General features: G+C 39.6%; 1 pseudogene; it reads left to right on the top strand.

Annotated features, from left to right (window-relative positions):
- The first annotated feature begins 14775 nt into the window (after positions 1-14775).
- Positions 14776-37008, top strand: LOC112628938 (annotated as a pseudogene).
- The last annotated feature ends 31190 nt before the right edge of the window (positions 37009-68198 follow it).

Raw genomic sequence — 68198 nt, 5'->3', positions numbered from 1 at the left:
AAAAAAAAAAAAAAAAAAAAAAGGAAAAGAAAAAGAAAAAGTCAACTTTTCTCATCCTGGTTTGCAGTTTGAATGTCTCTGGTTATAGCACTGGGTAGTTTGGTGAACTTTCTGTGTGGCCTATACATTAGGCACAGGAGTCGGTTTTAGAAATTTGTCAAGTTTCAGTTTATAGGGCTTTAGAAACAAATTACTGTTTTTAGTAATTTCATGGAAGAAGGTTGGATTGGAGGAATCTAGACAAATTCAGGATCTAGTGTAGTCTATAGGCAGACAGCAAGAACTTGAAAAAGTGCAGAGCTACAACCCAATAACAGATGTTTTAGCTTTTTGTTGGAAACATAACTTTTTCTCTCCACAGAGATCACATAAGAATCTCGGATTTAAAAACCTCTTGAAGTTAGAAAGCCAAACCAAGGAAGACTTTAGATTTTGCTAAAATCTAAATTAAAATCTAAATCTAAAATTTAAATTATTAGGGTTCCTGAGTTTTCCAGGAAGTGATCGTTTTTATCTACTCATGGTAAGGCTGGAAACCAGAATGCCTGGGAAGCCAGGCATTCTATGCACATTCTCAAAATGACATTTCCATCAAAGCTTTGACAATATAACCAATGTTTCCAGTTGTATCCTGCTATAAAGAGAGAACAGATTTTCACTGGACTTATGCAAATAACCACATTGCCATAGGAATACTTATGAATAGTTTCCAAATTTTGGAGGAATCAAGTGGAGAGAAAAAGCAAATGAATCCATCTTTGTTTACAAAAGTATACTTTACCAAGTTGCTGTAAGCTACAGATAGCTTGAGAGAGAAAATTTCTTTAAATCTGAAAAACAAAACATTTAAGTAAAGGATCAAAAATGTTTTGTTGTTTGTTTTTGTTGTTGTTGTTGTTGTTGTTTTAATGAGACGGAGTCTCGCTCTGTCGCCAGGCTGGAGTGCAGTGGTGCAATCTCGGCTCACTGCAACCTCCGCCTCCCGGGTTCAGGCAGTTTTCCTGCCTCAGCCTCCCGAGTAGCCGGGACTACAGGCACGTGCCACCATGCCCAGCTAATTTTTGTATTTTTAGTAGAGATGGGGTTTTACCATGTTGGTAAGGATGGTCTTGATCTCTTGTCCTCATGATCTGCCCACCTGAGCCTCCCAAAATGCTGGGATTACAGGCATGAGCCGCCGTGCCTGGCCAAAAATGTTTTAAATAAAGACCACAAAAGCATTATCTTCATCAGTTTTTCAGTTTCACATAATTAATTTTTGTCTTGCTTGATCTTGAATAGCAATTTGATGAACTAATCAGTTTCTTTACTGGAGTTCTGGGCAATTTTTATCTAGTCCATTGATCTTAAAGTTATTAAAAACCTATATTTAAGAGTACTTCTGGAGTGTTTTCTATGAAAAGTAATTTTGGAGTGTAGCTTATTACAAGTGCTTTTAGAGAAAAATCAAAACAATAACTGTGAATGACCAAAACTTAGGCTAGTCATGATTAAAAATCTGATGAAAGTTCATTGTAATCAGCAATTGACAAGGAAATTCAGTTATTTTTGTTGCATACAACATAATATCCAGAATTATGACTGATGACAGATTTCTAAGAGTCTTATTAAATTTTGGAACATTCATATCAAAAACACATTCATGAATGGAACTGAAAGAAGATCTAGCATCACTTATCATTTGACGGTGTTCCCCATGCAATTTACCAAATAAGCCCTAATCATTTAATATCTCCACAAGATGAGAAGTACATCCTTTGAGACTCTCCAGGGGCTCAAATGGAAAATTCCAAAGTGAAATCTAGGTCAAAATTATTTAATTTAGAATTTTGATCCTGGGGAAGCATGCCAAAGATGGAAAAAAGGTTTGAAACAGTTGATCAAAACAGGATCATAGGTTGCTGTAAACTAATAGCCATGCATTTAACCAGAGTGATAAACACTTCAAAAGCAATATAGAAAGTTATATGGATTTAAAAACCTTAACACTTTCAAAGCTCAGTTTTCCTAAGTAATCAGAAACCTAGTAAAGACAACACAGAAAGTTACCTTGTTTTTATTAAACAAATAATGTTAGTCTGACATATCAAAGAATTGCACAAAGATCATTTTGTCTTAAGCTGGGTTTACAGTTTTATAATCTTCATGTCAAACTCTAACACCTTAAAATGTTTGGTAGAGATGACTATAAAGCTGTCTGAACAGTAAACACAGGCAAAAATGTATGCTGACAAATTTTAAGGTATTTCTATTTTTTATTTTACCAACATTTTAAAAACCAGCTTACTTATCAAAGATTTGTGTAAGTCATATAAACTAAAAGGTATTTGGGTTAATTGCTAAATATTTTACATGAGTGCTCATTTATTTAAGTCAATCTGAATAGAGTTCCTTTAGGGATTTCTGGATGAGTATGACAGATTATAACATGTAAATATAGCATATAAGAGAATATATGCACATATGGGTAGATACACCTAGACATAGATACATACACACAGAGATCTTATAGTTTTCACTTTAGAATTTTAGGCATGAGACACAAAACATATAGACTCACCAGTTTATAGAAGACAGTTGGGTCAAATATGGGATCTGTTCATATGGTAAACTTTATTTGCCCTCATAGGTAATCTAATAAGCCTGCAGACCAAAATTGTGGGTGAAGCAATTTGGTTAAAAAATAAAAAAATAAAAACCTCTTTCTTTTTTTCTATTTTTTCAAGTTTCAAATGAGTTTAGGGTTCAATTTTCAATGTTTACATTTTAGCTATGACAGACTGAATTTTATAAGAAAAAAACCCCAAAATCTCCAAATAGTCTTTTTTAGCAACAAACCTATCTTTTGTTTGCCGGTTTGGTTTGCTTGACAGTTGATGCAGGTGGAGAAACATTTTAGCAGGTTTCTTTTGTTTTTTTTCTTTTTGACCTCTGCATAGCAGACAATAGAAAATTTATGCCGGACAAAGACACCTTATATTATTGCGCTGAGCTCAAGATTTTGATCTGTTTGATCTGAGAGTATAATTTTCATAAATATTTGTCTAGTTCTTCCCTTTTAGACTGTCAATCCTTGGATTAACTGTTCCATCACCATAAGCAACTGCTAGTCAAACAAACCTAAATATGCATTTTCAAAAGGTGTCTAAGTTGTTGGTTACCATGGAGCTATTTTAATTAGTAAAGCCATTAAACAGAAAGCCCTGTGAAACTTTTTAAAAACCTTGGCTGGAATGCCACAAGCAGTGAGTTTTATCTCAACATCAGTAGAAAAGTTGACAGACTAAAAGTTGGTAGAAAAGAAGTAGAGATAAGGAAGTTAGAAGGCTCTACATGTTAACTCTATAGTTGCAGGATTTTTTTAAAAAGAGCTTGAGTAATGATCATTTGGGCATTGAATTTTTCTTGATGTAATTTGCCCATCAATTTTAAAATTGCACATGAGAATAGGCCATAATATGTGGACAGTGGGAGTCCCAGAAAACTTGGTATGCTTTAATGTTTGAGAATTCTGCTTCTTATTAATTTCTCAAGAACAAAGAAAATGCTATAAATTCTTTCATAAAATATCAAGAGTTTGGACCAGTGTTTTAGATGATGGTGATCATACTAGTGGCTTTCAATTAGCTATCTTGCATACGCCATCTAGAATGTTTATTTTTGCTCTTGGAAGATTTTTAGAAACAAGCAAAGGAAAAAGGCCAAATCATTTACAGATGGGCATAACCAAGCCAAAATGGAACAAAGATAAGAGTGTTCACAAAACTTTTAACCCAGGCATGCAGATCAAACAAAATATTCAATTATGCATGCAAAAAGGACCAAAAGTAAATTTACCAGAAAAGATATGCCTTATAATAACTAATGGTATGCTATTTTCAAGAGACCCATCTCACTGGTAATGAAACCCTTAGGCTGAAAATAAAGGGATGGAGGAAAATCTACCACGCAAATGGAAATCAGAAAAAGCAGGGGTTGGAATCCTAATTTCAGACAAAACAGACTTTAAACCAGCAAAGATCAAAAAGACCCTTTACATAATAGTAAAGGGTTCAATTCAACAAGAAGACTTAACTATCATTAATATACGTTCACTCAACACAGGAGCACCCAGATTCATAAAGCAAGTTATTGGAAGCCCACAAAGAGACTTAGACTCCCACACAGTAATAGTGGGAGACTTTAACACTTCACTGACTTCCCTGACAGTAGTAGACGGATTATCAAGGCAGAAAATTAACAAATTAACAAAAGTACTCGGGACTTGTACTCAACATTGGACCAAATGGATTTGATAGACCTTTGCAGAACTCTCCACATCAAACCAACAGAGTACACATTCTTCTCATTGCCACATGGCACATACTCTAAAATTGGCCACACAATTGTACATAAAACAATCCTCAGCAAATGCGAAAGAACCGAGATCATACCAAATACACTCTTGGACCACAGCACAATAAAAATACAAATGAAGACTAAACAAATTGTTCAAAACCATGCAATTACATGGCAATCAAACAATCTGATCCTGAATAACTTTTTTTGTGTGTAAATAATGAAATTAAGGAAGAAACCAAGTTCTTTGAAATTAATGAGAACAAAGATACAACACACCAGAATCTCTGGGACACAGCTAAGGCAGTGTTAAGAGGGAAATTTATAGCAGTAAACACCCACATCAAAGGTTAGAAAGATCTCAAATTAAAAACCTAACATCACAATTAAAAGAACTAAAGAAGCAAGAGCAAACCAATCCCAAAGCTAGTAGAAGACAAGAAATAACTTAAATCAGAGCTGAAGATTAAGACATGAAAAAACATTCAAAAGATCAATGAATCCAGTTTTTTTTTAAATAAGATTTTTTATTAGTCTAGCTGCTACATAGATTAATAAAGAAGAAAAGAGAGAAGATACAAATAAACACAATTAAAATGACAAAGGGGATGTTAACACTAACCCCTCAGAAATACAAACAAACATCAAAGACTACTATGAGCACCTCTATGCAAACAAATTAGAAAACCTAGAAGAGATGGATAAATTCCCGGACACACACACCCTCCCAATACTAAACCAGGAAGAAATTGCTGAACAGACCAATAATGAGCTCCAAAATTGGATCAGTAATAAATAGCCTACCAACCAAAAAAGTCCAGGAGCAGACATATTCAGAGCTGAATTCTACCAGATGTACAAAGAAGAGCTGGTACCATTCCTATTGAAACTATTCCAAAAATTGAGGAGGAGCGACTCCTCCCCAACTCATTCTATGAGGCCAGTATCATCCTGATATCAAAACCTGGCAGAGACACACACAAAAAAGAAAACTTCAGGCCAATATCTTTGATGAACATTGATGCAAAAATCCTAAACAAAATACTGGCAAACTGAATCCAGCAGCACATCTGAAAACTAATACAACACAATCAAGTAGGCTTTATCCCTGGGATGTGAGGTTGGTTCAACATATGCAAATCAATAAATGGGATTCATTACATAAACAGAACTGAAGAAGAAAGCCACATAATTATCTCAATAGATGCAGAAAAGGCTTTCAATAAAATTCAATATACCTTCATGTTAAAAACTCTCAATAAACTAGGTATTGAAAGAACATACCTCAAAATGGTAACAGCCGTCTATGACAAACCCACGGCTGACATCATATTGAATGGGCAAAAGCTGGAAGTATTGTCTTTGAAGACTGGCACAAGGATGCCCTCTCTCACCACTCCCATTCAATGTAGTACTAGAAGTTTTGGCCAGAGTAATCAGGCAAGAGAATGATTAAAAGGCATCCAAATAGGAAGAGAAAAGTCAAACGATCCCTGTTTGAAAATATCATAATTCTATGTTGAGAAAACCCCACAGCCTTGATGCAAAAGTTTCTTTAGCTGATAAACAACTTCGGCAAAGTTTCAGGATACAAAATCAATGTACAAAAATCACTGGCATTCCTATATATCAGCAACAGTCAAGCCAAGAGTCAAATGAAGAATGCAATTCCATTCACGATGGCCACACACAAAAAATATACCTGGGAATACAGCTAACCAGGGAGGCGAAAGATATCTACATAGAGAATTACAAAACACTGCTCAAAGAAATCAGAGATGATATAAATGGGAAAACATTCCATGCTCATGGAAAAGAAGAATCCATACTGTTAAAATGGCCATATTTCCCAAAGCAATGTATAGATTCAATGCTATTTCTATTAAACTACAAATGACATTCTTCACAGAACTAGGAAAAAAACTATTTTAAAATTCATATGGAATCAGAAAAGAACCCAAACAGCCAAGGCAATCCTAAGCAAAAAGAACAAAGCTGGAGGAATCATGCTACCTGACTTCAAACTGTACTGCAGGTCTACAATAACCAAAACAGTGTGGTACTGGTACAAAAACAGACACATAGAACAATGGAACAAAACAGATAGCCCAGAAATGAGGCCACACATCTACAACCATTTGGTCTTCAACAAAGCTGACAAAAACAAGCAATGGGGAAAGGACTCCCTATTCAAATAAATGGTGCCAGGATAACTGGCTAGTCATATGCAGAAGATTGAAACGGACACCTTCCTTACACCATATACAAAAATCAACTCAGGATGGATTGAAGACTTAAACATAACACCCAAAATTATAAAAACCCTGGAAGACAACCTAGGCAATACCATTCTGGGCATAGAAATGGGCAAAGATTTCAAGAAAAAGATGCCAAAAGGAATTGCAACAAAACCAAAATTGACAAATGGGATCTAATTAAACTTAAGAGCCTCTGCACAGCAAAAGAAACTATCAACAGAGTAAACAGATAACCTATAGAATGGGAAAACATTTTTGCAAACTGTGCATCTGATGAAGATCTAATATCCAGCATCTATAAGGAACTTAAACAAATCTGCAAGAAAAAAAAAACAACCCCATTAAAAAGTGGGCAAGGGACATGAACGGATACTTTTCAAAAGAAGACATATGTGTGGCCAACAAACATATGAGAAAAAGCTCAATATCACTGATCATTAGAGAAATGCCAATCAAAACCACCATGAGATACCATCTCACACCACTCATAATGTCTATCATTAAAAAGTCAAAAAATAACAGATGCTGGCGAGGTTGTGAAGAAAAGGGAACACTTATATTCTATTGGTGGGAGTGTAAATTAGTTCAAGCATTGTGGAAAGCAGTGTGATGATTCCTCAAAGACCTAAAAACAGAACTACCATTTGATCCAGCAATCTCATTACTGAGTATATACCCAAAGGAATATAAGTTGTTCTACCATAAGGACATGCCTTCTGACCCTAGAAAGGATCTTTTCTGATGAACATTATCATATTCTACTTTAATGTGCTCCTTAAATTCCTATAGTAATTTCCATGAGGTTGTTCCCCATACAAGTGTCTACTTAATAGGCCAGTGTTCCATTGACTATATAGCTAGGTCGTGGGCTACTGTCATGAGTCAGTAAAAACCGAAATGTAAAGGCCTTTATTATTGTTCAATTCCCCCTTCACTGCCAGGAAAACAGCATGCGATTCAGTCTGTTGAGCTAATTTGTTATCTTTTTCAATCAGTCTTTCAATCTGCCAGTCTTAGTGTGGTGGCCTTCCAAATAGGAGGCTATTCATCCACCTTGGAACTACCATTCATGAACCAAGCAGCTCTTTGATGATTAATACAGATCTGTTAACACGGCACTGTCCAGGTGGTGATAGGACGCAGTAGTTCTTCAAGTGGCTCCAAAGTCAATCCTAGAGGGAAACAGTCTACCTGCTTGTAGATTCAGTGAGTACCTCTGTGTCCCCCTAGTAACATGTTTCTCTCATTTCCACTTTATTATGGAACTCTTCTGGATGCTGTTTTCCTTATTAGATTGTTTCTCTGACATAACACAAGACAATAACAGCATTTCAGGTTTCAGGAGTATTTTATGTCCTTCAGTCATAGGGGCTGTTACCATTAATGTCCAATAGTAAGGTAGTAGCTGTCTTTCAAATTGTGTATATCTTACTACATCATTTAGGAATATTCTGATACAGAATCCCAGTGGTCACCTATGAGTGGTACTCACAGGCTTTCGCAGTAATCTCCAGTCTACATATAATAGGCATATGTTACAGACACTTCCAAGATCATATATGATATGGAACGACAAAATAGGCAGTGAGAGAGGAACTACTTTTTGAAATTCAGATGTGGCTGCTTTTTTGGTCCCTCATTCAAATACAGCATTCTTTGGGTAGTTTTATGGATAGCAGTGAGCAACATTTCTAGATGTGGAATATGCATCCTCCAAAATCTAAATAGATCAATGAAACATTGGGCTTTTTTGTTTATTTCAAGGGGTAGTAATGAGATCAGTTTATTTGTGCTCACCTATGGAACGTCATGGTGGCATCTGCCCAGGTTATTCCTAAGAATTCCACCATTTTGAGAGGCCTTGACCCTTGCTAGACTTATCAGCCAGCCTCTGCTGGTCATGTGTGTCACTGCTGCATTTAGGTCATTCCTCACCTGGTTTTCAGTTTCAGATATCAGGATATAATCAATATAGTGTATTATTACACTCAGAACCTGCTTTAATCCAAATCTCTTTAAACAAATTATTGTAGTAGCTGGTGAATTTAAATAACCCTATAACAACATAATCTTTCCATGAACTTTCTCTTGTTTGAACAACCATCAAGAACTGGGATATTATCTCATTTCAGGTGAAAATGGTATTCATGTGTGGTTGCCACAAATTCGGTATTCAGGATTCAGTATTTGCACAGCAGAAAGGTAAGCATAAGTTTCAGGTGAAAGACATAAATTTTATTATTTATTTTTAACTTCAAAAATATTACTTTCTAGCATATATGAACTTATAAAAGAGATCAAGAAATTAATACATGTATATAATACATTTATAACTGCTAGACCTTTATTTGAGTCTGAACATGTTACTTAGTGAGAAACTTTTTTTCTAAGTCTTAATAAGATAATGTCTTACACTATATTTTTATTTATATTGCTTTGGCTTGTGATTAATTGCTTTGCTATTCAATAGTGGCAAAATTCTTTATATAGTAAATAACATTAATTAAAATAAATTTATTACTCTTATTTAAATAAATCTATCAAGATGACCTTTCAAAAATTCAATTCCTTTTGGTTTAAGCCAGTTATTTAAGGGAAATGTATTATGTTTGCCTTAAGAAATTTTTAATTTATGAAAAGGAAAGAAAGAGATTAATTTCAAGAAAGGTTATCCAATCTTGGAGCTACCTACCTGATTATATTCAAGACAGATTAGCTTAAAAATTTTGTTAGCTTTAAATAGCAGAAATAACTACTCTTGCATGTATCATATACCACGTCCCATACCTCATCAGCATGTCTTATACCATAAATAAAACTTTGAAATCTACTTGGATAAGATTTTTTGAAAATCAGGTAGGAATTTATTAAAAGGAAAAACTGAAATCTTCTCACCTACATTACTGACTTGCAGGAGAAGGGGTTATCCTTTGTGGGGTGGAGGGTAGGGGAACCACCCAAAAAGAGCAGGCTGATAAATTGGCTACAGTAAATAGATCCATGGGAAAATATCAGTGCTTATAAAAAATTACATGACAAATAATGGTGGGTTATTATATCCATAGCTTACTGTCACAGTAATGACCCATAGCTTTAGATGTAATTATATTTATGCAGGGATTCCTGCAGACCTGAAAATTAACTCAAGCACTCATTCAAGGTAGAAGATTGAGAATGGACTAGAGCCTACTGCCACTGTGTCAGTGTGACTTGGGTTTCTGTGCCTTCTCGTTTGCTCACGTTCTGATCCTCGAGGACTGTGAAGAGCAAAGGTCTACTGACCACTGACCTCAGGCCACTCAAAAGACAGGATCCGTTATGACATCGTTTTGCACAAGTAGAGCACTAGTGCCCAGTTGGGCATCAGCTTCACTGCAGGATTGAAACATGGCTGCTAATCTCCCTGTATTCTTATGAGTGCCTTCCATCAAAAAGCACAGAATGGCTCTTAAATGAGGTAAATATACCATGTGCTGATTCAAAAATATCTCTGAGACATATTAACGTGAAAAACAACTTATTAAATGGAATATAGTGTGTAAATACATTTATGCAAACACATTAAGCTATGTAGTTACTGTCACGCATCACTTAACCACCAGGAAAATTTTGAGAAATCTAATGTTTGGGAATTTCTTTGTGCAAATATCAGCGTGTATTTACACAAACCTAGATACGTAGCCTACTATACACCTAGACTATATGGTATAACCTATTGGTCCTAGGCTACAGACCTGTACAGCATGTTACTATACTGAATACTGTAGGCAACTGCAACACAAATCACTAGGCGATGGGAATTTTTCAGCTGTATTGTATATGTGGTCTGTCATTGACAGAAATGTTGTTACACGTGGGATGACTGTAAATGATTTTCTGTGATTACGTATTCCAAGTCACAGAGGTGAAGTTAAAGATTATAATATTGTAATATTAATTATAATAAGAAACATTTATTTCGGTCTTCTTCCCTGGTCGGAACTTGGACAGAGCTCGTGAAACCTTTGTAATTTCCCAAGTGATAAAGGTGCTAGGAGCATATTTTGTTCTAATAAGGTCACTCTTGCTGGGTTCCTTAATGAAGGCTGGTCAGCAGGAAGATCAAGGCATGGTTAGAAGCTTGGAACTCTCCCTCATCCCCCATCAACAGTTAGGGGAGAAGAACTAGAGATTGAGTTTGTAATTGATCGTGCTTATGTGATAAACCCTTGAAAAAAATCTCCAAAAGACAGGATTCAGAGCGCATCCAGGTTGGTGAACACATCCTATGTGCTAGGAATGGGGTGCATTCCAACTCCATGGGGACAGAAATTCTGTATTCAGGACCCTTCCAGAGCTCTCTCTCTATATCTCTTCATCTGGCTGTTTATCTGTGTCCTTTATAATATCCTTAAAAATAAACTGGTAAATGTCTTCCCCTGAGTTCTGTGAGCCATCATAGCAAATCATCAAAACTGAGGAGGGAGTTGTGGGAACCCTCCATTTGTAGCCAAGGCTGATAGAAGTTTGGGTAACCTGGGGATTCGCTACTTGAAACTGGCATCTGAAGTGGGGGCAGTCTTGTGGGACTGAGCCCTTAACCTGTAGCGTCTGCATAAACTCCAGGTAGTTGGTGTCATAGTTGAATTATAGGATGCCCAGTTCGTGTCCAGAGAGTAGGAGAATTAGTTGGTATCAGGAAAACCCCCACACATTTGGTCACAGAAGTGCTGAAAGTGTTGCATGTCATAGAGAAAAGCTTTGCTTTCCTCTTTACGGTAAACTGGGGAGAGAACAGAAGGAAAAAAGTGCTTCTTTAAAAGTCACAGAAAGGAAAGGAATTTTAAGAAAAATAAAACTCTTAAATATAGCAAATGGGATGACAGCTGCTGTATACAAAATGACAAAATTAACAAAGTAATATACCCATTATGCGTACAGCAATTTGCAGTTATCAAAAAATTTTCATATATAATGCATGTGTGTATATTTTTTATATATATATATATAGATTATATAAATGTGTATGTGTGTATAAATTATCTTCCTGAAGATAGAACCAACTGGTTCTTTCCTGGGGCAAGGACACTGAGTTATAGCTTCAAGACCTGAGTTGTATTACTATTTGCTCTGAATTTGAAGGTCAAAAAGTCAAACAAATTTACAAGACTAGGTTCTAATGGCAGTTACTTTGTCAATGATGCAAGCCACTTTTCATTTCAAAAGCATATGTGGACTTAAAGCTGTGAAACCAGATAAAGGTAGGCATATTTTTTGAAAGAAACTGCCAGGTATAGAGGGATTAATTGTTTCCACACATCTAAGCCTGACTCCAAAACTGGCAGTGGAAGACTATATCTCACTAACAAGTCTTAGACATGTAAGTACTTGAAAAAGAACAGGTACATCCTATACCAAGGTGTTTGAAATGGAGACCAGGAAGATGATAGGAAAGAAAATATGTTCAGAGCAACCCAGGCTGAGACTGGGGAGGCACAATTGAAGACAGGAACAGGCAAGAGGTCTCATAATTAACTTGGCTTCCCACCCATAGCTGCATTTAGACTCTACTAACTTCAATAGGCATGTTGGGTCAGGATGCAAAATTATTTGCCTTTTAATTCACAATATTTTATCCATTTCATAACACATATGGCTTAGAAGCTGAGAGTAGGGGCTTGAAGACAAATCTCAGTTCTAATGAATAATAATTATAATAGGTTGGGCAGGTTATTCAACTTCTCTCTGATTGCTTCCTTATGTGTCAAGGGAGGATAGCACCACCCACCTCAGTGGATTTGCATAAAGATAAAAACACCAAATGTGCCTTAGTTTGGTACATAGAACACACTACAAAACATGGACTCATTAATAATAGAAACAGCTGCTCTAGAACTCTCCTTAGGAGGAAAGAGCCTGATTTTAACAGAGAACAAACATAAGCTGTGTTGCACAACCCCTTTCTCCAGCTGAATCTTCACTGTGTCTCCCTGGGTCCCAACGCACAATCCTCATGACCACATAGGAGGCTCAAGACATCTACAGAAGACTGACGTTAAGACAGAGATGTGATTGTTTTTAAAGAGACTAAGAAACTCCAAATAATGAATGACTGTCTATCATGAGCAATGACTCTGGAGAAATATAAAATATGAACTCTGCCCTTAAGATATTGTCAGCCTGGTGGCAGTGGGAAGAGGGGCAGGGGAAACCTTGAAAGTTGGGTTGGAGAGACAGCCATGTAAAACCAAGTAGATGTATTTATAAGGCTTCCCTGCAGAAGGGATGGCTTTGCTGAATCTGAAGGAAGAGTAGGAACAATCCAGGGAATGAGAAGATGCAAGCATGAAATGCAAGAACATTGTTATGTTTGTAGTAGAAGGAGCTTATGAAGGCAAAGGGAGAGGAATCAGGGACAAATCAACAAAGTCCCAGTGTGGGAAGGCAAGAAATGTACATTTTATCATCAAAGCCAAGGGAGAGCCATGGTTGAATCTCCACAATGAGATGAACTTGATCAGCTTTTCACCTCGGAAAGGTTCCTCCAGCTTAGTTTTGAAGTAAGAGCAGAACAGAAGCTACAACTACACTCCAGGCAAGACAGATGACCACTCCAACAAAATGCAGCGACCGAGGAATCAGGAGAAGATCAACTAAAAGATAGCAGATATCATATTAGCAGGGCTTGGTGACAATTGGGTATGGAAGAAGTGAGAAGGATCTTGGCTGACTGCAGTTTCTGACATAGACAACTGAATGGACAGTGGGCCCATTTGTTAACATAGAAAATACAAGGAAAGAACCAGAATTCCTGAGAGCTGATGTGCACAGTCCATAGAGATTCAGAGAGGTCCCTGTGCCCTGTGGTGGTAAGCAAAGCTGTGAAAGACGCTCTGCGTGATGGACAGAATGTGATTTGGTGTCTTTCAGAAGGAGTCTCGGTCCTGGTTTGGGGCTCTGATGACTCAACAAAGTGAAGTCTGGAAAGAGGGCAGGGAGACCTCCTGGTGTGCCCTAGGGGGAGGAGAAAGGAAAGGATGGCCTGACTTAGAGAGGAGAGAGAACAGCAGCTGCCCAGACACCCCAGGATCTGCCCAATCTTGAGCTACTCCTGTCACTGGGATTCCCTCTGTGCCCCAGACAAAGCAACTGGTACTCACCACAAAGGTAAGAAGACTGTATGTTGAATATTTTATATAAATCTATAGAGATACAGAAATATGAATAGATATTCTTCCAAAAATACCACAGACCTGAGACACGTGTCCCATTCCTTGGTCAAGGGAATGTTATAGAACAGTATATATGCAAAGACTTTCCAAGAGGTATTAGTAGCCATATATATTTTTTAAAAATCAATTTCTTCATTAGTATGAAAGATTCAGAAAGGCAAATTTATAAAATTTATAGAGACAAAATAGATAAAGTTTTCCTTTAAGGACCTCACCTTTCCATACCTCAGCTGTCTGGGCCTGGGGCTAGGAAGAGAGATAAAGGCATGAGGGGTCTTACTAGAGCAATAAAAATGCTCTACAACTCACCGAATGTGATGGTTGCACTACTTGGTAGAGTTACAAAAATCATTGAATTGTAGACTTAAATTTTATGTTATGTGAAATGTATGCCAATAAAATTATTTCTTTAAAAAGAAATACATTTTCAGATCTTCAACTTCCATGTGTGGTCTTTCCTAAATATGATTTGCCTGAGAAAGCACCTGTACTTGTTTATGTAAAATTCACTTTGCTAGCTCCCCTTTTAGTTGGCCTACTCAAAAAGGAAGAGAGTCATATTCTTTTCCTATCTGTATTTTTACTATGGTAAAAATGGAGTGTTGACATGAGTAAAGAAACCTTCAAGTTGCCAACAGTAAGACCATCCTAAATATTGTTACTGAGATGCCTCCTTTAATGACTCTTGCCTTATGGTTTGTTATCTTTCTCTTTTATACTTAATTTGGTGAAGAGTGTAGCCTTGTATTAGAAATTAAGTGTCTTAACCTACTTTGGGATGTTCTGAATTCGGATATATGGTAGAATGGGGCAGTGGATGTGTTGACAATTTTCCTTTAAGGACCTCACCTTTCCATACCTCAGCTCTTTTTTTTTTTTTTTTTTTTGAGATGGAGTCTCGCTCTGTCACCCAGGCTGGAGTACAGTGGCCGGATCTCAGCTCACTGCAAGCTCCGCCTCCCGGGTTTATGCCATTCTCCTGCCTCAGCCTCCCGAGTAGCTGGGACTACAGGCGCCCGCCACCTCGCCCGGCTAGTTTTTTGTATTTTTTAGTAGAGACGGGGTTTCACCGTGTTAACCAGGATGGTCTTGATCTCCTGACCTCGTGATCCGCCTGTCTCGGCCTCCCAAAGTGCTGGGATTACAGGCTTGAGCCATCGCGCCCGGCCCATACCTCAGCTCTTATCAAAGAACACAGATGGGGAGAATTCTGCAAGAGACTAGCAATGATAGCATGGATATACAACATTCAGCGCTGCAACTAGCTTTTCCAGGTATTTAAATGTATGCAATCCTTTTCAGCTCTTCTCAACAGTCACTCATAGGTTGTGTTATTAGCTGGGGGCATGTGGGGAGGGGAAATCACCTTTGAACAGATGAAGCTGAACCACCTAGTGACACTGGTTTAGTGACTGCCAAAGTTTTTTCAAGATATATTAGACAAAGCCATGAATCAAATTTCAAATGACTTCTTCAGATTCAATATGAGTTAACCAGAAATGTAGTTAGAGCTTATTTTATCCAGTCACATCATGAAATCCATAATCTGGCTCTATGATCACTAATCTCAGGTGGCCCCGGGACCAGGTTATTTCCTCCTCTGCCATCTGCTCATAGAGAACACCACCTTAAGACCATGTAACACATATGGCTTAGAAGTTGAGAGTATATAAGCTGAGAGAGAGGCATCCATGCAACAGGGGTAGGTGGCATGGGGATCTGGGCACCTGCTTATGTGATTTGTGTAACCTACTTTGGTCCTGCTTAGACCTGACCCCTATTGTATCATTTCCTTCAAATAGTGGGTTGCTGCTGTGTCTTCCTAACTTTAAGACAGAGAGCCCAGGTTATGATGAGTAGCTCTAGTCACACCATCCTTTGAAATTCCATGTTAGACTGGGCATGGTGGCTAACGCCTGTAATCCCAGCACAAGGTGGGTGGATCACCTGAGGTCAGGAGCCTGGCCAATATGGTGAAACCCTGTCTCTACTAAAAATACAAAAATTAGCTGGGCTTGGTGGCACCAGCTTGAAATCCCAGCTACTCAGGAAGTTGAGGCAGGAGAATCGTTTGAACCCAGGAGGCAGAGGTTGCAGCGAGCCAAGATCACGCCACTGCACTCCAGCCTGAGTGACAGACTCCATCTGAAAAAAAAAAAAGAAAGAAGAAAGAAAGAAAGAAAAAGAAAGAAAGAAAGAAAGAAAGAAAGAAAGAAAGAAAGAAAGAAAGAAAGAAAGAAAAGAAAGAAATTCCATGGTCTGATACTCAGTCTCTACCAGGAATCAGGTGCTGCTTGCTACTTTTCAAATGTTTTATTGTTTCCTAATGCATTTAGTTTTGCCTTGCACTAGAACGCTAGAGTTTTATGCTAAGACTCCCTATTGGGGCTTACCAAAGATTTCTCACAGAGCTTTATTGGCGCAAATATCTGGGACTCTAGGAGATCCATTTGGCCCTGTGGCCCAAGTGGCAGGGCTGGTTACATATCTTAACCTGCTACAGAGCCTTCTCTTACTCTGGGCCCCACTCAAAACTGACAGCCTTCATAATCACCCAATAAATAGATTGCAGCAGAATTTCCAAGAATAGTATGCAATGTCCCCCAAACCTGAAGAGCACTACCAAATTTTCATTGCATTTCAACTCTGAATGAAAGTCTCAATATGCCTCAGACCATTGGAATCCTAAAAACCACTCATGTGATGGTTTCTGGATCTCTGTAGAATTTACCTCTCACCCTCTGAGGCATATATGTATTACTTAGACATTCAGAGTTCCTTTGACTTCTGCTCATCATGTTCAATTAACATTATGTCATCAATATAATGCACTAACATGAAATTCACATTTTAACTACTCAGGTGCCCAAGCTGGAAAACTGGGCTTCATTTTTAGTTCCTTTTGCTCCCAGGGTGACCAATCTCTCACAAAGGGCTAATAATTTTAACTAATAAATATTTCCTAAATCTAACTTCTTTTCTGCATCTATACTACTTCTGACTAGTTCAGGGCCTGGCTGGATACCTTCCACTGGACCCTCCAGGTGCATACTCCACTCTGTTCCATGCTCTTGGAGGCTGAGCTATGTGGATGACATCTCACTTCCAGAAGGGTTTTGTTAATAGAGAACACTGATACTAGATCAGAGGAAAGGAGAGAAATGCGGTTGTGGTATTTATTCACGTAGTTCCCTTCTGCAGTGTGTCTCTGGCTTACTACGACACTTAACCAAAGGTCACAGCCCCTGACAGACAGCCTTCTGTCTTTGTCTTTGTTGGGGTAACTCACTTCCTCCTTTTGCCCCTTCAGGCCTGGATGGTATTAAAACCTCCCTGTGCCTGGCTCCAGTGCTGTACTATCTCCTGTGGTTACCCTATACTTTGCCTCTGTAAATAGCCCCTTCATGAAACTCTCTTTAATTTACCCAATTTAAGTATGCCATCTATTTCCTGACAGTATCTGATGGGCACAAGACCTTAGTATCTCTTGCTGCAATAATCTCCTGGCTGCCACGTCAAATAAGTGCATGTGCATACACACATATGCTAAAGTTGTCTCTATATGGCATATCAATATCTGACCCCTTTGCATTTCTTATTAAATTTCAGGGACTCCCATTTGCCCTCTAGAGAAAGTCTAAGCTTTTTGTTTTGGCATACAATAACCACCACTATCCAGCCCTTGACCAATTCCATAGCCTCATCTCCAGCCACTCCCCACCTCATGCTTGCTGTTCCAGGGATAACAAACTCTTGGTAGTTTCTCTCACTCTGTGCTGTTTTTCTCCCCTTTGCCCTTGCTCATGCTAACTTCCTTGCTTGGTATGCCCTTCTATATTTCCAAATTCCTTACTCTATTCATCCTTCAAGAATAAGCTCTGAAAATTAAAAAGGAAAAACAGGTCATGTATACTGTGGTCCCATTCATGCAAAATTGAACACACAGCTATTATATGAGAATGGATATGTGGAGAGGTGACTTAAAGAATGGCAAAATAATTATAATAGTTAACAGTGAAATATCAAATTTTCACTTTTTTGTGTTGGATAATTTTTGAGAAGGTAAGATAATGACTCCCATACAAATATAAAAAGAACAAGTGCCAACCTTTTAAAACTTGTTAATTAATGAGGGGAACCACAAAGCCATTACAACTGATTCAAAGGTAAATTCAAAGAACCACACATATATAGGCTATAGGGAAGAGTAAAATTTGCTTAATAGATGCAAAGCTGATTTCTTCCAATGTAGAGGGAAAATTGAATCTCCTCCAGATTAAATTTATATGCATCTCTGGATAGATGCAAATATTTATTAGTTACCTAAAACTCTGAGTTGTAAATAGCTCAAAGACAATGTATGATACAGAGACCTCACAGAATTAGGTCACCTAGAAGAGTAGCTAGACAACGCCTAGTTTTTTACTGAAGATATCCAGAGTCCATTTCAAAGTCAGGTCTGTTTTAAAGTCTTCTGCAACTTTTCCCTCAACTGTCTTATACATTTTTACAAATATTTTACAAATATTAAAAAAATTTTATAATGAACATATATCCTTTTTTAATTAAAAAAGCATGCCTCCAAACAAACAAACAAACAAATGCAATATTAGAAGCTCCTTTTCCTTGATTGACTTAGGTGTCACCTTTCCCAAATTATTTATCTAACCACTGCCACCCCAAGGTTAAGTTAGGTGCCGTTCTTCTCCTATGCTCCCATAAAAGTATGTGAATCATATGTTCCTCCTACCACAATGTATTATAATCATATTTTTCTGCAGGCCCAGCTCAGGCTGTGAGTGCTTTGAGTACCCAAATCATGAGTGATCTTTGTATTCTGGCCGCCCAGCCCATAGCAGGTTCCTAACAGATGCTCACTGAATGAATGAAGAGACTAGTGCATGCATTGATTCTGTATCTTTTGCCAAAATTATATTGGGGATGGGAAGGGGAGAGAGAGAGAGAGAAACGCTTAGCATTTGCTTTTAAAAATAAATTGTTTGGAGTGACATTAACAAAATGTTGAGTAGGAAGAGAAGGAAACCCAACACTGTTTTGAATCCTTGGCTACAAGGGAGGTAGGGAACCATAATGAACGAGTAGGGATTGTAGGAGTCAAATTTCAGAGAAAAAAAGAATTGTGAATTTATCTTTAAAGTTTGCTTCAAAAGCATTTATCTGCTGTGATATTTGCCTAAGATTTACTAAGGTTGAAGTACTTAAATAAGGGAATTGGCTTTATGTAAATAAGTTCATAGCTACAGATTTGTGAAGATTTGAATAGAGACTCAGTATTCTAAATATCAGGAAAACACAAGTTCACCGTGTACACAATGCCTGATGCCACCCAAAGCCTGAACACTTAAAAATCACGAATGGGTACTTTACAATAAATGCTTTAAGACCAGAGCTGAACTAACACCACAGACTGCACAGGGGAAGGGTCTGACATGCAGTAACTAAGGAATTTGACCTGTAGGTCCAGTGAGGCCCCTAAGAAACCATTACATCACTGCAACCAAATCTTCATTCATTCATTCATTCATTCATTCTTTCATTCAACAAATACCTATGAAGCAATCACTAAGTGCCGGACACCCTGCTAGAAGTGACAAATGTAACACTGTCACTTAGAGTTAGAAAGGTGAATGTGAAAAGTAAGCACAGGAGGGAGGACATCAGGTCACATGGAGGAGACAATAAATCAGCTTTGGGGTGTCAGGAAGGACTCCTCTCATGTGCTGAAAATGAAGATAAGTCTAGAAGAAGAGGCTGAGGGATGCAAAGCAGCCAGGGTAGAGCACTGGGAGCAGGAAGTCAAATGTCTCTCGAAGCTTGAGGCTAGAGACTCATGGAGGACAAAATGATAAAACGTATCACTCTTAAGAAGCTGTGGAACTTTAGGAACTTGAGAGTTTACAAAGCCCTCTCACGTCTTAATTTATTTGGGCCTCTCACAACAAACCTGTGAAGTAGATGTTCATTATCCTAGAGGTTCTCAATGAATAAATATTTATTGAATATGTTGACCTAAGAGGATGAAGCTGAGGCAAAATTAATACAAGTAGAGAGTTTATTTGGGCCAAACTTGAGGATTGCAACCCAGGAGCATAGATTCAAGTTGCCCTGAATGTACACTCCAATTAGCAGGAGTTACAAGTGAATTTTTAAAGGCAAAAACGGGGACAGGGAATGGACTGTTACAAAATTGTTTGTCAGAAATTCTCATTGGTTTACACAAAGAACATTGATTAGTGATTGGCTATACATTTTTAAACTACAGAGTATGTGTTATAGTGTCTGGTGTGGCATTATTAGGTTAAATTTCCAGCTACTTGTGGCAATAGCAAGCAGTGTCAAGAGATGAATACTTAGGTCAAAGAGGGGAGTAGGGTATGGGATTGTGGCCTCATTTTAATGTCTCTCTGGGCCTAATAATTAAAAGGATTTGTATTCCTCAGATACAAATTTCTTTTCTCAAGCCTATGTGTGCATATGTCAGAATTTGATATCAGATAACAGAAGCCACTCAAGCTAATTTAAAGAGAAGAGATTTCATATACAAAATTCTGTGTTCATAAAATCACTGGAAAGGCTCACTGGAGCAGGCTCCAGGCTGATCTTCCAGGAGCGATTCTTAGACCCACCCAGTTCTAGCCCAAAAAGGGAGATGATATTTCATCAGAAACCACCATGTTTAGGCCCCTGACCCTGGGTTGGGGGTCCTCACCAGCAGTGGAGCCAACTATAAACTTAAATTAGCCAACAAAGTTGCCATGATCACAGGATCTACAAACAGTTGAGAACAACTCTTTGGGAATTTGGGAACTGTGGGTGTCTTTGGGTTTTGTTGACTTCATTTCTTAGGCTCATCCCCACAAAGCAAAGTTTACTAGGCTTAAGTGCTAGTAGTTTTTTGGGAAGGTGATCTTAATGAGCAACATCGAGGAACAGGAAAGGAAACCAGGAAAGGAGACAAAACCAGTGCAGGATGTGTTATGGAGTCAGCCCACTATAGGTCACTGGGTGAGAGGTTTCAAAGGTCTTCTAGGAAGCAGGAAATGCATCTCAGAGGCATCTCTCAGGGGAAGAGGAGAGAATTCCTCCATCAGTCAAGAGTTGCCCTATGTGGGTTAATGCCTCACACTTTGAAGTTGCATGCCTGTGAGCACTCAGTGGTTTCACATGCCTGAGGCAGGGAGCTCTCTGGTTGCAGCTACAAAGCAAACTAAAGCCTTGAGAAACTAAACTGAGAATGAGTTTTCATAGTAGGAATTTTCGTGGGAGGGGAGGCCAAGAAGATCTGATGTGGACATAGGAGGTTCAATGCATCTATGGACCCTTTATCTCTTTATCTCTTCTAGTCCTCTGACCATCCATAGTGCAGCATGAGGTTATCTGCTCTGAGTTAGTGGAGAGAATTCATTTGGTGCCTCAGGGCTAGAAATGTAGCAAGAAAAGTCTCAGTCCTAGTCTAAATTGTCACCTCCTTCTCATCTCTGCCCCAGGATCGGCTTCGCCATTGCCCAGCGTCTGGCCCACTATAGGGCCCACGTGGTCATCAGCAGCAGGAAGCAGCAGAAGGTGGCCAGGCCCTAGGAGGAGGGCCACGCCCTAGGAGGAGGGGCTGAGCATGTGCCAGATACCCTGTGCTACATGGGGAAGGCTGAGGACCGGGAGCGGCTGGTGGTCATGGTGAGGGGCATAGAAGGAGGTGCAGACAGGCTCAGGGATTCTGATACTATGCCCCACATTAGGGCAGAGGGATAAAGCCACCATCACAGGAATCAGGTCAACTATGTGTCACTTGAGCCTTATCCACAAGGCCCAATCTCCAGTTAACCGACCTGGGCACAGAAAGGACCAGCTTATGGAGGGCATCCTTTCTCCACCCAGGTTTGTTCTCTCCCTCAGGGAGAGAGGGAGTGCATGTGGCCTGGGACTCAGGGAGATGTTGGGGTGGGGACCATGCTGGTGGGAAAGGAGAAGCTGGTTTCTCCACCAGCTCCGTGGAGCCAGCCAGGCCCTCCTGGAAGATTCCTGAGGAGGGGTCTGAGGGGACAGAGATGTTGTACAGAAGGAAGCCCTGGTCTTATAGTCAGAGGTAGAGTATTCAGGGAATTGGAGAGGGGACAGTGAAATTTCAGGACACAGTGCAGGTGAGAGGTGTGTTTGGGAACGGGTAGCCAACAGTGCCTAGGACTAGAAGGAGGACGTGAAAGGGTACTTGGGTGATGCTCCACTGCTTTTTATCCAGAAACTCAGTACCTGGCTCCTAAAGGAAAAGAGAGAATCTCCATCCTCACATCATATTGTTCTTCTGTGCTTTGAACTTGACCTAGGTACAGCCTCTGGGACATTAAACAGGAGTCACCTCTCACTGCTGAAGACACCCTCTTCTTCCGTAACCTTATTCCTTTATGTCCCTTTCTTACTCTCAGGCCCTGGAACACTGTGGGGGTGTGGACTTCCTGGTGTGTGTGGCAGGGGTCAGTCACTTGGTGGGAAGTGCCTTGGGGATCAGTGAGCAGGTCTGGGACAAGGTGAGGTCTGGGGAAGCCAGTAGGGGGCAGGAAAGCCAGACTTCATCCTCACCTTCCTGCCATGTAACGCTCTCTCCATCTAGGCTCACATATCCAGAGCTGATCCTCAGCTCCCACCATCCACCTTCCCATGACAGATTCATTGGTGCAGAGTGAGGCCTGGGGCTTGAACTCTCTGAGCCTCAATTTCCCCATCTGTGAGATGGATGTAGGAGTGTTTAAGTGGCAGTTTTGGTCCCCACTGTTCAGGAGCTACCATTCTGCAGGGAATGTCCAACCAAAAACCAAATAGTCACAAAAAATATGGGGCACAGAGAAGAGAATGACAGCCTAATCCCTAACATGGGTACCTTCTGGCTATCACCCCAAAACCTAGCCTTCCCCAGACTCAGCTGTTGATGCCTCCTCTGCTCCAGATGAAACTGGTGTGCTTGGAAACATAGGGAGACAACCCATATACTCTGGGGTCTTCTGCTGGAAGAGCCTTCAGCCTAACCCATTTACTCCTGCATCTTCAGGATGCCCCATTTCCATGAATGCACAGGAAAGCCAACACTCCACCCGCATCATGGGCGTCAGAGGTCATCATGCCCACATTCTAACCTGGTACATTTCCCAATACGGTGAGACTGCTGGACTGACTGTATCTTCACTCCCCCACCTCCTGATTTCTCTGATTTCAGATCCTAAACATCACTGTGAAAGCCCCAGCCTGCTGCTGAGCCAGCTGCTGCCCACATGGAGAAGATGGGGTAAGGGTGGGGAAGGGGAATAAGGAGGTAGCTGCTTGATATCAAAGAGGGAGCAGGGGAACTAGAGTGAGAGGGGGCAGATTTCAGTTAGACATTCCTACTGGGAAACAGGCTTAGCTGAGCCAGTCATACAAGAATGGTGAGTGTGTGGCTTTCATACTTCTGGGTCAGCCCAAAAAAACAAGAGTTCTATCCATTAGTGTTGTTCCCTCACATCTGGAGTGCCCAGGGGGTCTGGCAAGGTCTTGACTGGAATAAGGAGGAAGGATCCACAGATAGAAGGTCCCAGAGTCCTGACAATGGTCTTGGAATCAGAGACCTTTGGGCTATAGGAGCTCTGGCCACAAGAGTTCAGGCTGATGACTCTGAGGCACCCCATAGCAGGCCTATAACTAGAGCAGTTGTTTCCCAGGTCCACTCAACTCTTATCCCTCCTGCTTCCTCTGACACCTGTCCTACCCAACCTTTTCCCAGCCCCTGCCAGACAGTTCCCAAATTAGGAAGCCTATTTCCTTGCTGTCCTCACAGCCCGTGATAGATGCATCACCTGTGGGATGGGCCTAGGGCTGTCTCTTGCTGTCAAATCCCCACTGGTCTCAGCGACTCGGGATGTTCCCAGATGTTCCCCCATGCCATTTGTCCTAGGGTTGGAACAATCTGCCTGTGCTCCTGGGAGATCCTTGTTCATTCTTGAATTTCAGCCCAATCTTTAGAAGGTTTCATTTTCTGACCAGCTCAGGAACACAGCTTCTCCTGAAGGTGCTCTAGCCATCCCTGTCCAACTCCTCCAACTTAGGCCTGTCTCATTCCTGTTCTAAAACAGATCCCTCTGGCCATGCCCCAGCCTCCTAAACATCTCCCTCCTACTTAGCCATGCCTCCTCTGAAGGTTAGGACCACCCAGTTATCTCCACCAGCATTGTCCTCATTCTCTTCTTTAAAATGGTCAGCGGAAGTAAAGTGAATTTTTGTCAGTCTCAGGTAAAGTGCTTTGCAGATAGATGTAGTTTTAAGACTCTTTTCCCAACTGTTTTTCTTCCCTTTAGTTCCCATATTGACGTTCTGGAGCAGTCACTGAATTCAGCAAGCATGTACTGAGCAGCTAGTATAGACTGGGCTGCTTCTCTGGACTTGTGTGATCATCTGTGAAACACAGCCAGGACTTCTAATTAATGATGACTTCTGAGGCCCCTTCCAGCTCTAACACAGGCATGGCGTGATATTAGATTGAATCTCAGTGGTCCCAAGTCACTGAGAACAGTGGGGAATTGACAGGAGGAGCCAGCCCTAGGCCCATCCCACAGGTAATACATCTACCATGGGCTGTGGGGAGAGCAAGGAAGCAGACTTCCTAATTTGGGAAATGACTGGCAGGGGCTGGGGAAAGGTGGAGGAGGACAGGGCCAGTGTAAGAGGCAGTGGGAGGGACAAAAAATATGATTTTTATTGATAGAAAATGGCCAAGTACAGTAATTTATGTGGTTAAACACAGTACTATGGTTTTCAAATTGTTTTTAATGGCAGAAACCTTTTGTCAAACAATAACCTCCATAGGAGTCCAATGCGTAAAACAGACAAAAGCAGAAATGCCCAGGTTAAAATTAGATTAGGGGCCTGATGCTCAACCATTTGGTCCCTGTTCCTGGTACTGGGCACCTCTTGCAGAATCTGGCTTCACAAAACTGGTTGCAAACTACAAATGTAAAGAAGACAGTGTGGGCTTTGGAGTCAGAGACACCTACCTTTAGATCCCTGCTCTGTCACTAGCTACATATGTTTGGTAATTAAACTCTCTGGGCCTTTGTTTCCTTACCTATTAAATGGGATAATGATGCTTGGCACACCTCTTGTGAACATTAAATGGCATGATAAAATATCTTGATTATGCACGTAGTAAAGACTGTCTATGTATATTTACTAGAGTAAATAATAAACATTGGCTGGGTGTGGTGGCTCACACCTGTAATCCCAACACTTTGGGAGGCTGAGGCAGAAAAGTCGCTTGAACCCAGGAGTTCAAGGGTGCAGTGAGCTATGATCACACTACTGTACTTCCAGCTGGGTGATCAAGTGAGACCCTGTCTCAAAAAAAATTATTTGAAAATGAATATTATCATTTTCACAGCTACAAGAATGTCACATACTAAAGTTCTTTACAAGTGAAAGAACTTTACATCACAATTAAAAGAACTAGAGAACCAGGAGAAAACCAACCCCAAAGCTAGCAGAAGACAAGAAATAACCAAAATCAGAACTGAACTGAAGGAGATTGAGACACGAAAAAACCATTCAAAAGATCAATGAATCCAGGAGTTGACTTTTTGAAAAAAATTAATAAAATAGACTGCTAACTAGACTAATGAAGAAAAAATCAAAATAAACACAATTAGAAATGACAAAAGGGGTCATTGATCCCATGGAATACAAATAGCTACCAAAGAATATTATGAACACCTCTATGCACATAAACTAGCAAATCTAGAAGAAAAGGATACATTCCTGGACACATCCACCCTTCCAAGACTGAGCCAGGAAGAAATTGAATCCCTGAACAGACCAATAATGAGCTCCAAAATAAAATCAGTAATAAATAGCCTACCAAGAAAAACTAGGAATGACAGATTCACAGCTGAATTCTCCCAGCTGTACAAAGAAGAGCTGGTACCACTCCTACTGAAACTATTCCAAAAATTTCAGAAAGAGGAACTCTTCCCCAATTCTTTCTATGAGGCCAGCATCATCCTAATACCAAACCCTGTCAGAAACACAGCAAAAAAAGGAAATGTTAGGCCAATATCCTTGATGAACGTTGATGCAAAAATCCTCGACAAAATACTTGCAAACTGAATCCAGCAGCACATCAAAAAGCTTATGCACCACGATCAAGTAGGCTTTATCCCTAGGATGCAAAGTTGGCACAACATACACAAATCAAGAAATGTGATTCATCACATGAACAGAATTAAGGACAAAACTACATGATTATCTTAATAGATTCAGAAAAGGCTTTTGATGAAATTCAACACCCTTCCTGTTAAAAATTCTCAATAAACTAGGTATTGAAGGAACATACCTCAAAATAATAAGAGCCATCTATGACAAACCCACAGCCAACATCATACTGAATGGGCAAAACTTGGAAGCATTACCCTTGAAAACTCGCACAGGACAAGGATGCCCTGTGTCATCATTCCTATTCAACATAGTATTGGAAGTCCTAGCCAGAGTAATCAGGCAAGAGAAAGATGTAAAGGCAGCCAAATAGGAAGAGAAGAAGTCAAATTATCCCTGTTTGCAGGTGACATGATCCTATATTGAGAAAACCCACAGTCACGACACAAAAGCTCCTTAAGCTGATAAACAACTTCAACAAAGTTTCAAGATACAAAATTAATGTACAAAAATCACTGGCATTCCTATACACGAACAAGAGCCAAGCCAAGAGCCAAATGAAGAATGCAATTCCATTCACAACTGCCACAAAATATACCTAGGAATACAGCTAAACAGAGAGGTGAAAGATCACTACAATAAGAACTACAAAACATTGCTCAAAAAAATCAGAGATGACAGAAACAAATGGAAAAACATTCCACACTCATGGATAAGAAGAATCTATATTGTTAAAATGGCAAAATTGCCTAAAGCAATGTATACATTCAAGGCTATTCCTATTAAACTACAAATGACATTCTTCACAGAACTAGAAAAAGAACTATTTTTAAATTTATTTGGAGCTAAAAAAGAGCTTAAATAGCCAAAGCAATCCTAAGCAAAAATAATAAAGCTGGAGGCGGTTCCAAGATGGCCAAATAGGAACACCTCCAGTCTACAGCTCCTAGTGTGAGTGACATAGAAGACGGGGGATTTCTGCATTTCCAACTGAGGTATGGGGTTTGTCTCACTGGGGCATGTCTGACAGTGGGTGCAGGACAGTGGGAGCAGCTCACTGAGCGAGACCAAAGCAGGGAGAGGCATCTCCTCACCCAGGAAGTGCAAGGAATCAGGGAATTCCCTTTCCTAGCCAAGGGAAGCCATGACAGATAGCACCTGGAAAATCGGGTCACTCCCACCCAAATACTGCACTTTTCCACAGGTCTTAGCAAACGGCACACCAAGAGATTATGTCCCGCACCGGGCTTGGAGGGTCCCACACCCATGGGGCCTCCCTCATTGCTAGCGCAGCAGTCTGAGATCTACTAGAATAACCAATGTAGAGAAGTCCTTAAATGACCCGATGGAGCTGAAAACCATGGCATGAGAACTATGTGACGAATGCACAAGCTTCAGTGACTGATTCGATCAACTGGAAGAAAGGGTATCAGTGATTGAAGATCAAATGAATGAAATGAAGCAAGAAGAGAAGCTCAGAGATAAAAGAGTAAAAAGAAATGAACAAAGCTGCCAAGAAATATGGGACTATGTGAAAAGACCAAATATACATCTGATTGGTGTACCTGAAAGTGACAGGGTGAATGGAAGCAAGTTGGAAAACACTCTGCAGGATATTATCCAGGAGAACTTCCCCAACCTAGCAAGGCAGGCCAACATTCAAATTCAGGAAATACAGAGAATGCCACAAAGATATTCCTCAAGAAGAGCAACTCCAAGACACATAATTGTCAGATTCATCAAAGTTGAAATGAACGAAAAAATGTTAAGGACAGCCAGAGAGAAAGGTCGGATTACCCACAAAGGGAAGCCCATCAGACTAATAGCGGATTTCTTGGCAGAAACTTTACAAGCCAGAAGAGAGTGGGGGCCAATGTTCAACATTCTTAAATAAAAGAATTTCCAACTCAGAATTTCAAATCCAGCCAAACTAAGCTTCAGAAGTAAAGGAGAAATAAAATCCTTTACAGACAAGCAAATACTGAGAGATTTTGTCACCCCTAAGCCTGCCTTACAAGAGCTCCTGAAGGAAGCACTAAACATGGAAAGGAACAACCAGTACCAGGCGCTGCAAAAACATGCCAAAAATAAAGACCATCGATGCTAGGAAGAAACTGCATCAACTAATGAGCAAAATAACCAGCTAACATCATAATGACAGGATCAAGTTCACACATAACAATATTAACCTTAAATGTAAATGGGCTAAATTCTCCAATTAAAAGACACAGACTGGCAAATAGGATAAAGAGTCAAGATCCATCAATGTGCTATGTTCAGGAGACCCATCTCACATGCAGAGACACACATAGGCTCAAAATAAAGGGATGGAGGAAGATCTACCAGGCAAATGGAAAACAATAAAAGGCAGGGGTTGCAATCCTAGTCTCTGATAAAACAGATTTTAAATCACCAAAGATGAAAAGAGAAAAAGAATGTCATTACATAATGGTAAGGGATCAATTCAACAAGAAGAGCTAACTATCCTAAATATATATGCACCCAATACAGGAGCACCCAGATTCATAAAGCAAGTCCTTGGAGACTTACAAAGAAACTTAGACTCCCACACAATAATAATGGGAGACTTTAACACCCCATTGTCAACATTAGACAGATCAATGAGACAGAAAGTTAACAAGGATATCCAGGAATTGAACTTAGCTCTGCACCAAGTGAACCAAATAGACATCTAGAGAACTCTCCACCCAAATCAACAGAATATACATTCTTCTCAGCACCACATCACACTTATTCCAAAATGGACCACATATTTGGAAGTAAAGTACTCCTCAGCAAATATAAAGGAACAGAAATTATAACACACTATCTCTCAGACCACAGTGCAAACAAACTAGAACTCAGGATTAAGAAACTCATTCAAAACCACTCAACTACATGGAAACTGAAAAACCTGTCCCTGAATGACTACTGGGTACATAAGAAAATGAAGACAGAAATAAAGATGTTCTTTGAAACCAATGAGAACAGAGACACAACATACCAGAATCTCTGGGACACATTTAAAGCAGTGTGTAGAGGGAAATTTATAGCACTAAATGCCCACAAGAAAAAGCAGGAAAGATCTAAAATTGACACCCTGACATCACAATTAAAATAACTAGAGAAGCAAGAGCAAACACATTCAAAAGCTAGCAAAAGGCAAGAAATAACTAAGATTAGAGCAGAACTGAAGGAGATAGAGACACAAAAAATCCCTTCAAAAAAATCAATGAATCCAGGAGCTGGCTTTTTGCAAAGATCAACAAAATTGATAGACCGCTAACAAGACTAATAAAGAAGAAAAGAGAGAAGAATCAAATAGATCCAAGAAAAAATGATAAATGGGATATCACCACCAACCGCACAGAAATACAAGCTATCATCAGAGAATACTATAAACACCTCTATGCAAATAAACTAGAAAATCTAGAAGAAATGGATACATTCCTGGACACATACACCCTCCCAAGACTACACTAGGAAGAAGTCGAATCCCTGAATAGACCAATAACAGGCTCTGAAATTGAGGCAATAATTAATAACCTGCCAACCAAAAAAAGTCCAGGACCAGACGAATTCACAGCCAAATTCTACCAGATGTACAAGGAGGAGCTGGTACCATTCCTTCTGAAACTATTCCAATCAATAGAAAAAGAGGGAATCCTCCCTAACTCATTTTATGAGGCCAACATCATCCTGATACCAAAGCCTGGCAGAGACACAACAAAAAAAGAGAATTTTAGACCAACATCCCTGATGAACATCAATGCAAAGTCCTCAATAAGATACTGGCAAACTGAATCCAGCAGCACATCAAAAAGCTTATCCACCATGATCAAGTGGGCTTCATCCCTGGGATGCAAGGCTGGTTCAACATATACAAATCAATAAATGTAATCCATCATATAAACAGAACCAAAGACAAAAACCACATGACTATCTTAATAGATGCAGAAAAGGCCTTTGACAAAATTCAACAGCCCTTCATGCTAAAAACTCTCAGTAAATTAGGCATTGATGGGACGTATCTCAAAATAATAAGAGCTATTTATGACAAATCCACAGCCAATATCATACTGAATGGGCAAAAACTGGAAGCATTCCCTTTGAAAACTGGCACAAGACGGGGATGCCCTCTCTCACCACTCCTATTCAACATAATGTTGGAAGTTCTGGCCAGGGCAATCAGGCAGGAGAAAGAAACAAAGGGTATTCAATTAGGAAAAGAGGAAGTCAAATTGTCCCTGTTTGCAGATGACGTGATTGCATATTTAGAAAACCCCATCGTCTCGGCCCAAAATCTCCTTAAGCTGATAAGCAACTTCAGCAAAGTCTCAGGATACAAAATCAATGTGCAAAAATCACAAACATTCTTATACACCAATAACAGACAAACAGCAAGCCAAATCATGAGTGAACTCCCATTCACAATTGCTTCAAAGAGAATAAAATACCTAGGAATCCAACTTACAAGGGATGTGAAGGACCTCTTCAAGGAGAACTACAAACCACTGCTCAACGAAATAAAAGAGGACACAAACAAATGAAAGAACGTTCCATGCTCATGGATAGGAAGAATCAATATCATGAAAATGACCATACTGCCCAAGGTAATTTATAGATTCAATGCATCCACATCAAGCTACCAATGACTTTCTTTACATAACTGAAAAAAAAACTTTAAAGTTCATATGGAACCAAAAAAGTGCCTGCATTGCCAAGACAACCCTAAGCCAAAAGAACAAAGCTGGAGGCATCAGGCTACCTGACTTCAAACTATACTACAAGTCTTCAGTAACCAAAACAGCATGGTACTGGTACCAAAACAGAGATATAGACCAATGGAACAGAACAGAGCCCTCAGAAATAATGCCACACATCTACAACCATCTGATCTTTGAGAAACCTGACAAAAACAAGAAATGGGGAAAGGATTCCTTATTTAATAAATGGTGCTGGGAAAACTGGTTAGCCATATCTAGAAAGTTGAAACTGGATCCCTTCCTTACATCTTATACAAAAATTAATTCCAGATGGATTAAAGATTTAAATGTTAGACCTAAAACCATAAAAACCCTAGAAGAAAACCTAGGCAATATCATCCAGGACATAGGCATGGTCAAGGATGTCATGTCTAAAACACCAAAAGCAATGGTAACAAAAGCCAAAATTGACAAATGGGATCTAATTAAACTAAAGCGCTTCTGCACAGCAAAAGAGTGAAGAGGCAACCTTCAGAGTGGGAGAAAATTTCTGCAATCTACTCATCTGATAAAGGGCTAATATCCAGAGTCTACAAAGAACACAAACAAATTTACAAGAAATAAAACAAGCAACCCTATCAAATGTAGGCAAAGGATATGAACAGACACTTCTCAAAAGAAGACATTTATGCAGCCAACAGGCACATGAAAAAATGCTTATCATCACTGACCATCAGAGAAATGCAAATCAAAACCACAATGAGATACCATCTCACACCAGTTTGAATGGTGATCATTAAAAGGTCAGAAAACAACAGGTGCTGGAGAGGATGTGGAGAAATAGGAACATTTTACACTGCTGGTGGGACTGTAAACTAGTTCAACCATTGTGGAAGACAGTGTGGCGATTCCTCAAGGATCTAGAACTAGAAATACCATATGACCCAGCCATCCCATTACTGGGGATATACCCAAATGATTATAAATCATGCTGCTATAGAGACACATGTACACGTATGTTTATTGCGGTGCTATTCACAATAGCAAAGACTTGGAACCAACCCAAATGTCCATCAATAATAGACTGGATTAAGAAAATGTGGCGCATATACACCATGGAATACTATGCAGCCATAAAAAAGGATGAGTTCATGCCCTTTGTAGGGACATGGATGCAGCTGTAAACCATCATTCTCAGCAAACTATCGCAAGGACAGAAAACCAAACACCACATGTTCTCACTCATAGGTGGAAATCAAACAATGAGAACACTTGGACACAGGAAGGGGAACATCACACACCAGGGCCTGTCGTGGGGTGGCAGAGGGCAGGGGAGGGATAGCATTAGGATATGTACATAATGTAAATGATGAGTTAATGGGTGCAGCACATCAGTATGGCACATGTATACATTTGTAGCAAACCTGTACATTGTGTACATGTGCCCTAGAATTTAAAATATAATAAAAAAAGAAAAAAGAAAAAAAATTAAGATAACTAGAAAAAAGATAACAAAGCTGGAGGCATCACGCTATCTGACTTCAAACTATACTACAGGGCTGCAGTAACCAAAACAGCATGATAGTGGTACAAAAACAGACACATAGAATAATGGCACAAAATAGAGAGCCCAGAAACAAGGCTAGACATCTACAACCATCTGATCTTTGACCAAGCCAACAAAAACAAAAAATGGGGAAAGGACTCCCTATCCATAAACAGTGCTGAGATAACTGGCTAGGCATATGCAGAATATTGAAACTGGATGCCTTCCTTACACCATATACAAAAATTAAATCAAGATAGATTAAAGACTTAAGTGTAAAACCCAAAACTATAAAAACACTGGAAGACAACCTAGGCAATATCATTCTGGACATAGGAATGGGCAAAGATTTCATAAAGAAGCCAAAGCAATTGCAACAAAAGCAAAATTGACAAATGGGATCTAATTAAACTTAAGAACTTCTGTATAGCATAAGAAACTATCAACAGAGTAAGCAGACGACCTACAGAATGGGAGAAAATTTTTGCAAGATACGCATCTGACGTAGGTCTAATAGCCAGCATCTACAAGGAACTAACACATATTTACAAGAACAAAACAAACAACCTCATTAAAAATTGGGCAAAGGACATGAACAGATGCTTTTCAAAGAAGACATAGATGCAACCAACAAGCATATGAGAAAAAGTTCAATATCACTGATCATTAGAGAAATGCAAATCAAAACCACAGTGAGATACCATCTCACACTAGTCAGAATGGCTATCATTAAAAAGTCAAAAAAGTAACAGATGCTGATGAGATTGCAGAGAAAAAGGAGTGTAAATTAGTTCAACCATTGTGGAAACAGTGTGGTGATTCCTCAAAGACCTAAAAACAGAACTACCATTCCATCCAGCAATCTCATTACTGGATATCTAACCAAAGCAATATAAATCATTGTATTACAAAGGCACATGCACGCGTATGTCCATTGCAGCACTATTCACAATAGTAAATACATTGAGTCAACCTAAATGTCCATTAATGACAGATTAGATAAAGAAAATGTGATAAATATACACCATAGAATACTATGCAGCCATGAAAAAGAATTAGATCATGTCCTCTGCAGGAACATGGTGGAGTTGGAGGCCATTATCCTTAGCAAACTAACACAGGAACAGAAAAGCAAATACTGTATGTTCTCACTTATAAGTGGGAGCTAAATGAAGAGAACACATGAATACATAATGGGGAATAACAGAGACTGGGGCCTGTCAGAGGGTTGAAGGTGGGAGAAGGGGGAGGATCAGGAAAAATAACTAGTGGGTACTAGGTTTAACTCCTGGGTGATAAAATAATCTGTACAACAAATCCCCATGAAACAAGTTTACCTATGTAACAAACCTGTACATGTACCCCTGAACTTAAAATAAGAGTTAAAAAAAGTGAAGAAAATAAATATTAACTACAGTATAAATTATCACATATGTAGTATAAATAACATTTAATAATAATTTAATTGGTTTCAATATTTACAATAAGTGTTATTAATATTATTATTACTACTACTATTATTAGTTGTGAGATCTGAGCAAGTAAAAGATTGCTTTCTCCAACCTTGTGGATAAGGCAGGAGTTTATGAAGGAAGCTCCACTTAAGTTGTTTCTATTTATTCTTATCTACTTGCCAAAATCCTATTATTCCTAACCCAATTTAAATGGAGATACCCATATGCTAAAAGAATATAACTATCGACCTAGAATTCCATATCTATCAAGTATATCTTTCAAAAATTAGGGCAAATTTATAACATTTTCAGAGAAATGAAAACAAAGTTTACTGCCAGAAGATCTTCACTAAAGGAAATTTTAAATGGTACTTCAAGCAGAAGGAAAGAAATGATCTCATATGGAAAATCTAAGATGAAGGTAAGAATGAAAAACACAGAACGTAGTAACATGAACAAATTTAACTACTTCTTGTAAAAAGAAATTGTTTCGTGGAGTTAAAAACATTAACTCCACAAAATAGTTAAATATGCAAAAATAATATTTAAATCAGGAGATAAAAATGGAGTTAAGGTGTTAGAAGATTTTTATATTGTTAGAGAGAGGGTAAGGATATTAATCTTAAACTTTGATAAGCAAAACAGGCCTGCTTATAGGGCAAAGCTACAAGAATGGCAATGGAGTATACAGTATATTTTCAAATTAATAGAGAGGGAAGTGGAAATTGAAAAAATAGTCTAAAAAAAGCAAGAAGGGACAGAAAACAAAACAAAGAACTGGGGGAATTTTTTAAAAGCACAAAATTGGATGCTAGACATTAATCCTAGTATATCAGTGATGACAGTTAAAATATAAAGACTGTCAAACTAGATTTTTTATTCAAATTAAGCATTTCAAATCTGTTTAGACAGAAATGACACATTTTATTAAATTTTTCATTTCTGTTGAATGAGTTTATAGAAATGTATTTATAGAAACAGTTCTAGGAAAGGCTAGCAATCAAGAAATTGAAGTAGGACGGATAAACCTCAGCACATTTATAAAATGTGCTCAGCTCAACTAGCTACTCAGGAGGCTGAGGCAGGAAGATCACTTGAACTGGGAGGTGGGGGTTGCAGTGAGCCAAGATTAAAATGCACATTTTAATCCTTCTTTACAGAATTAAAGTGTATCTTTCTTGATGGTAACCTAAGTATTATATTGTCAATGCTAAGCAAAAGTCAAAGTTGAAGTGTTCAGGAGAAAAAACACTCAGAAAGAAAAAAGAAAAAAATATAGAGCAGAAATCAATGGAAAACAAAACAAAGTACAATATAGGGATCAAGAAAACAAAAAACCTCCTATTTTTTTTTAAGAAAATGAATGTTTTTAGCAAATTTCCGATGGGATTGATCAAGGAAAAAAGGAAAGACATAAATAGCCAATATCAGGAATAGGATCAAAAGACAGATCTTGAGGACAATAAAAAGGCATGAAAAGAATGATAATGCCAAAAAGAAATTTTTATATCAAATTTATGTTTATGCTGAAGTTATAATAGAAAAAAATTTTAAACTTATATATCTTACCAAAGCTGACTCAAGAAGAGATAGAAAACTCGACCAGTCCTATAACCATTAAATAAATGTAATGTGTAGTCAAAGTTTTTCCTGCAAAAACAAAATCCATGGACCGGGCACAGTGGCTCACACCTGTAATCCCAGCACTTTGGGAGGCCAAGGCAGGTGGATCGCTTGAGTTCAGGAGTTGGAGACCAGCCTCGGCAATGTAGTGAAACCCTGTCTCTACCAAAAATACAAAAAATTAGCCAGATGTGGTGGCATGTTCCTGGGGTCCTAGCTACTCAGGAGGCTGAGGCAGGAGGATCACTTGAACTGGGAGGTGGGGGTTGCAGTGAGCCAAGATTGCCACTGCGCTCCACCTCCACCAGACCCAAGGTATTCTTTTTCACTCACATAGTCCTCCACCCCTCTTCCATACAGCCTCCGTTCTCAGCCACACACAAGATAATAACTGTCTTCCACTCACATACCACCCTATCTTAATCTTTCCAGGCAAGATTCAGTGGTCCTGGTCTCCTCAGTTTCAGCCTGTACTCTACTTGCTGTAAGTATGACCATCTCGTGTCTCCAGGTTAGATAAGCAGAAACTCTCATTTCATCTGGAAAATTGGATGTATGGAAATATCCAAGGTTTGACAATTGCTCCCTCAAGACTACTCCAATGCAAAAGTGATTATTGTGTGTCTCACACCTTGCCTTTTACATAATGCCCATAGTAGAGGCCTCTTGCCATCTCTTTTGGGCATTGTCTCCCATACTTGATGATCTGGAGGTGTTATTGGGATGAATTCCTTGGGCAGAACCAAGGAAATTCAAGTGACTCTCCCTTATTCCCAGTTCTAATCTATTAATCTATTTCCCTTTCTTTCCACAGAGGCTGGGGGCCTATAATGTCAGTGAAACAGCCCTGTTGGGCCTCAGCAAGACCCTTGCAGGGAGCTGGTACACCAAAGAACATTCGGGCAAACTGTCTGATACCAGGAATCATTGACATATGCTTCAGCACCATGGTGAGGACCACCATGTTTCTACCTCCTGAGCAGTAGTGTGCCTTCCCCTTCCAGGCCATGCCCCACAGAGAGCTGGACTCTCTGGCCTGGACCTATGGACTTTTGCTCTGATATTCATAGCCTTTTGGGATCAGCAGCAGAATCAGAATCAGTTTTTTGTGAGAGGCCACCCCAACAGTTCTTTCACAAGGACACAGGCCTGCAAGATGCACAGCCTATGTGACATGACTCCATCTGTATGAGTGGCACTGACTTTTTTACCTTTCCTGTAGCTCCTTGAGGACCTGGTCTTGGGGGATCACACGAAAAGTCTCTTGAGAGCACAGAGGTAAGTTGTGGAGAGGCCGTGTCCCCTGTGGAGCTGGATTAACATGACCTCAGAACCTTCATGATGAGCGAAAGATCACACAGTATCCCTCACAGGCTTACTCATTCCTGTTTCTGGGGTCTGATGGTCCTCTCGGGCCTGGAATGACCTCTGCAGGTCCCTGCAAAGCCCACATCTCTTCACTTACAGCCCTTCGCTCATCCCCATAGGGGTCTTGACTTCACAGCATCCCATGGGAACCCAGGGCTCATGGGGAAGGTGTAATTAGTCTCAGCCCCACCTCCTTTTTCCATGCAGAGTGGGGCGGCCTGGGGACTGTGTGGGCTCGTGTCCTTCCTGTGCTATCCAGACACCAGCCACATCACTAGAGACAACATCATGGTGGCCAGCATTTCCCCTCACCTCTGAGGGTCAGGAGCTCTGAGCTTGGGCTTGTGTCTGGTGCAGGAGCTTCAGAGGGTCCTTGGGCCACCCTACTGCAACACCTTATTAACAATGGTTCCATGCTCCAAATACACACTTTGATTCAAAACTGTCACTGGCAGAAATAATAAAGAACATCAGAAATATGTCATATCACAAGAGGGCTTGTGGTATGAAGCTATCATTAAAATCAGATAAAGTGATGTCAGCTTCACCAGAAACTAAATGGTGTTCTTGGGAGTCTTAAGGAAAGGAGCTAAACTCAGGCAGAGAGAGGGAGAGCTGGAAGGAAGGAAAAGAAAAAGGCATTTTGAGTATGCTGCTAGATGCTGTCATGAGGATTTTCTCCTAAACATCTCTGTGAGCCTGATGACTTGGAGCAATTTAAGGAAAATGCTTTGAGGGCACACAGCTAGGCCATGATCAGAAACAGAACCCAGTCTGTTGGTGCACCAGGAAGGGATCAGCATGGAACCTGTATTTGAGAGGAAAGATCAGCCCCTGCAGTTCTCATTCTTCTCTCAGATCCTTATCCTAAAAGTCTGGCTCTGGTCTACCTGCATTCACGCAATTCAGCCTTCCACAGATAAGTGCCACGGCAGTAACTATCATCTCTCATACAATTTAAACCCTTGGTGCTTGAAAGTCAGGAACAGTGCCAGACCTTGAGTGCCCCACCCATATCCCTTTGGCCCACACTGGGATCAAAGACATCTTTGATGAATAATTCCCAGATACACGGAAGGCTCTCCACCTCAAGCCCTCGTATCTCTCTCCTGGAGAGAGGTAAGCCTGTATAAAGGGGCACAAACCAACGTAATATGTAAGAACTAGAGACTTGCTCTCATCAGCCCTTCCTGAGAAATCCCCCAGAAGACAAGCTTTCGACAACCAAATTAACTAGAAGGACATTGACATAAGGACTGATGGTGAATACTATAGTTCCTTATAGAACTAAAACAAATGAGTTTAAAAGGAAGGCAGTATGACATACAATGGCTTTCTGCTCTGATGCTATAGATACAGCAGAACTATAAAAAAAACTAAATATTGGCCAGGTGTGGTGGCTCAGGCCTATAATTCTAACACTTTGGGAGGCTGAGGCAAGAGGATTGCTTGAGGTAAGGAGTTTGAAACAAGTCTGGCTAACGTGGCGAAACCCTGTCTCTACTAAAAATACAAACACTTAGCCAGGTATGGTGGTGTGTGCCTGTAGTCCCACCCCGCTACTGGGGAGGCAGAGGCATGAGAATCCCTTGAGCCTGGGAGGCAGAGGTTGCAGCAAGCTGAGATTGTGCCACTGCACTCCAGCCTGGGCAACAGAGTGAGACTCTGCCTCCAAAACAAAACAAAACAAAACAATAAAACTTAACATAGTTACTGTATTAGTCTGTTCTTAGGCTGCTAATAAAGACATACCTGAGACTGGGTAATTTATAAAGAAAAAAAGATTTAATTGACTCACAGTTCCACATAGCTGGGGAGGCCTTACAGTCATGGCAGAAGGCAAAGGAGGAGCAAAGTCACACCTTCAATGGTGGCAGGCAAGAGAGCTTGTGCAGAGGAACTCCCATTTATCAAACGATCGGATCTCTTGAGACTTATTCACTACCATGAGAACAGTAGGGGGAAAACCACGCCCATGATTCAATTATCTCCACCTGGACCACCCTTGACATGTGGGGATTGTTAAAAATCAAGGTGAGATTCGGGTGGGGACACAGCCAGACCATATCAGTTACTTATAGAACCAAAACTAAATGAGAGTTATAAGAGAGGGAGTATGGAATGTAATGGCTATATGATTTGATAATGTAGGTATAGTACAACTATAAAAATGAAGGGGAGGTTGGAGATGGCACTTGCAAAGGAAAATTTTAGCTATTTTCAAAAATAGTGGTAATAGAATAGTTTTGTATTCCTCAGGCCTTTGTGTGGTTTCAAATTTGACTTGTGAGTATCATTAAACCCATGATAAGTTGTTTCTTAGCTCTGTCCAAAGAAAAAGCCTAGATACACCAACCGACCCAAAGCACTTGCACCCCTGGCATTCACATTATGGTCTTAGAATATCGTTTCCCACCAAAAGACCCCAAGGCTTCTTAGAGACGTGCCTGATTCCAGGTCAGGGGCAGGAAATGAGCAAGATGAGTAAAGAACTGTGATCTTTCATTGTCTCAGCTGACGTCACTCTTCTGCTCAGCTGCTCTGTTTCTCTGAGCACCATAGTCTATTAGCTATTGTCATAAATCCCTGTGGGTCAGAGTCCCCTGGCTACCATTCTAGTTTTGCTGCTTAATAGAACAATTAGAACTGATCGGCCTTTCCTGTTTTAGATTTCTTTCATTAGACTGATAAAAGGGACATGAGCTCCACAGACGCCTTCCTCCTTGTCATTCTTTGCTTACAAAAAAGACTCTTGAGCTTCTCTGTGACGTCAGTCTCCCTTTTCTAGTTGATTTCTCATTCTTTTAGTAAAGGGAGTATCCTCTGTAGCATAGTCAACTTACACATTATCTGGTCTTTTAAATAAATCCATTCCCACATGCCTACTCTGTGGTTCAGCATTTGGGGATAGGTATTCCCTGAGATTTTGTTTGACTATGTAATTCATGTTTCCTGTTTCAGGTCTTGTCTTCGCACACTCTTGTCCTGAGCCTTAATTCTCCTCTTTTTTCACCATACCACCTATCTCATTTATCCATTTTCTTCTATATTCTCTCATGGCTTGTGGTTCTCTACAGGGGTCAAAGCCAACCACAATGGAATGGCAGTAAGTTGTATCTTGCAGCTCCTTCCAAATGATGATACTTCCTGGCCCAGCTGAGGTTGTGAGACAGTGAGGGTTTGTGTTAACCATCTGAGAGTGGGTGGAGTCTGGTGGACTCTGGAATTGGGTTTTGAGAGAGGAAGCATCAATTCTGTCACACTGAATACTGGAAGTGTAAAAAATTCAGAAGGGGAGAAAAAAAGCAGGAGTCATGCCTCAATTTGGTGTATAGCTTAATATTTAAGAACATGGGCTTTGGAATTGGTGGACTGGTTTCAAATCTTCTCTCTATTGCTTACTATGTGAGTGACTTTGGTAAAGTTAAAGTCTCAATTTTTTCCTCATCTATAAAAGTGATGAGTAAATAATATGTGTCTGATGGTTAAATGACATATTAAGCATTAGGTAAATTTACCTTTATTAGTAATAATTGTATGAAGAATCTAGTAAAGGTCTTGATGATCTATCCTCAGTGGCTCCAGAATTTGCAATCAGGACTAGTCTGGGAGCTGCACACTGCCTTGCTGTAGGCGAGTGGTAGTGGAGGGGCCTAAAACTATATTTCTAAGACACTTTACAAAAATTGAGAAAATAAATAAAATGACTCTGGGAGATGTTTCCTGTCTGATGACCAAAAGTGATGAGAGGGAACTGGGATTGCTTAGCAGAGAGAAGGCCAGGCAAAACTGGGACAGGTGAAGGTAACATAACCTGTTTCATGGTTTGAAGGGCTGTCATAGGGAAGAGAAAATTGACTTGCTCAATAATGCTCAATGGTGGCCGGGTGCGGTGGATCACACCTGTAATCCCAGCACTTTGGGAGGCTGAGGCAGGTGGATCACGAGGTCAGGAGTTCGAGACCAGCCTGACCAACATAGTGAAACCTTGTCTCTACTAAAAATACAAAAATTAGTTGGGTGTGGTGGCATGCACCTGTAATGCCAGCTACTTAGAAGGCTGTGGCAGGAAAATTACTTGAACCCCAGAGGTGAGGTTGCAGTGAGCTGAGATCACACCACTACATTCCAACCTGGGTGACAGAGACTCTGTCTCAAAAAATAATAATAATAACAATAATAATAATAATGCTCAATGATGTAAGTAAAAGGGATGCATCTAATACCAATGGGAAGAAGCTGTATATAGAGAAAGGTTTCTGCTCCTATTAAAAAGATGTTTTCAAATCCCCAAAGAGAAAATATAGCCATGGGTAATGGGAATTTCCCGTCACTAGAACTTTTCAAGAGAGGATGGAAGGTCTACTTTGCTGTAAGGTTGCAGAGGGAATGAACCTCTGACAGGTTTTAAGTAGATAATCTAAAGACAGTTCCACACCAGAAAGTCTCTGATTCTTTATTGAGGTATCTTGTTTTTAAAGGAATATAAAGATAAACTTGTGGGAATGGGTCAGAGCAATCTCAAGGATCAGATGAGAGTAAAAGCCAGAACGTTGAAGTGATTTGAACTGGATGAAATGAACCAATAATGCTTTTAAGCAGTGTTATGCCCACAGAAAAGTATGAACCCATATATTTATAACCCGCCAAATTTGTGCATATGCTGTATTCCTGAAATAAACTGCTCTTTTCTATCAGGGGAACCCGCCCCTGATAATTCAACGTTATTTCGTGGAGGTTCTTTTCTATTTCCCTAAGTGTTGGCCAGTCTGAGAAATAAAGGGAAAGAGTACAAAAGAGAGAAATTTTAAAACTGGGCATCTGGGGAAGACATCACATGTCGGCAGGTTCTGTGATGCCCCCCAAGCTGCCAAACCAGCAAGTTTTTGTTAGTGATTTTCAAAAGGGGAGGGAGTGTGTGAATAGGGTGTGGGTCACAGAGATCACATACTTCACAAGGTAATAAAATATCACAAGGCAAATGGAGGCAGGGTGAGATCACAGGACAAGAGCGAAATTAAAAATGCTAATGAAGTTTCATGTCCCACCGGGCACACATTGTCATTGATAACATCTTATCAGGAGACAGGGTTTGAGAGCAGACAACCGGTCTGACCAATATTTATTAGGCAGAAGTTTCCTCATCCTAATAGGCCTGGGAGCACTATGGGAGACCAGGGCTTATTTCATCCCTTATCTGCAACTCTATAAGACAGACATTCCCAGAGTGGCCATTCAGAGACCTCCCCCCAGGAATGCATTCTCTTTCTCAGGGCAGTTCCTTGCTGAGAAAAAGAATTCAGTGATAGTTCTCCTATTCACTTTTGAAAGAAGAGAAATATGGCTCTGTTCTGCCTGGCTATCAGGCAGCCAGACCTAATGGTTATCTCCCTTGTTCCCTGAACATTGCTGTTATCCTGTTCTTTTTTCAAGGTGCCCAGATTTCATATTGTTTAAACATACAGCTTTGAGAACAATTTGTGCAGTTAACGCAATCATCACAGGGTCCTGAGGTGACATACATCCTCAGTTTACAAAGATGATGGGATTAAGAGATTAAAGTAAAGACAGGCATAGGAAATCACAAGAGTATTGATTGGGAAGTGATAAGTGTCCATGAAATCTTCACAATTTATGTTCGGAGATTGCAGTAAAGACAGGTGTAATAAATTATAAAAGTATTAATTTGGGGAGCTAATAAATGCCCATGAAATATTCACAATTTATGTTCTTCTGCCATGGCTTCAGCTGGTCCCTCTATTTGGGGTCCCTGACTTCCCGCAACACTTTTCTTAGTTGACTCCTAAATAATAGCTCCCAAATGACTCTTCAGGAATGAAACTTCTTTAGAGCAAAATCATCCAAAATGGAAAGGAAATCTTCAAAAGACTAGAAACATTACTTTTGGCTGAACATGATGGCTCACACCTGTAATCCCAGCACTTTGGGAGGCTGAGGTGGGTGGATCATGAAGTCAGGAGTTCAAGACCAGCCTAGCCAAGATGGTGAAAACCCATCTCTACTAAAAATACAAAAAACAAAAACAAACAAACAAAAACACTAGCCGGGCATGGTGGGGCTCCTGTAGTCCCAGCTACTTAGGAGGCTGAGGCAGAGAATTGCTAGAACCCTGGAGGCAGAGGTTGTAGTGAGCTAAGATGGTGCCACTGCACTCCAGCATGGGCAACAGAGTGAGACTCCATCTCAAAAAAAAAAAAAAGAAATTAGCCAGGCATGACAGCATATGCCTATAGTCCCAGCTACTCAAGGGGCTGTGGTGGGAGGATGACTTGAGCCTGGGAAGTTGAAGTAAGCTACAGTAAGCTGTGGTTTCACTACTGCACTCCAGCCTGGACAACAGAGCAAGACCCTGCCTCAAAAAGGAAAGAAAGGAAAGAAAAGGAAAGAAAGGAAAGGAAAGGAAAACATTGCTCTGTCAAGCATGACAGAACCAAACAACAGTGAACCAAAGTCCCAGTATGTGTACAGACATACATCAGAGATACAGTAGGTTCAGTTCCAGACCACCACAATAAAGCAAGTATTACAATAAAGCAAGTCACAGGAACTTTTTGGTTCCCTAGTGCTTACAGAAGTTGTGTTTACACTATACTGTATCATAAGTGTGCAGTACCACTATGTCTAAGAAACAATGTGCATACCTGAATTTAAAAATACTTCACTGCTAAAAAATGCTAACAATCAGCTGAACATTCATCAAGTCACACTCTTTTTGCTGGTACGGGGTCTTGCCTCAATGTTGATGGCAGCTGACAGATCAGAGTGGTAGTTGCTAAATGTTAGGGTAGCTGTGGCAATTTCTTCCACTAAGACAACAGTGCAGTTTGTTGCATTGATTGACTCTTTCTTTCACAAAACATTCCTCTGTAGCATGCAATGCTGTTTGATAGCATTTTACTCACAGCAGAACTTCTTTTAAAATTGGAGTCAATGCTCTCAAACCCTACTGTTGCTGAATCAGCTAAGCTTATGTAATATTCTAAATCCTTTGCTGTCATTTCAGCAAAGTTCACAGCATCTTCACCAGGAGTAGATTCCATCTCAAGAAACTGCTTTCTTTGCTCATTCATAGAAAGCAACTTCTCATTTGTTCAAGTTTTATCAGGAGATTGCAACAATTCAGACACATCTTCAGACTTCACTTCTAATTCTAGTTCTCTTGCTTTTTCCACCACATCAGCTATTACTTGCCTTCCTTCACTGAAGTCTTTAACCCTTCAAAGTAATCCATGAGGGCTGGGAATCAATGTCTTCCAAACTCCTGTTAATGTTGATATTTTGACCTCCTCCTATGATCACACTTATTCTTAATGACATCCACAATGGTTAATCTTTTCCCGAAGATTTTCAATTAACTTTGCCTAGATCTGTTAGAGGCATCACAGTTTATGGCAGCTATAGCCTTACAAAATATATTTTTTAAGTAATAAGACTTGAAAGTCAGGCCAGGCGTGGTGGTTCACGCCTGTAATCCCAGCACTTTGGAGACTGAGATGGGTGGATCACTTGAGGTCAAGAATTCGAGACCAACCTGGCCAACATGGTGAAAACGCATCTCTACTAAAAATACAAAAAATTAGCCAGGTGTGGTGGTGCACACCTGTGATTCCAGCTACTCAGGAGGCTGAGGTGGGAGAATTGCTTGAACTCAGGAGGCAGAGGTTGCAGTGAGCGGAGATTGCACCACTGCACTCCAGCCTGGGAGACAGAGTGAGACTCAGTCTCAAAAAAAAAAAAAAAGACTTGAAAGTCAAAATTGCTCCTAATCCATGGGCCACAGAATGGATGTTGTGTTAGCAGGCATGAAAACATTACTCTCCATGTACATGTCTATCAGAGATCTTGGGTGACCCGCTGCATTGTCAATGAGCAGTCATATTTCTTTTTTTTTTGGCATGTGAAGAAAAGCATGTAAAATTCCATTTTATTTGCTTTCAATAATATCAACATGAATGATAACAAAAGATGCTGTATTTCTAAAGCATATGGCAATGGCCTACAGATAATTACCTTAGAGGAGGGGATGGGCAATGGAGATCCCCGTGTATTGGGTTATTTCTTTATATCTATCTATCTATCTATCTATAGATAGATAGATAGATAGATAGATAGATATACACTTTAAGCTCTAGGGTACATGTGCACAATGTGCAGGCTCGTTACATAGGTATACATGTGCCATGCTGGCCTGCTACACCCATCAACCCGTCATTTACATTAGGTATTTCTCCCAATGCTATCCCTCCCCCCACCCCCCATTCCATGACAGGCCCTGGTGTGTGATGTTCCCCACCCTGTAACCAAGTGTTCTCATTGTTCAATCCCCACCTATGAGTGAGAACATGCGGTGTTTGGTTTTCTGTCCTTGTGATAGTTAATGAACAGTCATATTTCAAAAGGAATCTTTTTTTTCTGAGGAGTAGGTCTCAATAGTGGACATAAAATATTCAGTAAACCATGCTGTAAACAGATGTGTTGTCATGCAGGCTTTGTTTTTCCTTTTATGTAAGGCACAGGCATAATACTTGTGGAACTTAGGATTTTTGGAATTGTAAATGAGCACTGGCTTCAACTTAAAGTCACTAGCTGCATTAGCCCCTAATTAGAAAGCCAGCCTGTCCTTCAAATCTTTGAAGCCAGGCACTCACTTCTGTCTAGCTATGAAAGTCCTAGATGACATTTTCTTCCAATAGAAGGCTGTTTTGTCTACATTGAAAATCTTATGTTTGGTGTAACCACCTTCATTAATGATCTTAGCTAGATCTTCTGGATAACTTGCTGCAGCTTCTACATCAGCACTTTCTACTTCATCTTGTACTTTTGTGTTCTGGAGATGGCTTCTTTCCTTAAACCTCATGGACCAACTTCTGCTAGCTTCGAACTTTTCCTCTGAAGCTTCCTCACCTCTCTTAGGTGCCCATAATTCTCTTTAATTGAAGATAATTAGGTCCTTGCTCACTCAGGATTAGGCTTTGTCTTAAGAGAATGTTGTGGCTGGTTTGATCTTCTATTCAGACCACTAGAACTTTCTCCATATCAGCAATAAGGCTGTTTTGCTTTCTTATCATTCCTGTGTTCACTGAAATAGCACTTTTAATTTCCTTCAATAACTTCTCCTTTGCATTCACGACTTGGCTAACCGTTTGATGGAAGGCCTAGCTTTTAGTCTATCTTGGCTTTCAATGTACCTTCCTTACTAAGCTTAATCGTGTCCAGCTTTTGATTTAAAGTGAGAGATGTGTGACTCTTCCTTTCACTTGAACACTGAGAGGTCATTGCAGGGCTATTAGTTGGCTTAATTTTAATATCATAATGTCTCAGAGAATAGGGAGGTCTGAAGAGAGGGAGAGACAAGACTGTTCAGTGGAGCAGTCAAGATATATAGCATGTATAGATTAAGTTCACCATTTTATATGGGCTCAGTTTGTGGCACTGCAAAACAATTGCAATAGTAACATCACAGATCACCATAATGAATATAATAATAATAATGAAAAAGTTTGAAATATTGTGAGAATCACCAAAATGTGGTGCAAAGACACGAAATGAGCACATGCTCTTGGGAAAATGGTGCCAATAGATTTGCTTGATGCAAGTTTGCCACAAACCTTCAATTTGTAAAAAAACGCAGTATCTGCAAAGTGCAATAAAGTGAAGAATAACAGAATGAGATTTGCAGGTACTTTAATGATGAATAAGTGTCATTATACATTTGTAAACAGCCATAGAACATACAACACCAAGAATGAACTCTAATGCAAACTATGGACTTTGGGTAATTAAGATTTGTCAATGTAGGATCATCAATTATAACAACTGTATTTCTTTGATGGGGAATGTTGATAATAGGGGAAGCTAGGCAGGTACAGGGACTGTGGATATATGGAAAATCTCTGTATCTTTCTCCTAATTTTGCTGTAAACCTGAAACTGCTCTATAAAAGCTTTTTAAAATGCATGGAACACATTTTCTAAAAAGTTAATTGAAATCCACAACATTAGTTTTATGACCCACTAATGATTGAGACCTGCAATTTGAAAAACAGTCCTCCATAGCTACTTTAAACAATGGTAGTGGAAACTGGGCATGGTGGCTAGTGCCTATAATCCCAGAACTTTGGGAGGCCTCGGCAGAATTGCTTGAGTCCAGAAGCAGGATGGTGAAAACCCATCTCTACAGAAAATTAAAAAATTAGCCACGTATGATGGCACATGACTGTAGTCCCAGCTACTCAGGAGGCTGGAGTGGTCAAGGCTGCAGTGAAACATGATCACACTACTGCACTCCAGCCTGGGCAACAGAGTGAGACCCTGTTTTTAAAAAAACTGGTAGTGGAGAAACTGCTTAATATACTTAACATATAAGTTATACCTGGGAACATTTTAAAGTTTTAAAAATATTAAATTATCAAAAAGTGATATGATGTAGGGTGGGTGAAAGAAAGGGAGATCAGATTCATACCCTTTAGGGTGAGAGGGCTCCAGACCTGAGGATTCAAATTTGGGAAGGGGAAGAAAAATGCACATAGAAGACAAAAGGTATAGATAGGAAATAGATCGAAACACTAATAACTTCATTTGACAAATTCTGCTGAAAACGGAAGAGTATGATCCTCAGTCAGGGGACCTAAAAATGTTTAATTCCCAGATGGCAGTATCACCAGCACATGGTGAACAATATGTTCTTTTAAAAGTAATTTCATTTCTTTTATTTTTAATGACAAAGTAAGACATAAATACATTCTCATCGTAAAAATTAAAATTATACAGAAAAAGTCCTTTTTGACTCTGTTACTTCTCCTTAATTGCAGTGACCTTTCAAGAACAATTTTAACTTTGAGTATACTTCCAGACCTTTCCTAATACATTTTCATTGAGCTAGAAATCAAATGTGCACGAACACATAGAAATATATCAAAAACTTAACTGGTATTATAATGGGTGTTTTGTTCTGTAACTTGATTTTTGCATAACAATACATCACAGAGATTTTTCTATATTAGTGGATATACATTTATCTCATTCTTTATAATGTACTCATAGTACTGATATATTTGGATTTAGATGTCTCACATTGTAAATTTTTTTGTGTGCTCCTGCTGTGTTTTGCTTCTGTTTCTCCTTTCTTGTCTTCTTTTGAGTTATTTGAATATTTTAAAAATATTGCATTTATCAATCATGATTTTCATTATATTTCTTTGTATACTTTTCTTGGTGGTTGCTGTAGAGATTAAAAAATATATAGTTTTTCACTATCTATTTACAGTTATTTTATCACCTTAATTGGAATATAGAAAACTTAACACCTTATAGGACCCCTTACCCTCTCTAATATATGCTATAGTTGTCATGTATTACTTGGTAAAACCCCATCTCTACAAAAAATATGAAAATTAACCAGGCATGGTGGTGCATGACTGTAGTCCCAGCTACTCAGGATGTTGATGTGGGAGGATCACCTGGGCCTGGGGAGGTTGAAGCTGCAGTGGGCCATTATCATACCACTGCACTCCAGCCTGGGTAACAGAGTGAGACCTTGTTTCAAAAAAAATATAGTGGAGAAATTGCTTAATATACTTAACATATAAGTTATATTTGGGAATATTTAAAAGTTTTTAAAATATTAAATTATTAAAAAGTGGTATAACTTAGGGTGGGTGAAAGAAAAGGAGATGAGGTTCATAACCTTTAGGGTAGAAGGCTCTAGACCTGACTATTTAAATTTGGGAAGGGGAAGAAAAATGGGCAAGAAGACATCCATTGAAAATCCTATCAGACAGTGTTATGACTTATGCTTTCAACCATCAAACATATTTTTAAAAATGCAAGAGAATAATAGTCTATTATATTTAACCAGTATAAATCATTTCTGTAGCCCTTACTTCATTCCTGATGTTCAAAGTCTCTTTCTTGTATCATTTCTCTTCTGCCTGAAGGAATTCCTTTAGCAAATCTGTTGGAAAGGATACGCTGGCTCTGAATTCTCTTAGTTTTCCTTTATCTGAGAAAGTTTATTTTACCTTCAATCCTGAAGGACACTTTCACTGAGTCTAGAATTCTGGGTTGACAGGTCTTTTCTTTCAGAATTTTTAAAAATGCCATGTAACTTCCTTGTGGCTCCACAGTTTCTGATGAGAAATCTATAGTCATTTGAGTTGTCCCCTCTCGGTAATATGCTGTTCTCTTCTGGCAGCTTTTGAGATTTTTTTGTCTTCAGATTACAGCAATTGGCTTATGATATGCCTGAATGTAGCTTGCTTTGTTTGTTTGTTTTTCTATTGAGGATTCTCTTACTTTCTTGAATTTGTAGGTTTATGTCTTTCGTCAAATTTGGGAAGTTATTAGCCATTCTTTCTTTTTTTTCTTTTCTTTTCTTTCTTTCTTTTTTTTTTTTTTTTGAAGTCCCATCTCCTTCTGGGACTATCTTCAAATTCAATTACCATTTTGCTATTGAGTCTATCCAGTGAGGTGTTTCTTGTTTATTTGTTTGTTTGTTTTGTTTTGTTTTTTCATGAGACAGGGTCTCACTCTGTCACCCAGGCTGGAGTGCAGTGGCACAATAATAGCTCACTGCAGCCTCAACCTCCGGGTCTCAAGTGATCGTCCTACTTCCACCTCAGCCTCTTGAGTAGATGGGACTACAGACATGTACCACAATACCTGGCTAATTTTTTAAAAATCAGTTATCACAGGTTTTAGTTCTAAAAGTTCCATTTGATTAATTTGTTTGAACTGTTGGACAGTATTCATTATATAAATATACCACAATTTATTTACCCATTTGCCTATTGATAGACAAATGCTTTTAACTCTTCTTTATTATAAACAATATTATAATGAACATGTTTCTTCATACATATGAATGAAGATCTCTTTAGGGTGTATGCCTCTAAATGAAATTGACAGTTCATAGGACAGACCACATCCAGTTATGCCACCCCTTCCTAGATTCTTTCAGTTGTACCATCTCCAAGCCTAGGCCTCTTGCTCAATGAAGAGTTCCATCTGCTGCCTCCTTACCATACCAGACTGGGTGGATATACATCAGCTGCATGGAGGGTATTCACCAGTGCATGAGTAAATGAACTGCAGCTGGGCAGTGGCTTCTCCAGTAGCAGTTGGGCAGTTGGACTATGCCTCCTCTATGTACTCTGAGGAGCAGCTTCAACTCTTTCTGCACCAGGGTCTACAGCTCAGCCTATGTTCTAGTCAAGGCCAGGAGATTCTCTACATTGAACTTCAGCTCTGACTCCTCGTTTCTGCCTTCTGACCCTCTGCCTGTATCTTGCAGAATCTGGCTAAACATGGTCCTGGCTTTGTTCTCTACTTTTGAACCTACATTAAGGGCTATACTTCTATGCCACTGCCCAGAAGAGCCAAGTAATACAATTCTTAAGTGTGGGTGTGGAAGAATTAATGTCCTGTGGGGCAATCTTTGACCAATCAGAAAAATATAGAAATATAATGTGAGCCACACATACAATTTTAAATTTTCTAGTAGCTATGTTTCAAAAATGGAAAAAAATAGCTGAAATTAATTTAAAGAATATGTTTTATTTAGCCCAGTTTATCTAAAATATTGTTTCAACATACAGTCAACATAAAAATTGTTAAGGAGATATTTTATTTTATTTTTTGAGACTGTGTGTTGCTCTGTCACCCAGGCTGGATTACAGTGGCATGATCACAGCTCATTGCAGCCTTTACCTCCCGGGCTCAGGCATCTGCTCACCTCAGCCTCCCAGGTAGCTGGGACTACTGGTGCATGCCATTGTTCCTGACTAACTTTTTTGTATTTTTGTTTGTTTGTTTGTTCGTAGAGACAGGGTTTTGCCATGTTTTCCAGTCTGGTCTCAAACTCCTGGCCTAAGTGAGCCACCCACCTTAACCTCTCAAAGTGCTGGGATTACAAGTGTGAGCCACTGCACCTGGGCCTTTTTATTTTTTTCCCTGAAGGCTTTGAAATCCAATATGTATTTTGTACTGACAGCACATCTCAATTCAAATGCTAAATTTCATCAGAAATACTTCGTATATATTTAGATTTCCTAACATTTATAGTTGAAAAAAATAGATTCACAGGTCCAAGCTGTTTCAACACAAAAGTTTTCCCATAACTGAACTGGGTATCAATTTTAAATTAAAATTAAATTTCGTTAAAATTTAAAATATAGTTTCTTTATCACATTGTCCACATTTCAAGTTTTCAGTAGTCACATATGGCAAGTGGCTACTGTATTGGACAGTACAGTTTTAGACAGAGTCCTAATTTCTGCCTGTTTGGAAGGGAGTTTGGAGCTTCCATATGAGTGTTTTTTTTACATTAAGAGGCAAATCTTCACTAATGGAAGAACATGATATAATAATAATTTGGAATACTGTATTAGTCTGCTAGGGCTGCTATAACAAACACCACAGACTGGGTGGCTTAATCAACAGAACTTTAACTCCTTACAGTTCTGGAGGCTAGAAGTCTGAGATCAAAGTACTGGCAGGTTTGGTTTCACTGTGAGGCCTCTCTCCTTGGTCTTTTCCTCTATGCATGTCTGTATCCTAATCCCTTTTTATAAAGACATGAGTCATTGAACTAGGGCCCTCTCCAATGACCTCCTTTAATCTCAATTACCTCTTAAAGACACTGTCTCCAAATACAGCCGCATTCTGAGGTATTGAGGGTTAGGACTTCAACATATCAATCCTGTGGGGACACAACTCAGCTCCTAACAAAGATTAATCTGGATGTTCTTTTCTTCCATCTTTGATTACCCCCATTCTGGAGATGAGACAAGATGCTGCCAATTCCCTCAGTGTATCAGTTGTCTATTTCTGTGTAACGAGTTACTCCAGAACATAGTAGCTTAAAACAACAAATATTTATTAGCTTACAGTTTCTGTGGGTAAGCTCATCTGGGTAGTGACGGCTCAGAGTCTCTCATGTTGTTACTCTTAGGGTGTCAGCTGGGGTGGACATAGGTTGGAGCATCTGCTTCTAGGATGGCTCACTCACATGGTTGTTGGCAGTAGGCCTCAGTTCCTCATTACATGGGCCTTACCATAGGCTGCTTAAGTGACCTCACATTATGGCCTCCGGCCTGCCTGTGCATGAATGATCTAAAAGAGAGTGAGCAGGAAGTTGCAGTACCTTTTATGACCTACTTTCCTGCTATGGTTTGAAAGTGTGTTTCAAAATTCACATGTTAGAAACTTAATCCCCAATGCAATAATGTTGGTAGGTGGGGCCTTTTAGGAGGAATTGGGTCATGAAGTCCACACCCTCATGAAGGAATTAATGCTGCTATAAAAAGGGCTTGTGGAAATGGGTTCTGTCTCTTCCACACTTCTGCTGTGTGAGGAATAACACTACATCCTCCAGAGAGGATGTAGTGTTCAAGGTGCCATCTTTGAAGCAGAGACCAGGCTCTTACCAGATACCAAATCTGCCAGTGCCTTGATCTTCCAGGCCTCCAGAGCTGTGAGAAATAAATTTCTGTTCTTTATAAATTACCCAGTCTCAGGTATTCTGTTATAGCAGAATGAAACAGACTATAACATCTCCCAAGTACATAGTGTCACTTCCACTCTATTCTAGTCATTAGAAGCAAGATGCTAAGTCCAGTCCATACTCAAAGGGAGATAAATTTGGTTCTACCGCTTGAAGGGAGGGATGTCAATTAAATTATGAACATATTTTAAAACCACCACACCCTGTAAGAGAGTGGTTGGGGTAATTCAGTGAATAAAGTATCATATTTTTAACCTCTAAATTCAAGAGGTATGGTCCAGGCCTTGGATACACACACAAAAAGAAACCAGAAAAAAAAAAAAAAATACAAGACAATAAACAGACTAGAAAATTCTTATGAGCTGGGACGAGAGAAGAATTTGGAGTGGAGATGTAGAGTGGCAGTGGTGTAAGTGCCCTGTTCCTGCTTAGTCTAGAGCTGGGGTAACTAATGTCCAGATATAATTCCCCTTAATGTTTAGGGCCTGAGCAAGAGAACTCAGGCTGTCCTTCCAAGCAGCAAACAACAGGAGTAGTCTCTAGGCTATTAGGGCATAGCAGTCCTGCAGACAAAAGTGTTTTGCGTGTGGGATAAAGGAAGTCCAGAGACAGTCCTCTGCTTTCCAAGGCCCTGGGCCAGGGTGGGGACTGGTAAGGAAGAATGTTGAAAGTTCCATGGGCCTGAAGTATGTCACAGAAATTGAGATAGCAGAGACTGCAATTTTTCAAGGAATGTCCTGGTTTGGACAAGAAAGTAAATAGAAACTTTTGGAATGGATGATTCTTGCTGAGGATTGAAGGGTAGGAATATTTAAAATGATCATTGACATCAAATTGTTTTCCAAAAATACTGTATAAATAGGTAGTCCATAGCTGCCATGTTTTTCCAACATTTGTAATAACAATGTTTTAAAGTTTTGTCACTCCAATTAGTGAAAAAAAAAAGACATAAATTAGTTTTAATTTTATTCTTCATAGTTACTAGAAGTTTGAGGATCTTTTATGTTGTTATTTACTGTTTTGGTTTCCTCTTCTGTGAATTGCCTGCTCCTCTCTTTTGGCCATATTTCTATACTGTCTTTTCTTTACATTTGTGAGATGTATTTGTATACTTGAAAGTGAATCCTTCACTTGTTATTTGTTGCAAATGTGCTATCATGGACTGCCACTTGTCCTTTAAGCTTGTTTACAGTATCCTTTGTTACACAGAAGTTTTAAATTTTAATATTACCAAATACATTGATCTTTTCCTTTGCAGTTTCAGTTTTTATATCTTGTTTAGGAAGTTCACCCATCTCCAAATCACAGAGATACATTTCTACATACTTTTCTAATCATTTAAAAGTTATATTTGCTTTCAGTGATCTAAAATCTATTTTTTCTAGTTATATAAGGTTGTGATCTAATTTTATTTTTTTCCAAAAGGTGTTCCAGTTTTCCCAGCCTTTCTTCTGAATAGTTGCTCCTTTCCTTACTGAGCTTGGATGCCTCCTCTACTGTCCACTGGGTCCCACATGAGTATGGATCCATGTCTGGGCCCTCTACTCCATTTCATGGTTTATTTCCCTTCTCCAGTGATGACATCACATTGTTTTGAATTCTAGAACCTTCAATACTTTTTGGCTAGCAGGGCAAGCAAACCTTTCTCACACACACATACCTGTGTTCTCTTTTAAAATTGTTTAAGCTTTTGAGTGCCTTGACTTTTCCTTTGCCAATTTAGAACAGTTTCCTGAAAATCCTGCTGAAGTTTCAGTTGGGATTGCATTGAATTTGTAGGCTAATTTGGGGGATAATTGACATCTTTACAGTGCTGTTTTCTCATCCAGAAACATAAACATTTGTTTACATTTGCCTTTTGTTCTATATCTTTCAATACAGATTTTAACTTTTCCTATGAAAAATTTGTGCATATTTCATTAGGTTTATTTCTAAATATTTGATATGTATTTATTGATGTTGTCTACTTGGTGTCTTTTTAAAAAAAATGTGTTAGAATCTCCTCCTATGTTTACGTATTTGCTTTTATTTCCCTGTAATTCTATTTTTTAATTTATATAAAAAACAGGATGTTTAAATTGAAGTTTCGATGAAGGCATAAGATATTATAAATGTGAAATTACAAAGCCAGGTCATCATATATAAATATTTAAAGAAAATGTTTAAAAATTTGTTCCATGACTTAAAAAACCTCCCACCTAGTTTGAGAACATAAAAAAGGAATCAGGGTATGGAAAGGGACATACTCCATTTTGAAGAGATTTGTGAAGAGATTTCTTTGGAAAGGCATGATCCCTTGCTGTTAATACCCACCCCATCATGAGCCTTGGGAAGAAGGAGTTGCTGCATCTCAATATTCTTTAAACAATTACCCTTACTTTCCCCTAAAGGCCCAGCTTTCCAGCCTCCCATCCAATCCCCCCACCAAAGGGTTTTAAAAAAATTCAAGTAATGTATGTAGCAGACACCACAGGACCACACAGCTCAACTCCCAAAGCCTCATTCTGAGGCCAGGAATGGAGCAAAGGTAAACACATTTTGAATGTTATGTGACATCTGTTTTAGTTTGCGTCATAATTTCTTCACTATTGTATCAAAATAGTTCAGTGTATGTCAGGTTCTTCTTCTTCTTCTTCTGTTTTTTTTTTTTTTTTTCTTTTTGGAGACAGGATCTCTCTCTGTCACCCAGGTTGGAGGACAGTGGCGTGATCTGGGCTCACTGCAGCCTTGACCTCCCAGGCTCAAGCAGTCCTCCTACCTCAGCCTCCCAAGAAGCTGGGACTACAGGCATGTGCCACCATGCCTAGCTAATTTTTGTATTAGGCTCTCCTTATAAAAGTGTGATGGTGAAGGTGCTAGAATATGTTATTGACTTGATTTAGGTCAAAATGGGCTTCTGACCAAATCATCAGAATACCAACTCACTGTACTTAGCTAGAAAGGCTGGAAGTTGGAAAGTTTATGATCCTGCTTAGGCAGACATAAAAGTGTAGAGTAATTGTCTTCCTTGCAGCGTTGACAAACAGGGCCCCTTCCCTCTCATGCAGTTAGATTTGGAATTCCATGGTGACTTAATCACTGGGCTAGGGGAGAAGGGTTGTTGCCAGCAACAGGAACTTCAGGGAGGTTTGTGAGAAACAGTTAACAGTGAGAACCCAGGGTACTTCCTTCCCCTAAACAGCCTTTCTCCCAAAGTCCCCATCAGGCTGAGAAGCCTGGGATAGGTTTCCGAATGCTGGAGACAGGGAGTCCCCCAAACACTGAGAATCACTTGGTTACATTAGAGCCTGCAGCCAGAGTAGCAGAGCTAATGGAATGATTCTTACATTAACTGAATTCCTGCATGAGTGAAGGAAGAATAGGAAAGAAAAAAGGGAAAGAAACAGATAAGCTGCTAATGAATCAAAACATTTTTATAATATTTCACTTCTAAGTTAAATACAATCATCTGACTTGTTTATTTGTTTGGAAAATAATGATTTATTTGAGAAGTCTTCAAGAAATTATCAATTTGGTTTTTATTCTTTTGCATTTAGTTGAGTGTGGAGAGGCCAGGGAAAACTGAGGCACCATTGGAAAAGGCATAGAGAGAATGAATAAAAGCATGGGCTCACAGAAGTGATGAATATGTTTTAGAAAAGCACCGAAGGGAGGGCAGAGCAAGATGGCCGAATAGGAACAGCTCCAGTCTCCAGCTCCCAGCGTGAGTGACACAGAAGGTGGGTGATTTCTGCATTTTCAACTGAGGTGCCGGGTTCATCTCACTAGGGAGTGCTGGACAATCAGTGCTGGTCAGTTGCTGCAGCCCAACCAGCAAGAGCTAAAGCAGGGTGAGGCATCGCCTCACCTGGGAAGCACAAGGGGGAAGGGAATCCCTTTTCCTAGCCAGGGGAATTGAGACACACAACACCTGGGAAATTGGGTAACTCCCACCTGAATACTGCACTTTACCAAGGGTCTTAGCAAACAGCACACCAGGAGATTATATCCCACATCTGGCCGGGAGGGTCTGACGCCCACGGAGCCTCCCTCGTTGCTAGCACAGCAGTCTGCAATCTAACTGCAAGGCAGCAGCGAGGCTGGGGGAGGGGAGCCCACCATCCCTGAGGCTTAAGTAGGTAAACAAAGCCGCTGGCAAGCTCGAACTGGGTGGAGCCCACAGCAGCTCAAGGAGGCCTGTCTGTCTCTGTAGATTCCACCTCTGGGGACAGGGCACAGCTAAACAAAAAGCAGCAGAAACCTCTGCAGATGCAAATGACCCTTCCTGACAGCTTTGAAGAGAGCAGTGGGTCTCCCAACATGGAGCTTGAGATCTGAGAATGGACAGACTGCCTGTTCAAGTGGGTCCCTGATCCCTGAGTACCTAACTGGGAGACATCCCTCACTAGGTGCAGACCGACACCCCACACCTCACATGGCAGGGTACACCACTGAGATGAAGCTTCCAAAGCAAAAATCAGACAGGTACACTTGCTGTTCAGCAATATTCTATCTTCTGCAGCCTCTGCTGCTGATACCCAGGCAAACAGGGTCGGGAGTGGACCTCAAGCAATCTCCAACAGACCTACAGCTGAGGGTCCTGACAGAAGGAAAACTAACAAACAGGAAGGACACCCACATAAAATCCCATCAGTATGTCACCATCATCAAAGACCAAAGGCAGATAAAACCACAAAGATGGGGAAAAAGCAGGGCAGAAAAGCTGGAAATTCAAAAAATAAGAGCACATCTCCCCCTCCAAAGGAACGCAGCTCATCAGCAGCAATGGATCAAAGCTGGACAGAGAATGACTTTGACGAGTTGAGAGAAGAAGGCTTCAGTCCATCAAACTTCTCAGAGCTAAAGGAGAAATTATGTACCCAGCACAAAGAAACTAAAAATCTTGAAAAAAGAATGGAAGAATGGATAACTAGAATAATCAATGCAGAGAAGGCCATAAACGAACTGACAGAGATAAAAACAATGACACGAGAAATACATGACAAATGCACAAGCTTCAGTAACTGACTCAATCAACTGGAAGAAAGAGTATCAGCGATTGAGGATCAAATGAATGAAATGAAGAGAGAAGAGAAGTCTAAAGAAAAAAGAGGAAAAAGAAATTAACAAAGCCTTCAAGAAGTATGGGATTGTGTGAAAAGACCAAATCTACGTCTGATTGGGGTGCCTGAAAGTGAGGGGGAAAATGGAACCAAGTTGGAAAACACTCTTCAGGATATCATCCAGGAGAACTTCCTCAACCTATTAAGGCAGGCCAACATTCAAATTCAGGAAATACAGAGAATGCCACAAAGATACTCCTCGAGAAGGGCAACTCTAAGACACATAATTGTCAGATTCACCAAAGTTGAAATGAAGGAAAAAATGTTAAGGACAGCCAGAGAGAAAGGTCGGGTTACTCACAAAGAGATGCCCATCAGACTAACAGCAGCTTTCTCGGCAGAAACTCTACAAGCCAGAAGAGAGTGGGGGCCAATATTCAACATTCTTAAAGAAAAGAATTTTCAACCCAGAATTTCATATCCAGCTAAACTAAGTTTCATAAGTAAAGGAGAAATAAAATCCTTTACAGACAAGCAAATGCTTAGAGATTTTGTCACCACCAGGCCTGCCCTACAAGAGACCCTGAAGGAAGCACCAAACATGGAAAGGAACAACTGGTACCAGCCATTGCAAAAACATGCAAAAATGTGAAGACCATCAATGCTAGGAAGAAACTGCATCAACTAATGAGCAAAATAACCAGTTAATATCATAATGACAGGATCAAGTTCACACATAACAATATTAACCTTAAATATAAATGAACTAAATGGTCCAATTAAAAGACACAGACTGGCAAATTATAAAGAGTCAAGACCCATCTGTTTGCTGTATTCAGGAGACCCATCTCACATGCAGAGACACACATAGGCTCAAAATAAAGGAATAGAGGAAGATCTACCAAGCAAATGGAGAACAAAAAAAAGCAGGGGTTGCAATCCTAGTCTCTGATAAAACAGACTTTAAACCATCAAAGATCAAAAGAGACAAAGAAGGCCATTACATAATGGTAAAGGGATCAATTCAACAGGAAGAGCTAACTATCCTAAATATATATGCACCCAATACAGGAGTACCCAGATTCATACAGCAAGTCCTTAGAGACTTACAAAGAGACTTAGAATACTATACAATAATAATGGAAGACTTCAACACCCCACTGTCAACATTAGACAGATCAACGAGACAGAAAGTTAACAAGGATATCCAGGGATTGAACTCAACTCTGCATCAAGCAGACCTAATAGACATCTACAGAACTCTCCACCCCAAATCAACAGAATATACATTCTTCTCAGCACCACATCACACTTATTCCAAAATTGACCACATAATTGGAAGTAAAGCACTCCTCAGCAAATGTACAAGAACAGAAATTATAACAACTGGTTCTCAGACCACAGTGCAATCAAACTAGAACTCAGGACTAAGAAACTCAATCAAAACCGCCCAACTACATGGAAACTGAACAACCTGCTCCTGAATGACTACTGGGTACATAACGAAATGAAGGCAGAAATAAAGATGTTCTTTGAAACCAATGAGAGCAAAGATACAACATACCAGAATCTCTGGGACACATTTAAAGCAGTGTGTAGAGGGAAATTTATAGCACTAAATGCCCACAAGAGAAAACAGGAAAGATCTAAAATTGACACCCTAACATCACAATTAAAAGAACTAGAGAAGCAAGAGCAAACACATTGAAAAGCTAGCAGAAGGCAAGAAATAACTAAGATCAGTGCAGAACTAAAGGAAATAGAGACACAAAAAATCCCTCCAAAAAAATCAATGAATCCAGGAGTTGGTTTTTTGAAAAGATCAACAAAATTGATAGACCACTAGCAAGACTAATAAAGAAGAAAAGAGAGAAGAATCAAATAGATGCAATAAAAAATGATAAAGAGGATATCACCACCGACCCCACAGAAATACAAACTACCATCAGAGAATACTATAAACACCTCTATGCAAATAAACTAGAAAACCTAGAAGAAAAGGATAATTTCCTGGACACTTACACTCTCCCAAGACTAAACCAGGAAAAAGTTGAATCCCTGAATAGACCAATAGCAGGCTCTGAAATTGAGGCAATAATTAATAGCCTACCAACCAAAAAAAGTCCAGGACCAGATGGAGTCACAGCTGAATTCTACCAGAAGTACAAGGAGGAGCTGGTACCATTCCTTCTGAAACTATTCCAATCAATAGAAAAAGAGGGAATCCTCCCTAACTCATTTTATGAGGCCAGCATCATCCTGATACCAAAGCCTGGCAGAGACACAACAAAAAAAGAGAATTCTAGACCAATATCCCTGATGAACATCGATGCAAAAATCCTCAATAAAATACTGGCAAACCGGATCCAGCAGCATATCAAAAAGCTTATCCACCATGATCAAGTGGGCTTCATCCCTCGGATGCAAGGCTGGTTCAACATATGCAAATCAATAAATGTAATCTAGCATATAAACAGAACCAAAGACAAAAGCCACATGATTATCTCAATAGATGCAGAAAAGGCCTTTGACAAAATTCAACAGCCCTTCATGCTAAAAACTCTCAATAAACTATGTATTGATGGAACGTGTCTCAAAATAATAAGAGCTATTTATGACAAACCCACAGCCAATATCATACTGAATGGGCAGAAACTGGAAGCATTCCCTTTGAAAACTGGCACAAGACAGGGATGCCCTCTCTCACCACTCCTATTCAACATAGTGTTGGAAGTTCTGGCTAGGAAAATCAGGCAAGAGAAAGAAATCAAGGGTATTCAGTTAGGAAAAGAAGAAGTCAAATTGTCCCTGTTTGCAAATGACATGATTGTATATTTAGAAAACCCCATTGTCTCAGCCCCAAATCTCCTTAAGCTGATAAGCAACTTCAGCAAAGTCTCAGGATACAAAATTAATGTGCAAAAATCACAAGCATTCTTATACACCAGTATCAGACAAACAGAGAGCCAAATCACGAATGAACTTCCATTCACAATTGCTTCAAAGAGAATCAAATACCTAGGAATACAACTCACAAGGGATATAAAGGACCTCTTCAAGGAGAACTACAAACCACTGCTCAGTGAAATAAAAGAGGACACAAACAAATGGAAGAACATACCATGCTCATGGATAGGAAGGATCAATATTGTGAAAATGGCCATACTGCCCAAGGTAATTTATAGATTCAATGCCATCCCCATCAAGCTACCAATGAGTTTCTTCACAGAATTGGAAAAAACTGCTTTAAAGTTCATATGGAACCAAAAAAGAGCCCACATCTCCAAGACAATCCTAAGTCTAAAGAACAAAGCTAGAGGCATCACGCTACCTGACTTCAAACCATACTACAAGGCTACAGTAACCAAAACAGCATGGTACTGGTACCAAAACAGAGATATAGACCAATGGAACAGAACAGAGTCCTCAGAAATAATACCACACATCTACAGCCATCTGATCTTTGACAAACCTGAGAGAAACAAGAAATGGGGAAAGGATTCCCTATTTAATAAATGGTGCTGGGAAAATTGCCTAGCCATAAGTAGAAAGCTGAAACTGGATCCTTTCCTTACTCCTTATACGAAAATTAATTCAAGATGGATTAGAGACTTAAATGTTAGACCTAATACCATAAAAACCCTAGAAGAAAACCTAGATAATACCATTCAGGACATAGGCAATGGCAAGGACTTCATGTCTAAACCACCAAAAGCAATGGCAACAAAAGCCAAAATTGACAAATGGGATCTCATTAAACTAAAGAGCTTCTGCACAGCAAAAGAAACTACCATCAGAGTGAACAGGCAACCTACAGAATGGGAGAAAATTTTTGCAATCTACTCATCTGACAAAGGGCTAATATCCAGAACCTACAAAGAACTCAAACAAATTTACTAGAAAAAAACAAACAACCCCACCAAAAAGTGGGCAAAGGATATGAACAGACATTTCTCAAAAGAAGACATGCATACAGCCAACAGGCACATGAAAAAATGCTTGTCATCACTGGCCATCAGAGAAATGCAAATCAAAACCACAATGAGATACCATCTCACACCAGTTAGAATGGCAATCATTAAAGTCAGGAAACAACAGGTGCTGGAGGGGATGTGGAGAAATAGGAACATTTTTACACTGTTGGTGGGACTGTAAACTAGTTCAACCATTATGGAAAACAGTATGGCAATTCCTCAAGGATCTAGAACTAGAAGTACCATATGACCCAGCCATCCCATTACTGGGGATATACCCAAAGGATTATAAATCATGCTGCTATAAAGACACATGCACACGTATGTTCATTGCGGCACTATTCACAATAGCAAAGACTTGGAATCAACCCAAATGTCCATCAGTGACAGACTAGATTAAGAAAATGTGTCACATATACACCATGGAATACTATGCAGCCATAAAAAAGGATGAGTTTGTGTCCTTTGTAGGAACATGGATGCAGCTGGAAACCATCATTCTCAGCAAACTATCTCAAGAACAGAAAACCAAATACTGCATGTTCTCACTCATACGTGGGAACTGAGCAATGAGATCACTTGGACTCGGGAAGGGGAACATCACACCCCAGGGCCTATTATGGGGAGTGGGGAGAGGGGAGGGATTGCACTGGGAGTTATACCTGATGTAAATGACGAGTTGATGGGTGCTGATGAGTTGATGGGTGCAGCACACCAACATGGCACAAGTATACATATATAACAAATCTGCACGTTGTGCACATGTACCCTAGAACTTAAAGTATAATAATAATAAAATAAAATAAAATAAATAAAGGAAAAATTAATGATGGCATTTCCAATAAACTTTGAGAAACTAAAAAAAAAAAAAAAAAAAAAAGAAGGAAGAAAAGAAAAGCACCCAAGATGAAAATACTCACTTTGATTTACAGGTTGCCACATTTTCAGAAACATTTCTGTACCACATAACAAAAGGAGCTTGCAGAAAGACTCATGAAAATTGAAGAAAAAAGTGAAAAAAGGAGTATTTTTTCTTTTAGTATCACATTTTAGCTGCAATGACATAGAAATTTTTGCTCATGTTGTGAACCCTATAGAAAGCTAGTTCAAAAGAATTTAATCATAACAGAAATTTGTCATTGAAAGTCATGAGTCCAAATGTCATGAGAACTCTGCTTCTCAAGATTCCCAGGGACAAAAGAATGAAGGAAAAAGAACTAAGCCAGATATCTGTTTATATTGATAATGTATTCTTTTTATTTATGCACGTCTCTTCAGTTATTCATTGTACTCAGTGTTAAATCCCATAATAGTTACGAGAGTGTCAATACCAACATTTGGTCCAGCCCTTGGGTCCCTGTCTTAGGATATCTTGCACTGTTATAACAGAATACAACAAACTGGGCAATTTATAAAGAACAGAAATTTATTTCTCACAGTCCTGGAGGCTGGGAAGTCTCCAAGATCAAGGTGCTGACATGTTTAGCTTCTGGTTCCAAGGTGGTGCCTTGTTGCTGTGTCCCCTGGAGAAGAGGAATACTGTCTCCTCAGGCGGAAGAAGGTGGAAGGGGGAAAATTCACTTCTGAAAGCCCTTTTTATAGTGGCATTAATGTATTCATGAGGGCAGAGCCCTCATGACCTAAACATCTCTCATTAGACCTCACCTCGCAACACTGTTGCATGGGATTAAGTTTCCAACACATGTATTTTGGGGGTCATGTTCAGAATAGGAGTCCTATTCTGATGAGTCTGCTTCATATTCTCAAAAGACTACCACCTCTTCCAAGAGTCATTATTCTATACCACCAAGGGTCAGGTTTACCCCTGGAGATAACCTCAGGCTTGGGCTAACTCAGGAATCAAGACCTGACCTTCTTCTGCAGGAAAGCGATCTTCAGGATTTTTCCCTGGGGCTATATCCAAAGAAAAAGTCAAGTAATCACAACACAGAGATAAACCTATTAACAAAGTTTTCAGAAAAGGACAATGGTGGGAAACCAAGAAATGCCTATGTATTAGAGTTCTCCAGAGAAACAGAAACTTACACACACACACACACACACACACACACACACACACACACAGATGCTCCTCAATTTACAATGGGGTTACATCCTTATAAACCCATTGTAAGTTGAAAATATAACAAGTTGAAAGTGCATTTAATATACCTAACCTACTGAAAATCATAGCTTTAGCCTAGTCTGCCTTAAACATGTTCAGAACACTTACATTAGCCTACTATTGGGCAGAATTATATAATGCAGAGCCTACTTTATGGTAAAGTGCTGAATATCTCATGTAATGTATTGAATACTGTACTGCAAGTGAAAAACAGAATGATATGGTTTCTAATTGGATGTGTATTGCTTTTGCGCCATTGTAAAGTCAAAAAATTGTAAGTCAAACCATAGTAAGTTGGGGACTCTCTGTCTGTATGTATATGTGTATGCATGTGTGGAGAGAGAGAGAGACAGAGACAGAGACAGAGAATCAGAGAGATTTATTTTAAAGGATTAGGATTAGCTCTTATGATTGTGGAGGCTGGCAAGTCTAAATCTGCTAAATAGGCAAGGAGGCTGGAGACCCAGGAAAGAACTGATGTAGCTGAATCCAAAGACAGTCTGTTTACAGAATTCCCTCTTCCTCAGAGTACCTCAGTCTGTTTTATCTTAAGGCCTTCAGCTGATTGGCCATCACATTATGAAGGATAATCTGTTTTACTCAGTGCCTACCAATTTAAATGTTAGTCTTATCTAAAAAATACCTTCATAACAACATCCAGACTGGTATTTGACCAAACATCTGGGTGCCATGGCCCAGTCAACTTGACACTTGCAATTAATCACCACAGCATACTTGTTTTACTTAAGCCCTTTGATTGCAAAGGACACTCTCATTCAGTTTGCAACTTACCCCAGAACCAAGGTAGTTCTCAGTTATGGTGAGTCTTTTGCCCACTTTCATAGCTGAAATATCCTCTCCTTCACAGTGCAAATGTCCATTTGGTAACAAGAGAGTAGTGGAGCAGAGATGCAGAGAGAAGCATATATGGAGTTCTCTTGTGCAGTGGCTCTCAACCACAGGAACATGTCAGAATACCTGTGGAACTTTATAAATATAGAGATATTGTGAGATTCTGTCTCTATGAATAAAATAAAATAAAATAAGTCAGGCATGGTGATACAAGCCTGGAGTACCAACTACTTGAAAGGTTGAGGCAGTAAAATATTTTGAGCCCAGGAGTTCAAGCTGCAGTGAGCTATGGTTACATCACTGCACTCCAGCCTGACATTGTGAGAACCTGTCTCAAAAAAAAAGAAAAAAAAAAAAGAGGGCTGGGCACGGTGGCTCACACCTGTAATCTCAGCACTTTGGGAAGCCAAGGCAGGGGGATCACCTGAGGTCAGGAGTTCAAGACCAGCCTCACCAACATGGCGAAACCCCATCTCTATTAAAAGTAAAAAAAATAGCTAGGCATGGTGGTGCATGCCTGTAATCCCAACAACTCGGGAGACAGACAGGAGAATAGCTTGAACCCAGGAGGCAGAGGTTGCAGTGAGCCAAGATCGAGCCACTGCACTCCAGCCTGGGTGACAGAGCAAGATTCTGTCTCAAAAAGAAAAAAAGAGAGATTCTCAGTCCCTTCCCTAAACTGAATCACAGTCACACCGTATTTCCTGATGATGAACACCCCATTAGAAACAGGGTTATATTTAGACAGAAAAGACATCTGATTCAGGGACTGAGAGAGATCTAACTAAAAGTATATTGTGGGCTGGGTGTGGTGGCTTACACCTGTAATCCCAGCTTTGGGAGGCCTAGATGGAAGGATTGCTTAAGGCCAGGAGGTCGAGACCAGCCTGGTCAACATAGCAAGACTCCATCTCTATAAAAAAATTTTTAAAAGTATATTTGTATCTTTAATTCAGAAAGAGTCACTGCACTTTTTGGGCTTTAATGGTGAAGAAGGGGACAAAATGTGTGAAGGGGTGCTATCAAGCATTAATAATTCCAAAGAAAGAGAGTAATACATTGATAAGAAGAAAGCTGATATAAGAATGGCAGATAACAGCAGAAATTAAATACATTATGCACAGGATTCAAATCTAGATGGGTCTTTTACTATGTATGCCCAGATTTCTACTTTCTGGGATAACTCTCAACTATCAGTAATGAAGAATAGCTGAGCATGCTTGATGTGAATGCTGCAGATGTTTACCACATTACAGGATGTAGATAGTATTACAATATCAGAAATGATAATATATCAATACATCTGTCAGGGGTGTGTGAACCAGAGCAACTCTATCTTGAATAGGAACTGGGTAAAATAAGGCTGAGACCTACTGGGCTGCATTCCCAGACAGCTAAGACATTCTAAGTCACAGGGTGAGATAGGAGGTCAGCACAGGATACAGGTCATAAAGACCTTGCTGATAAAACAGGTTGCAGTAAAGGAGCAGTCAAAACCCATCAAAACCAAAATGGTGACGAGAGTGATCTCTGGTCTTCCTCACTGCTACACTCCCACCAGCACCATGACAGTTTACAAATGCCATGGCAACGTCAGGAAGTTACCCTCATATGGTCTAAAAAGGGGAGGCACAAATAATCCACCCCTTGTTTAGCATGTAATCAAGAAATACCCATAAAAATGGGCTGTTCTGTCTATGGAGTAGCCATTCTTTTATTTCTTTACTTTCCTAATAAACTTGCTTTCACTTTACTCTATAGACTCACCCTGAATTCTTTCTTGTGTGAGATTCAATAACCCTCTCTTGGGATCTGGATTGGTACCCCTAACCTGTAACATCTTTTTGGTGATCACAAAGGGATTATAGTGCAGAAATCCACAACTCAAAGGCTAACTTTGGATATGTGATGGGGTTTGGTAACGTATTTCTGGTGAACCATGGATGGGATGATACTGAGGAGAACCCCCCTACAACCCAAAGGAAATAGACTATAGCACTGATTGGATGACTTTGGGTAAGTGGTGGGGTACCCATGCAAAGAATGGGATTGGGTTAGAGGCCCAACTTGGGGGAGATAGAGTCTCTCCTAAGACAGAGAGGGCTAGAGGCCCCTCTTAATAAAAGGCAAGGACACTTAACTAACCTTGGGTTAGAGGCCCAACTTAGTAGGGTGAGAGTCCCTTCCTAAGATTTACGGGGTTAGAGGCCCCTCTCGGTAAAGTCCCTTTTGGCTAAGAATGGATTTAGCACTATGGGATGTTAGCCACTATTCTCTTTGGATCAATCTGCCTTGCACTCTTCGCTGATGGTTGTGGGTGACAGGATTAGGCATGTACAGGATTGTGGGACACAGGGAGCTTTTTCCTCCATGAAAGAGGAAACTTAAGAGCTGATGAGACTGCTAAAAAAGATCCCTTTGCTACCGACAAGCTGCCGCCTGAACTTTTCAGTGTTGCTGCAGGGGATGAGTCTTTCTCTGACCTCTCTGAGTGCCTCACCTTCGCCACCCTGCCCAGGCAATGCTTTCCTCTTTCTCTCCCTGTGCAAACTGGTTGAATGAATGGTAAAAATCACTCTTTATCTCCTGTAAAGTTTTTATTAATGGGAAAAAGAATTTGTGAGGCTAGTCTTAAACTGTAGCCAATCTGGTCTGGTGTGCTTTGTGTGTCTTTCTGTATTGTTCTGTCATAAACAGGGGTAACTTAGGATAAAACACAGGCTTAGGACACTTGTAAGCCTGCTTTTCAAGACGACCCAGCAAACTGGTCAATCATGTCCTTGGGAACTTCAACTTGTAACCATGTGGCCATGCTTTCTCTTTTCACAATGGCGGCCTAGGTTCAGGGTTCAATTCCCAGCTTAGGGGAATGAGCTCTTTATCTTCTTCTGTCTGCCTAGGTATTTATATGTATTATGTGTGTAATGTTTATATATTAAAAAGCTTTAATTAATTGGTTTAATAATAATAAGAGCTTAAATCAAATATTTTGTCAGAAAAGTAAAAGTATAATGCCTTTTAGTTCATGTGACTTAAGTAAACTTTGGGAAATAAAGACAATTTTAAAGATCATTGGTAAAATAAAAATATCTTCAAAAATGTAAACATTTGGTCTAAATTACGCAGGTCAGATATTAAGTTTGCTAAATGCTTTAAGGTCATAAACTGCTTCTTTGACTTTTGAAAATTGTTCAATTTTCCTACCTTGTAGACATTAGATTCTAGATAAGGCCTGGAAACATGTGGAGTTAACCACGCCTCCTAACCTATGCTGGAGAGTCAGCTTTTATCTGCACTTCTGCCTGGTGTGTCCTAGGCTAGGCTCCACATCTGGTACATACACAATTTAAATTACTTACTTACCAAGGTTTTCACCAAACATAAAAGTCGCTAAGAGTTATCACCATAACATGTAATTGAGACTACTGAAAAACAAGGCATGTAAGGAAAGTAGAATGTACTTTTGGTGAAAGATTATTAAAACTCATGGGAATGTGGATTCTTGCCTAAGTTTAGAGGGTTAAAGAATTTTTTAAGTTAGATAGAATAAAGCTGAAGGTTTAAACAATTTGTGGAAGATTTGTGAAAAATTAATCTGGTAAAATAAATTCTGTGTGTGAACATATTGGCTAAAATTAAAGGGGGTATTATTCAGTTTTTCTGTAAACTGAACACTGGAATAAAAGCACAACAGGTTTTTCTTAGAGCACTAACTAATCTGCTCTTTAACAAAAAATTGTAAAGGGTTATAAAAGGTTTATGAGAATCTTACTTTGTGGTCAAACATTAAAATTGGGTAGATATGTCTATAAGGTTTTATTAAGAATTGGGTTTAACAGTAGTACACTCATGTAAAAGTGAAATTTGGCTTATTTTATATAAAAATCATACAGGAAGCATTGTCACATATGAAATGTTTGATGTTTGATTTTCTTTAGGCTGTTTTTGTGTAAATATGTTATTGGAATGTGTTCCAAAATCATGGGAAACTCC

The sequence above is a fragment of the Theropithecus gelada genome, chromosome 7b, assembly GCF_003255815.1.
Source record: "Theropithecus gelada isolate Dixy chromosome 7b, Tgel_1.0, whole genome shotgun sequence".
Taxonomy (NCBI): domain Eukaryota; kingdom Metazoa; phylum Chordata; class Mammalia; order Primates; family Cercopithecidae; genus Theropithecus; species Theropithecus gelada.
Note: the sequence above shows the minus strand (reverse complement) of the source record. Positions and strands in the feature narration are given on the sequence as shown.